Below are 72,089 nucleotides of genomic sequence, written 5' to 3'. Positions count from 1 at the left end.
TAAATGAATAAGTGAAATTGTTGTAATTGAGGTGCGAAGGCTTGAACCTAATTGAAAACACAGGAAGAAACCTGGAGGCTCTGCGTGTAAATAAACAGGATTAGCATAAGCCGAACATTTAGGAAATGATGTGCTCTGTGAATCTCAATGCAAAATCTATCAAGAGAAAAAAAAATATGACTTTTTTAATGTTCTGTTTTTAACAATCACACTTAAGACACCATCTAAATATAGGGTGGGAAGAAGATAGGTAAAAATAGTTACAACAAATTTCTTACTTCACAGGATAGAGATGAAAAAAACAAGCCACAAGCAGTTGTATACTCCGTCACTGATAGGCTGCTAGTCACGTATTTTTAGAAATATCACGTCCCACGCCGCAACTAAACCTAAGGTTTATGGGAGAGATTTAAAGGGGTTCATCAATTATATTGATGAGAATCGGCAGGGGTGCCAGGCGTCGGACCCCCGCCGATCTGACATTGATGACCTATCCTGAGGATAGGTCATCAATATAGAAGAACCCAGGGAACCCCTTTAACAAGACTGGTCTTGATATCCCCTGCGCTGCCAGAGGATGTGCCTAATATATAAAGAGGATCACTCCCCCTGTATGTTTCACTCCCTTTGCAGTGCTTTTATTTGTGCAGCCCTATGACAGATTCGGGGGTACCCCAAGACCAACTTAATATGAGAGGTTCTGCAATTCTGAAATGAGCAATTACACCTAAATTATTAGTGTCTATCCCGTGCAGACTCAGGATACGGGCAACTGGCCACTGTCCAATAGCCTAGAGCAGTGGTGACGAACCTATGGCACGGGTGCCAGAGGCGGCACTCAGAGCCCTCTCTGTGGGCACCCACACCCTGGAAAAAGTCTATGGTGTACCAATATGCCTTAGACTTTTCCTGCCATTTATCAGCGCAGGGCGCACTATGTACAGCACAGGCAGCGCACTGAATGCAGGCAGGCTATTATAGCTAAATGATAAAGTACATGGAATATATACTATATTGGACTGCAGTATTCAGGTTAAGTTGCCGTTTTGGCACTTTGCTATAAATAAGTGGGTTTTGGGTTACATTTTAGGCACTCGGTCTGTAAAAGGTTTGCCATCACTGGCCTAGAGCATTGCGTAAACTGTACCATAAAGCTTTAGAGTGTGTAATTTTGCTTCTAGGCGCTCTGAATTTCCTCCATCTCTACCAAGCTATTACGTTAAATCCTATCCACAGGGTAGGACATAAGCATTCTGATCAGTGGTGGTCCGATCACTGGGACCTCGAGTCTATCATTACTAGAGATGAGCAAAGTATGCAAAAATTTGATTTGACTGCTTCGCCGAATTTTACAAAAAAATTTGCTGGGGCGCCATGTTCATAGCTGATCGCGGCATCTGATAGAAATAACAAAGTGTAAAATAAAAAAATATATAAAAAAATCATACTTACCTCATCCATTTGCTTGTGACGGGCCGGCCGCCGCCATCTTGTTAGAAGATCTGTGCATGGTGATGTCATACGTCACAGCACATGAGATTTCGTGTGAGATCTTCAAGCAAGATGGCCCGTCGCGACTCGCGAGTAAATGGATAAGGTAAGTATGATTTTTAAATTTTTTTTTACACTATTTCAGGTAAAAACACAAGGAAATTGGGCTTTGCAGCGAATTGAATTTATCCTGAAATCGGGATTCACTCAACACTAATCATTATATTCTGCAGCATTAATAATTTTGTGTTGCGGATTTTCTGTGCGAAAATCACTCCGTTCAATTCAATAGGAAAATGATTAGACAGTGGAAAACGCTGCCGAAAAATCTGCGTGGAAAAATTCACTGTAAATCTGCACCATAATTTACACCCAAAAAATCCACAACTTTGTAAAAATCTGCACCTGCAGATTTTCTGGCGGAAAATTGCGCTACGTGGGAGTGCACACTTATTCCTCTACTTTCTTGTCTCCTTTGCAACTGTTTTAATGCTATGCGCTCACCTTCTGGTACAGCTGTTTCATTTATTAACAACCATTGTCTTTTTCATGAAGATGGATGAGATGTTGGCACAGCCCCGTCTCTGATGCCAGAATTGCTGAATATTCATTTGATCGTGTGATAGAGCCCTGACATCAGCAATATAGGAATAATTACTAAGAAAGTCCAGTGCAGTGTCTAAGGGTATCTTTGATGTGAAATTTTTGCAGCTGAAAATTGGTTCCATACATTGCAATGGGGCTTGCAGAAATCCATGTACTTACTGCAGAAACAACCCCATTCAGTTGAATGAAATGCATCTTTCAGTCATAGAAAATTTTGCAGCAGATATGCTGTGTGTGAATACACCCTGACTGTTGCTTAGATTTCTTATACTGCTTAATCAGAAACTTAGGATGCCTTTCACGCTAGCCGGATTTTCTAGCAGAATTTTCCACAACTTCAAATCAGTTCAGTTCCTTTGAATGGGGAGTCAAGGATATGGACATGATAGGAGAATTTGAAGTGGCATCAAGAAGGAAATAACATGTCTAGAGTAATGTTGTGAGTTGTTACCTTAAGGGTTTATTCAGATGGCCGTATGCTGTCCGCAAAAATGAATATCAGTTTTTTTGCGGACAGTTCAGCATGTCCGCAAAAAAACGCATGACAAGTATAGGACATGTTTCATTTGTTTTGCGGAGCCGTGGAAGAGAAGAAAAGGGCCCCATAGAAGTGAATGGGTCAGCATCTAATCCGCAAAAAAAAATCCACATTTTTGCGGACAGCACGCGGCCGTCTGAATGAGCCCTAAAGGGAATGTGCCATCAGAAAATGACCTATTGTTTAAATCATGTTTTATGTTAAGTAGATCTTTAAAGAATTTTTGGAGATTTTGTATTATCTATATTTTAAAAAAAAGAGCTAAAACCTGCAGTTTTCACACTGGCCACTAAAATAAGCAGCTAGATCGGCCATAGACACAATGGACAGGAGATGGCCCCATTGATTTCTATGGGAGATATTTCTGGGTAGGCATGTTCTGTGAGCTGTGCAGAGGCCAGGAGGGAGAACATAAGCAGTGATATCACCTATTGGGAATTTCATTGAAATCCTGCCTGTAGTAATAATGATAATAGCTACTAAAAGGTTCCCTGTACAGAACATGAAATCATGACCTACTAGACCTAGTATTATATACATAAAAAAATTAAAATAAATTATATATATATATATATATATATATATATATATATTGTGGGGACTCGCTCTGGTAGACAAGATTAGTGGACGCAGTATAGAGGCAACAACAAGTTCTTTGGATTAAACAGTTCAGTGTTTTATTCACACTTTAGGCAAGTGACAAAACAAGCAGTCATATTCAAACAAAAAGTCACCTTGCGGTGTTGTTGGTAATTCAAACCATGCGGCAATTCTGCCTCACAGAGTCCTTGCTTATAGCAGCATCAACCTGTTTTCACGCCAAACAGGTAGCAAGCCTTCATCCAGACACAAGGCTCCCAGATCCCAACACAGAGACATGGCTTCTGAGCCCAGCTGCTTATTTAAGGACAGCCAGGTTCTACCAAAACCCGGACCGGCATTTAAAATCCGCTCTGGTATTTGACCTCACCTGACTGTAAATCAGCTCGGCAGCACATGCTGGGAGGAAAATACCTGTTTTCCCAGACCAAACCTCTCACTGTGTCACAATATATACAGTATAAATAGTGGGGGAAAAACTCACCAAAAATTCTAAACAAAATATATTTAAAAGAATTATCCAAGATGAAAACAGACCTCCAGTAGTGATGATACTTACCTCGTCCCTGCCCCTGGATTCAGTCTGCGTGGCCACCACTTCTGCTCCCCTCTGGGCTGATAGCAACATCCATCCAAGGGGGGTGCGGTGTGGGGGACACACATGGCCGCTGCAGACAATCACAGGCCACAGCAGTTCACAAACATAAAATAATGGAAGGAATTTTCCAGGAGTACAATATTAGTGATCTGTCTTCAGGATTTGCCATCAATATCTGATTGATTGGGATCCCACGATCTGCACCCCTGCCGATCAGCTATATCAAGAGGGCATGGTGCCCCAGTGAGCGCTGCAACCTCTGTGCAGCATACCAAGCACGGTGTTGTACACTGTATAATGACTGTGCTTGGTATTGCAGCCCAAGTACATTCACCTGAATGAGACTGAGCTGCACATACTGTAGGTCTTGGGACTGATGAACATGAAGTCAGAAATCACCAAAGCGCTGCAGCCTCTTCAAACAGCTGATCATCAGGGGTGCCGAGAGTGAGACCACCACTGATCAGATATTGATCACCTATCTTGAAGATGGGTGTTATGCGGCAGTGAGTGTGGAATGACTGCATCAAGTTATTTGATCCTAATGGCATTATCTTGGCAGTCCTCTGGTATTCACACTTTGACCCCTATACAGGGATCTGGACTGCGCTGCAGAGGATCCACCAGGCCATTACCTCTTGGAGTAGTCTCTGTGTCGTTGAAAAATTGGGAGATGCTGATGCAAGGCACAAAGGAATTAGGCAAAACTGTAGTCAGGGACAGGCCGAGGTCAGGTCAAGCAGAGCGTTAGCAATCTGATACACAATCCAAGTTGGGGATGGGATGCAAAGTGGTCAATACGGAGGTCAGGCACAGTTCAGGGCAGGCAGTGGATGATCAATATCCAGAAAACAGGCAGAAGTCAGTTCATGGGCAGGCGGACAGATAAAGAACAGCTTTGCAGGGACTAGACAAGCTAAGTAACCTATTACTCAGACACCCTCCCCTGGTTTAAATGCCCTGATTTGGCCAGCTTTAGGCCAGGGTGAACTAGGGGCCCTTCAAGAGCCAGAGGGCGCACGCAAGCACCCTACAGGAAGAGGTTTTTATAGGCACAGTACATGGGACTCTGGCAGCCGGACTTGCTGCTAAGGAACAGAGGAAGGCCAGCGGGTCTGGGCCACCAGAGCAAAAGCAGCAGGGTAAGTGGAGCAGAGCCTGTGCCCACCCAGAGGAGTAGGGCGGTAGTGGGCACGGGCCGCCGACATAACAAAAGACCATAAATATTCTACTCCCAGAAATATCCTTTAACCATAATTCATATATCTTAAAAAAGGGATATATAGGAACTATGAGCAGAGGTTCTAGTAAATGGTATTATTTGCCCATAAATGTGACTCACCCTATGACCACCATTTTTACAGTGTGCCCCCTCTAACTACATAGGGAAAAATGCATTGTTGTGGTCATCAGTATATGATGTATTTACCAAATCTATAGCCGTGATTCACTCAACTGTTACGCCATTGACTGGAATTATAAAAGAAATGCAATTAAATGTCCAATTTCTGCCCAGAGCCGAAAAGAATCCAAAGATATAATACTTTGCTTTGGAAACAATTTACACTTAAGCCACATGCAGTGTACATGAGTCATGTCAAGCTGTTTAACCCTCAGCGTGAAGGCTGCGCACCCCTTCATCTGACCCCATGCATGGAACTCGGAAGTAACTTCATTTCCTGTCTGGGCAACCATGTTACTCAGCATTCACTGTTAGAGGGGGTGGGGGGTTGGAGGCTTTTTAAAGGGTCCTGCTTATCTTACATAAGAAATTCCTCCCTGATGTACTGAAGACATGCTAGGATTGGATCAGAGCTTCATCCATGTGGAGATAAGGTTGATCGCTAAAGCCTGGTCCACATCATCTACTTGTACAAATCGGAACATTGTTTAGGAATATTCAATATTTTACCACTTTCTATGAAGTATGACAGGTCAATAAATATATTCCTGGACCTGTAAGATCGTATAGCAGAGATCCCTCAGCAGCTACAGGCTATTTTCAGCGGCCCCATAGAAATGAATGGAAGGTGTCTGCTCATGCGCAGTGCGTCCTCCACAAGTTTGTGGGCCCCGTTGTTCTCGGGGTCACCTAACGGTATGCCCCCATTGTCTGGGATGGGAAAACCCCTTGAAGATGAAAGAGATCCTGTCTGCCCCGTAAAATCTCTATTCTTGTGAACACTTGCCCTGCCCGTAATTCTGGAGCATTGTTTATTTTGTGTTGTGCCGTTCCTCTGTTACACCTCCTGGAAATGTGTGACCGAATGGAAAACAGCGCCTGGATGTGGTTTTATTTGATAGATCATGGTAATATAAATTTTGCATTTATAGTTATTTGCCATCATATTAACTGTCAACTCATTAAAGGGGTTGGGCACCTTTGGCAAACCCCCCCTCCTGGGCTTACCTGCAAAGGGAAGCAAACTTACCTGCTTCCCAGCACTGGCTCCCATCATCTTCACTCCCTGGCCTCTCTCCATGGATGTAAGCAGCCTGTTTGACACTGGTTCAGCCATTCGTTGCCTGCAGCAGTGACCTCTTGTGTCATGACATAGGGTCACGTGACCCAAGGGGAGCAGCTCGCCTCTGTGGCCAGCAATGGACTGTGCCTGCATCTTGGTACTCACCATAGATCATCTTGGTACTCACCATAGACATAGCAGCAGCAGGAAGACAGAAGGGAGACGGCCCGTGCACCCTGGGTGTCGGACCCCTGCCGATCTGATATAGGTCATCCTGAGGATAGGTCATCAATATTAAAAGCTTGGAGAACCCCTTTAAGTAGGTAGCAATAATGCCAGGAGACAGTACCGGGAAGCAGGTAGTTATGCGTCCCTTCAGACGTCTTCCCAGAGTGGAGGGGGGTTGCCAAACCCCTTTAAGTTTATAGCAAGCAGTCACACCCTGTGGAGTTGATGAGTATTTTCTGGGGGAGTTCTGCACCAAGAATTCACACTGAAGATACCACAGTGCACGGATGTGGATTTTTGCAATCCCATTCACATGCTGCAGGGGGGAAGAAAGATCCATGCCTATTTTCTGTTAATATGAAAACTGGAGTTTTTAGCAATAACATACTATTTATTTGTTGCACTCTAGCATATGAATAGTGTTGATCGCGAATATTCTAATCGCTAATTTTTATCGGCGCTTCGAGAATTCGCGAAGATCTAGAATATAGTGCTATATCTTCGTAATTGCGAATATTCTATTTATTTTATTTTTTTCATCAGTACTACTGCTTCTTGCTTTTGGGCCAATGACAAGTCTGCAATATATTTGTCTGAGCTAAGCAGCATGCCTAGCAACCAATAGGAAAGCTGCCTACCCCTTACTATATAAGAACGTCCCCGGCAGCCCTTGTATGCAGTATTCTGCAGATCTGAGAGAGCGAGCAGTGTTATTACTGTGCTCTCTGCTTTGCTGTGTCATTACATTAGATAGTTAGTAAGCTCATATATATAATACATACAGATAGTTAGTGGGAGATAGTCAGTGTAGGTTAGATAGTGATATAGTGTAGCTGATAGGTTTCAGTGCAGGGTGTTAGGTAGTGTGATAGGAATTACAGTTTCTCTGCTGTCCATACATACATGCTACAGACATAGTGCTGTGATGTCACAACAATACTTAGTGCACCAATTAGTAATATCTACTCAGACTTGATAAAATGTAAAGTTGCCTGTATTGCGCAAAAAATATGCGCATCATTAGTCCCGGTTTACGCAATCGCGATTATTTTGGAACACTCTATCTAGATATAAAGCTATTGTTCTGCCATGCATGCAAAATGTAATACAAAACAGTGCTGTGATGTAAAATTACTTACAGTGATCAGGAGTTCTTCCTCACCGTCACGAAAGTTGCTGCCAACCATTTTCTCCAGTCTCAGGAAACTTCTTGCAGCTTGACAAATGTAGCAAAAGTAAGCCACGCCTGTATTGCACGCGTAATACGCGCATATTACATTGGTGATTTTCGCAATGAAGAAAATAATGACTGGAGATCACGAATTTTAGAATTTCTGAATTTGTGGCGAATATTAGGCCAAAAATTGTGAAAACGAATATTGCCTATGCTGCTCATCACTATATATGAACATACCCTGGCCACCATGGGTTCTCTGCTTTGGACAATCCCTACCTTTCTGAAGGGTCCCATGAAAATAAGCTCTCACATTGTCCCCCTGCTGGGACCTCAGCAGTCAGCTGTTAATTGTGGAGAAAACTGACAGTGATCATTTCTCCTGAAGCGCCACCACAGGAGAAACTGGGCATTACACAGAGCCCATTCAAATCAATGAATGCAGGGCAGGTTCTCCACAATAAAGGAAATTCTTTGCAATTGCCCTCTAATCTGACAGAGAGATGAGGATCCTGAACAGGAGACCCTCCTCTGCTAAAGAGGTTAGTCTAGGAAAGGAGTCAGACATCATATAGTAAATGACAGTCCCTTTCTAACAAAGCTAGAATCAACCCTGAACTTCACATGGATCCAGAGATCTCCCCATTTATTGCTCCAATTGCTCTGCTAGATTATCTTCAGCCTGGTAAACTCAGGGGGCGTGCCCTTTCTGCTGTAGGTCTCTCCCTATCAAAACTCAGGGGCCATATCCTATCTCAGGCGGCATGTCCTTTCTGCTGTAGGTCTCTCCCTATGAAAGCTCAGGGGCCATATCCTATCTCAGGTGGCATGTCCTTTCTGCTGTAGGTCTCTCCCTATCAAAGCTCAGGGGCCATATCCTATCTCAGGTGGCATGTCCTTTCTGCTGTAGGTCTCTCCCTATCAAAGCTCAGGGGCCATATCCTATCTCAGGGGGTGTCCTTTCTGCTGTAGGTCTCTCCCTATGAAAGCTCAGGGGCCATATCCTATCTCAGGGGGCGTCCTTTCTGCTGTAGGTCTCTCCCTATCAAAGCTCAGGGGCCATATCCTATCTCAGGGGGTGTCCTTTCTGCTGTAGATCTCTCCCTATGAAAGCTCAGGGGCCATATCCTATCTCAGGGGGCGTCCTTTCTGCTGTAGGTCTCTCCCTATCAAAGCTCAGGGGCCATATCCTATCTCAGGGGACGTGTCCTTTCTGCTGTAGGTCTCTCCCTTTCAAAGCTATCCTATTTTAGGGGTGTTGTCCTTTCTGCTGCAAACAAGGTGTACAAGCAGCACACTACCATGTACAAACACACATGAAAACACCTGGAACATGGATAAATCTAAATTGCATTACTGCTAGACTTACTATATGAATAGCTCTTTGCACACATTTGTGATAAAAATTGATCAGGCCCATCTACAAGTCACTAGGTGGCTTCCATCAAGCAGGACCTAGACTATCAGACTTGCTTCTCCTGGGCTTTTAGCTTTCAACATTCAGGACAATGTAAAATCCACCTATATTATACTCTGATTAGAAGCCCTGGGCAGATGGGCGGGTGTGCACGGTCCAAATTGAGGCAGTCTCTCCCCCAAATGTACAATGCAAAAAACAAAGTAAGAGCAGCACCTCGCTCCCTGTAACACTCACAGATTCTAACAGTCGATCTAGTTGGTGGCGGTTGAAGGATGGAACTGAGCATGTGCAACCACCTCAGCAAGGTGGACAGAGAAATAAGCAAAGAAACAGCAGGTGGCGCTGTACAGATACATTTTATCAGCTCAGTGGCTATACTTATAAATGTTTTATTACATACAATTACAAAAGTATTTTTTTTTAATGTAGAATATTTTTGATGGATCAACTTTGTTGCATAATAAGATACTTTTATAAACGTTTAATTGTTTATTTACAAATAATTCGCTTTTCTCTCATATATAATCTGATGGAGCAAGGCACTATGTCATTCTTCTATGGTCTCTGATAAGATGCACGGAGAGCATTTAACTTGATTTTTCGCATGCTTGACCATTGAGGCAAGGCCTCATTGACTTCCATGTTCACTCAAGGCTTAGTCAGCAATTAATCAGAAAGTTTAAATATTTGCTATAACTTTTCCTAATTGATTCCACTGATGCAGATCGATGCAGGTCGTTTTGTTCCATGGACGGAGCGATTCATGTTAACGATCGGAAAACCATTATGTCACTGGTCAGCTTTAGTCCCAGATTTTAAAATGAAGCAGACACTCAAGCCTAGCCTAGAAGCACTTGGAGAGGGACCCTGGTCCTTGCAGAGGGACCCTGATGTTGGCCGTATTTAATGAGAGCCTCCACAATGACAGATTCATTACTTGTGTTGTGTCCCTCAGTCACAACCGATTAGTTACACTTAATGCTGCAAAGATTTAATGATTTTATTGTTTCTCTTCAATTGCCAGCGCAATTATGTGTAATCCAGCTCCTGTAGGATCCAGACCAGGAGGTGACACATTGTGCATTATTGGATGGCAGATAAATCACACTTAAGAGGTTGGTATTAGTAAGAAATGAAGGAGCAGGCGCGGTCATTAACAGTGCAATGCATTATGGCACTTAACATTGGGATGTAGATTACTACAATCATATGCTTGAGATGATAAATTCAATTAGTTTTAGGTCAGCTGTAATGGATCGGGCATTGGGGACCATGTGCACATATGACGGCAATGCAAATTTCCATTAACCTCTTATAATATTGGTTAAAGAAAACTAGAGAAATACATGAGGTTTATATACATAAACGGACAAAGTCCTGACTCCATCATCATAGTTATTTTATGTGTATTTAGAAAGAGTTTTATTTTGTACTCAGTGTGAATATATGTGTCTATCTATCTATCTATCTATCTATCTATCTATCTATCTGTCTATCTCTTTATCTCTCTATTATCGATCTGTCTATCATCTATCTATTATATATATATATATATCTCTCTCTATTATCTATCTATTTGTCTGTATGTCTATCTCTCTATCTATCATTTATCAATCTATCAACTATCTATCTATGTATCTACCTCTCAATTATCTATCTATTATCTATAGATCTAGTTACCTCTAAATGATCTAATATCTATCGATCTACCTCTCAATTATCTATCTATATTATAAAGTTATATATTATCTATTTATCTATTATACATAAGTGTGTGTATGCATATATGTTACCTATTAAACTATATGTATTATCTTTTTTATCTTTTTTGTCTATTTTGATTTGTCTATCTGCCTACCTATATTCCTATTTATATCTACTTTCTATTTATACTGTATATGTCTCTCTAATCAATCTCATATATCTGTAAATTATCTATGATCTATTTGTGTATTATCGCTCTTTCTTTCTTTCTTTCTTTTTCTTCCTTTCTATTTCTGTATTTCTTTCTTTCTTTCTTTTCTATCCCTGTGTATATGCGCATGTATCACAGTCTTTAAATCTTTGAATGCTTGATATTTTTACTATTCATGTTTTTTTAAAGGCATCATGTCTTTCTAAGAACATCTCTGCATGTTCAGGTACAGGAATATGACCAAGTTCTATTATCTTCATACCTAGTTATAGCTTCATACATAGGTAGATATATTTGTGCTTTTTGTGGGGTTTTCTGGTCAGTGAATAACGGGTTAACTACTATGATTTGGAATGTCTCAATTAAACTGTATGACGGAGCCGTCTTGTGGTATATCCGGCTATTGCTGTGAGAGACTTCTTCTGGTGTTTTGATGGATTTTTGTAGGTTTTGGCAATTGAGGCAATTTTAAATCACTTAAACATCTATTATCTTTCTATGTATTTATCTCTCTTTACGAACTATCAATCTATCTATCTTCTTTATGTATTATTTCTAATTATATCATTCTCCTATCTAATATAAATCTATTAACTATTGTCTGTATACCAGATCTATCTCATATTTGTCTGTATAATGTATGTATCTATCTATGACAACAATATTTATAATATCTATATGTCTATCTTTATTTTTTCTCTCTCTCTCTCTCTCTCTCTCTCTCTCTCTATCTCTCTCTCTCTATATATATATATAGATTTGATTAAATTTTATCTATGTATTATCTTTCTATCATAATATCTCTCGGGTTTCTATGTACCTTACTATGTGCCAACTATCTACATACAGTACCTGTTTCTTCTTTATACATGTATATTTGATTGGCGTGGCACTGGATTTTGTTTGGAAAAATAAGACCACATTATAAACAAGATAAATTTATTGTATTCACCGTGAGAAAAATCATACATAAAGGGAACATAAATAGGACAGTAAGAATACTATCTGAATCTTAAAACCTGTAGAAAAGAATAGTTTGGTTGCTAAACCTCTTTTTTGTTTGTTTGCAGTTTTTATACTTTACTATTTTATTAAAACATTTTCTAATCTAAAAAGTAGAAACACACAACCCGTTCCTCTCACCAAACACATAATTGTGATTAACCTGAAATATCTTCATACACACTTCTTTAGCAACGCCGATACCGGTTTTCTTAGCAAAGAATAGATTAACAACTAACTTGTGAATGTCTCCCAAACTTATGGTCTACAGTATATACGACTTTTTCATCCGAACTTTAGCAGTCATGAAAAGTTCACAGCTTGCGAGAGTAGGGATCAGGATATGATACTTTCTTATCACAGTTTTTAGGTTGTTGCAACTAAAGTGTACGGAGCGGTAGATGGCAGTGTTTTCGGCGATTGCTGGGAGAGACTTTTTCTGTTCTTTTTTTAATTGATTTTTGTAGTTCTCAAGAACTGAGTTATGCAAGTGCAAAGATTTCTATTGGACTAAACGAGACACCTATTTCATAGTAAATAAGGGACTGAGATTTGACGTGAAATAGAAAAAAGTAGAAATACGTATCCTGTTATAGTTCTAATGGTGATGATGACCATGATGATCATCATTACCATGGGATTCTTGCTGAGTAGCATTTTTCTATACAGTCAGCCCCTTACGTGCCAAGCCCTATATGCCAACTGATAGGAGATATGAGCTCAGTAGGACAGACTGTACCATGCAGAAAAGAATAGGGCAGATTTATAGAGATTCTCTCACACTCCCTTCTCTCTGTGTTACTGTACATATGCATATAGCAGAGTATACCCCACCCAGAGAACAGCACACAGGAGCCTCCAGGTCTGCTCTGCCCATACTGTCTGGACCAGCAAGGTAAGAGCTCCTCTCTCTCTTCTCTGTTATATGGCAAGGGGGTGTGCTCTGCTCCTCCAGCACCCCAATCCCTCACGCCCTTATGTCCATAGGGACCATACTCTTTGTGCATTGACGTACGGGGACCTTTAGGCTGTTGCCGCCAGGTCCTGCTAGTTTCAAAGAATTGACTGTGGCCATAAAGTCTCAGGGCTGTATTCATTCCTCCCTGAGAGCCCATTATTAGAGCGTTTAGTAGAATTCTGCTAATTTATTACATGCAGCTCAATAAGCCTGTAATGAAATTAATCTTTAGCTCTGGAAAGAGGAGGATTCACCTTTTATTATTTGCAGAGATCAAGAAAAACCAACTTCCATGCTCTTAGAAGAAATAGATATATCTAGAGCTTTGTGTTATTCCATAGAAGAGGTGAATGAAAGGAGGTTTAACCCTGGTGCTGCCTCAGTGGGATCCCTGGGAGGATGCAGGGAGCACTGGATACAAAAGCATTTAGATCGCTTTGGAGCAGTTAATCCTGGGCAGGCTGGGCACCTTTTGTTTCCAAGTCCTCTGTGGGTTTTTTTTTCGGCTTGTCCTCTGCGCCTGATTGACTGCCCAATGGGTTCTAATTATCCAAATGTCGCTGCTCTCCTTTGACTGACTTGCCATGTATTGTGGGACAACTGTCATGCATTCTGTCATTGCAGATCATATTACAATATCATCATATGAAAATGGTCCCTCTTAGAAAAGGGGCTTGTGTGATCCAGCAGATGCTGGGAGGAGAGCAGGCTTTCCTATACATATAGGAAGGGATTGACACTCAGAGGTGTAGATTTCTGCATTTACATGAGAATAATGTAGAATATGCCTGTATAATTCATAAAGCCGCTGGCAGAAGGATGTGCAGTCGTCCTATAATGCAGGTCTATTCACAGCTATTAAACACATACCTGCCTAATTATTGCCAGCACAATACAAACAAACCAGATTTGGAAGGAGAAGGGGGAGACAGTACACCTGAGCATTTATCTATATGGGTCTCTGCTTGGTCTTTTCAAGGCTGTGTGGTGTAAATGATAATAACACGTATCAACGTCCTCTGTGCCTGGTCTATCTATCTATCTATCTATCTATCTAGTATCTATCTATCTATCTATCTATCTATCTAGTATCTATCTATCTATCTGTCTATCTATCTATCTATCTGTCTATCTATCTATCTGTCTATCTATATTATTAATGTTTAGTCATGTATCTCTATATGTTTAGATCTGTTCAACAGGATGTTCCCTAGCTAAATACCAAGGGAGGTAATCTCTGTGTAGCTTGGGGTGACCTTTGTCTCATTGTGCCTGACCCAGCACTTAATTAATCTGGAATAGTTGTCTATCTATCGATCTATCTATCTATCTATCTATCGATCTATCTATCTATCTATCTCCTATGTGTCTATTTATTATCTATCTATCTATCTATCTATATATCTATCTATCTATCTATTATCTATCTATCTTGCATGCTAAATAGTCAGGAAATAGAATGGGTGACTGAATAGATATAGTGATATTCTAAGATAGGTAAAAAGATAGACATATGCCAGATAGACACATACAATGTACAGAGATAAAATTAGATAGAAAGTTATACATGTGCATAGATATATAGAACATGGAAACAGAAAATTGCTAGTAGACAGGTAGATATAGTTAGATTGATAGATAGAATTTTACCTATGTGCATAGATAACGAGAATAGGTAGATATATTTAGATAGATAGATCTGTATTAAATATTTTAGATCGATAAATACAGATAGATGATTGATAGATAATTAGGCACATTGATAGGTGGCATATGACAGAATATAGGAATAATGCATGGTTAACATTAAACAGAGATAGATAAATAAATAGATAGATATGTAGATAGATATGTAGATAGATATGTAGATAGATAGATAGATAGATAGATATGTAGATAGATAGATATGTAGATAGATATGTAGATAGATAGATAGATAGATAGATATGTAGATAGATAGATATGTAGATAGATATGTAGATAGATATGTAGATAGATATGTAGATAGATAGATAGATAGATAGATAGATATGAGATAGATAGATAGATAGATAGATATGAGATAGATAGATAGATAGATATGTAGATAGATAGATAGATAGATAGATATGAGATAGATAGATAGATAGATATGAGATAGATAGATATGTAGATAGGTAGATATGTATGTAGATAGATATGTAGATAGATAGATATGTAGATAGATAGATAGATAGATATGTAGATAGATAGATAGATATGTAGATAGATAGATAGATATTAGATAGATAGATATGTAGATAGATATGAGATAGATAGATAGATAGATAGATATGTAGATAGATATGTAGATAGATATGTAGATAGATAGATAGATAGATATGTAGATAGATAGATATGTAGATAGATATGTAGATAGATAGATAGATAGATAGATATGTAGATAGATAGATATGTAGATAGATATGTAGATAGATATGTAGATAGATATGTAGATAGATAGATAGATAGATAGATATGAGATAGATAGATAGATATGTAGATAGGTAGATAGATAGATAGATAGATAGATATGAGATAGATAGATAGATAGATAGATAGATAGATAGATATGAGATAGATAGATAGATAGATAGATATGTAGATAGATAGATAGATAGATAGATATGAGATAGATAGATAGATAGATATGAGATAGATAGATATGTAGATAGGTAGATATGTATGTAGATAGATATGTAGATAGATAGATATGTAGATAGATAGATATGTAGATAGATAGATAGATAGATAGATAGATATGTAGATAGATAGATAGATATGTAGATAGATAGATAGATATTAGATAGATAGATATGTAGATAGATATGAGATAGATAGATAGATAGATAGATATGTAGATAGATAGATATGTAGATAGATATGTAGATAGATATGTAGATAGATATGTAGATAGATATGTAGATAGATATGTAGATAGATAGATATGTAGATAGATAGATATGTAGATAGATATGAGATAGATAGATAGATAGATAGATATGTAGATAGATAGATATGTAGATAGATATGTAGATAGATATGTAGATAGATATGTAGATAGATAGATATGTAGATATGTAGATAGATAGATATGTAGATAGATAGATATGTAGATAGATAGATATGTAGATAGATAGGTATCCGGCTCACAGTTGCAGTAATATGATGACTGAGTGATGGGGCGGCATCCATGTCTTTATCCGGCCCATCGCTCCTCTTCCAGCACTGATGACACTACACAGCACATGCACACTGTTATCAGACGGATGGGATGGGAGCCATTAAACAGCTATCCCCATTGTCAGTGTGATTTGCAAGCCCTTATCCTTCTATAAAGGTCTCTCTGCTGCTGTGTGCAGGATATTTTGTGGGACACCTAAGATGGAGGGGGAGGATAGGAATGAAATGTGTTAAGTGGGGCTTTAGCAATTAACCCCCCATTTCCCTGGCTACTTGTAGCTCTTGCTTTGGTTGCACAGTAATTGGATACTGTTGTAATAAAGAATGCGGATGTTTTAAGGTTTTCAGCAACACTTCTCTTACAAGAAAATCAACTGTAGACAGATTTCCAGCAGCAGGACCCCCTCCCCCCTAAATACAGCTATAAAACCCAAACTGCTCTCCATCAATTGTGGCAGAGCCTTATGTCAGGGAATGTGCTGTCATACTGTGATGGGGACAGACAGATAGATGGAGAGACAGACAAGATGCTTCAATTCCATCATTTCTTTAAGTATACTAATTCAGTGCTTTCCTGTTATTATTAGACATTATGATTAGTTTTCTCAGTATTTAGCTGATCCATAGACTACAGTGACGTAGATAGTTTGGGCAGCCCCCTTCTGCTGCTTATAGCCCACCCATCTCAGCACATGCTTCTTGATTGGGAAATTCAGATATTGAGCTGAGTTTTTCATTTACCTTCTTTGCATTTTGATCACTCAGGTTAATGCAGAAAGTTTAAAACATAACATGATATCATAGGAAGTGACCCCGAATCTGTTACATGTCTTTATTTACCAGCTAGTTACTATGGGCATTGTTATTTGTCTGGTCCTGCAAATCAAATAATTATATAGATAACAAATGTGTTTTAATATATTTTTTAATATGATGTAATCTTAAGTAATATATCTATCTATCTATCTATCTATCTATCTATCTATCTATCTATCTATCTATCTATCTTTCTATCTGTCTAGTATCTATCTATCTATTATGTCTTTATGCATCTATCCATCATAATCAATTATTGAACACATATTGTTGACACTGTTAGAAAAGTGATTTATTCACTCTGAAAATAACTCATCCATGTAAAGTAATATATCACTATAAGTTCTATTAAGCAGAAAACGTGGATCAATTTAAGTGTATGGACCCAACTCTGTTACATCTGTATGTTATCTCCCCTATCTATCTATCTATCTATCTATCTATCTATCTATCTATCTATCTATCTATCATGTATATATCTATCTATCTATCTATTGAATATCTAACGCTCTACATTCTATCTATCTATCTATCTATCTATCTATCTATCTATCTATCTATCCATCTTTCTGTCTACCTACCTTTCTACTTATCTTCTCAACCAGACATTATCTCCTCCCATTTCCAAGTTCTATCCCTACTCATTTAACACTTTCCAGTACACACAGTCACCTGTTAGTCTCCCACTACTGGTAGACTGGCGATCAATCCACCGAAGACCAGTCCAGTATACTTAATATCACGGTGCTGCATTATCTGTGCCTATTTACGGCCCTCTCAATCTTTGGGTTGGAATATGAACGAGAGGATCCTTTCTATAAATGACGTGTACAGGTATCCTCAAGGGACGACAAGAACCGCAGATCTGATCTTGCTGTCAAAAAAAGCAAAGTGCCTCATGCGTTAGCCGCACATCAGTGCCTAGAAAGTGAAGAAGACATCCACAGAGCATAAACAATGCAGTTATCATCAGCACAAAGCATGAGGTCCTTACCCCACATCCCATCAGCTCTATATACATCATTGTCTCCCTCCTGGATGGAGAGAGGAAGAGTGATCTGCTGCTTGTTACACCAGTGCAGGCAATGAATGGATTAGGTCCCATTTCCATGTGAGTAAAATGATTAATTACCCGGTGTCACTGACTGATCTATGAAGACATAACACCGCAGCAGACAATGTGCAGGCTGCCTCCAGCTACAACCATGTATTAATTCCTGCTTTATTGTATGCTCTGCTATATATTAAGTCTTAATGACCGTATGAGACTTGGGAAACATATGACAGATCAATCACATCCTCCTCCTCACTTCGTCCCACTCTCTTTTAACCCCTCACTTACCGCGGCCATCCCAGGTCCAGCCAACCCTAGCAGAGAGGCTCCTATTAACATGACAGATACAGGGTTGAGCTGGTGATATGGCTTGTACCACCAGGTCCCCAGCCTTGTGCCTTGTGCAGGGTCCCTTTGTTGGGCTTTAGTCACACTAGCTGGGAGCTGGTATAGGCTCTGGGCTCCTTGTAGCTGGCAGATGGTATGCTATAGATGATTACTGCATGCAGGCATTGGCTGGGGAGTCTCAGCATTTCTGGTTTCTTCACCTGTCATCTTATTGCAGAATACGAGGTTGTGGGACCATCGCTGGACCCAGAGATGCTGCTCTTCAGCAATCTTAAGGCTCATGCACATGAATCTATTTTCTTTCTGTGTCTGTTTGTTTTTGCGGACTGTATGCGAAACCATTCATTTCAACAATTACTCCGTGTGCATTCCGTTTCCGTATGTCCGTATTTCTGTTCCGCAGAAAAATAGAACATGTCCTATTATTGTCCGCATTACGGACCAGGATAGGACTGTTCTACTAGGGGCCAGCTGTTCCATTCCGCAAAATATGGAATGCACGCGGACGTCATCCGTATTTTTTTGAGGGCTTCCATACATGCAGCAACCAATCAATCTAAGGCCTCATGCACACGAACGTATTTTGTTTCCGTGTCCGTTCCGTTTTCTTTTTTGGGGATAGCATGCAGACCCATTCATTTCAATGCTGTCCACATCCTTATGTCCGTTCCATGGCCCTGCAAAAAAGATAGAAAATGTCCTATTCTTGTCCGTTTTGTGGACAAGGATAGGCATTGTTACAATGGATCTGCAAAAAAAGTATTCATGTTTTGTTTTAGTTCCTGCCTCAAATCTGTAGGTATTGACCCTGTAGGTGTATTTTATTTCTACATATACTTTAATATCATTAGAATATATTAGTATATTGTTTAGCTTTCTTTTGGAGTTGGTTGTAGTGAGCTGACAAATAGCGGAGGAGGATGCTGATGGTCACAAAATTGTCGCTTACCCCTATCATTCCACCTGGGCAAAAAGAGGTTAAACACTTATTTCCTTCTGAGCAAAATCATAAAGACGCCAGAACAAATAGTCTTTGCTGCTCTGGTACAGGAGACTCCTCTGCATTGGGTTGGTCTGAGCAGATCCCACAGGCGCCAGATTAGGCAGCTACTTACAAATTCTGAAAGGTCCTTGTGTTTATAAGGAAATCTCCAAAGGATAATGCTCTAGCCACTATTCACACACATACACACACACATATATATATAAATATATAGATAGGAAGTGCTTGTGTGGCCGGTGGTGCAAGGGTTAACCATAGAATGAGTAGACCCATGCATAGGTGTGCCTATTAATGTACTTTGTAGGGAAGGAGTTAACAGAAGGGGTAAAATCTCCGAATACATCCAGCGAGGGGGTATTATATGTATATAATATGTATGCAATGTATGTATATAGACAGGTACATTTGTTTAAAATTACAATATTCTAATAGTTTAAATAATAGAAGATACATTTTAAGATAAGTACAATCTAACTATAGCATCTATTTACATTCTATAACCATAATCATCTTTTTATCTCCTATCTATCTATCTATCTATCTATCTATCTATCTATCTATCTCATATCTATCTATCTCGTATCTATCTATCTAACTCTTTCTCTATCAGTCTATCTCATATCTATCTATTTATCTATCTTATATTTCTTTCTTTTTTTCTTTCTATCTATCACTCTGATGCAGTGTGTCAGTGGATCGTTAACAGCTATGTTATATCATTGGATCTATTTCATCTCTAACTAAATATTTCATACACCGGAGGGATGGGGAGGATATATATATGTGTAGTATACACCCTGCTCTGTGACTCTGATGGGTTTGGAGACTGATTTGTTGAATTTGTTGCTCTAAATGTTTGGCTTTCTAGTCAACAACTCTCTTTCTAATTGATCTGGTTTAACCCCCCTGCTGCTGGAGAACTGCCTACAATTACAGATATTCTGCATTAGAGCCTCTGGTATTGAAGGAGTTAAGCTTTCCTCTCATTCCCCCTCCTCCTGTTCTTTTTCCCTTGGATTTTTAAATTCCGTCCACATTTCCAAAATGCTTTTGTATTAGAAGAGAGACCTCATGTATTCTCATTGATAGTGAATGGGAAAGAGACTGATACTTTATAAGACATGACACTTTATAGCGTATAACTGACTGTATTACTTGATTATAACTATATTATACCATTCTAACTCCTTTTTTTAATATAAATAACTTTTATAAAAGTTATCTAATCTATTGCACTAAACAAAATATTGTGTACTAATAGCAATAACCATACTAATACTAATAATGGTTGTAAAAATAATTATATTCTAAGAATATATTAAATATATATATATATATATATATATATATATATATTTATATATATTTTTGAATTCAATATTTTTGTATCCTGTTTAAATGCCCTTGCACTAATTGCTATTAGACAGAATGGATGACTTAAAAGAATGAGAAACATAAAGAGGATGAAATGCCCATGCCCCCTCTAATATCGTGGTACTGGGTAGCATATTATAAGGGAGAGCAGAACAGACCCTCTGCTGCATGCAAACTGCTGTTCCCCCCACCCCATACACACAGTGCTATCTATAATAAGCAGCCAGTGGCAGCCAGCAGCCAATGAGGAAGAGGCCTCTGATGACATCACAGGCCCTGTAGAAAAGGTGCAGAGCTCAGTGCACACAGGACTGCAGAACAGAAATAAAGAAGAGAGCTTCTCACTTTAAGGGATTACACCAAGTCCATGCAGAAGACCCTCCTCCCCCATTACTCATACTCAACCCTGCCTGCAGGAAGATCCACAGGACCCACACACCACTCTCAAGTTGATTTGGGGAATTTAGTTGTCATCAATAAATAAGAAATCTATTTCTCCGCTGCACAAACTTCTGCTCCTTTTTGGAGGACTGAGTCAAAGATGTTGCAGATGATGACTGGATCCTGTCCGTTTTGCACTGTGAAAGGCCTAGCGGTCTAATTGCATTTTTTTTCATCTGATCTTTGTAGTAAAGCTATAGGACAGTTGTGCTTGTGACCACACTGAGAAGTCCTGCATCTCCAGAGGCCACCTGAGGATCACCACCACCACCAGCAATGTCCTCAAGGTTAGCCTTCTAGTTACCGGGATCATCACATGACAGTCTTGAGGAAGGACACCTTCTTAGAAAATTGACTTTTAACATCTGTGGGTTTTTGGTTTCATCGGCAAGGAACCGTTCCAGGAACCAGTCTGCTCCTCAGGGGGGACAGTCAATGCATGGCTTAGGACTCCAGTTTATGGAAGTAGGTTGCAGCTACCGAAGCATCTGTAAAGATTCCCACCACACGTGTTCTTTCCACGCTCCAGAGATGCTTTTCCACAGTCTTTCAGGGGGGGAAATGCATGGGGTCATCGACGAGATGGACAGAAGATCCAAAACTGAAGCCTCAGCCATCAGCTCTGCCATAGACAGAGGGGAGACTGAGACGGTAGGCAGCAGCCGGGATTTAAGATTTGGGTGGGAGAGGCCAGGGCTGCATACTGCAATTATATTGAAGGATAAAAAAATAATAGTAATAACTGTTGTTACTACCATTAGTAATACTACTTGTAATGATAAAAGATACAGCAGTTATTCTATCATTCAAACCAATAATCTGTATAATTTACTTATATATCTAAATGATACCAGGATCAGAACAGAATGGTATCAGTGTCATACTATACTGAATCAAGAAATCTAATATGTGTAGTAAATGTATGTGATATAACTAACAACCTAAGTTACATATATAAATCCCATATCATTGAAACTGCATAAAACAAAAAGAACTAAGCAGCCCAAGTAACCTTGATATAAAACATGAATGAAGTGAGAATATTATTACAGATGAATTCTGAACAAATAACAGGGATTAGGGTTGCTCTCTTTCGAATTTTTTTTTTTTTAGATATTTCTATAGACTGTATAGGAATAGAAATAAAATAAAATAAAATTCTGTCTTATGCATTTATTTAATATAGCCATTATTGATGGCTTAATGTTCAATCATAAAATTTTAAAATAAAATGTATTCCAAAGCTACTTTACAGAAGAGAGAAAATTAATAAATACAAAGATATATATATATTCTAAAATAATTGACAAATAATTACTAATAAGTACAAATGATGTACATATTTATATTTATTTTGTTACATTATATAATTTAGTATTAACAAAACTAATAATATAAAAATATCCTCTTAAAAGCATTTCCTTTTTTAAAATTCTGTCTCTTTTAAATTCCTATTCTTTTATTCTATTTTTATTTTGCCTAATAAAGCCTGGCCTGTAGATGGTTTGTAATCGCAGTGCTGTGACTTTTCTGAAAATTATAAATAATAGAAAATTATTAATAGTGAGAAGACTTTAGTGATCTGTATTTCCTGCAAACAGCCATTGTCTCCAGGATAAAGTGAATGACTCTTTTCTATGTCATCCACATGTGTATAGTAGATGGATAGATGGATTTGGCTTAGTAAATGAAAATTCATAGCAAGACAAAAATAGCCTACATATTACAATATTTTTTATTTGTATGAAAATCTGATAATAATCCCCCCCCCCCCTCCAAAAAATAAAGATAAAATGTAATTTGACAAAAATGAACATTGTTAGGTAGATTATGCATATTGTTCAATCGGGGCACAATATTTTTGTTGTGTGTGTTTATATATACATAAAGATAGATAGATAGATAGTTGTGCCATAGACAGAGAGGAGACGGGATGGTAGGCAGTGGCCGAGATTCTAGTCTGCGGTGGGGAGGGGCCCAGCACTGGAGGCTGCAATTATATCAAATGAAAGATAAACAAATAATAATGATGACTGTGATTACTATTACAATTAATAGTAATAATGCTGATAGAAGATGCCAAACTAATTATAACAATGATAGTAATTGTGTAAAATAGAAAGAAGATTAGTAATTTGTGTCTAATTTCCTTATATATCTATATAATACCAGCAGAACGTAATCATTGGCATCATATACTGCACCCAAAAAGCTAATATATGTGTAAATATAGGTAATAAGACGACATATGATAGGCATTAAGATCCCATTTAATTGAATCTGCAGAAAGCTTTAAAAATGAAAAACACCAAAACAGCCAAAGGGATACTGATTATGGGATCAATTCTTAACTAGAAGCACAGATTAGAATTTTAATTTTAATTTTTAATATTATACTATTTTTTATTAAGTTTTTATAGGATATATAGCAAGGCAAGTTAAAGAAAACCAACTATCCAGTTATATAAGTCTGCATTTCTCTCCATTATTGGTGGCTAAATGTTCAGTCGTACAGCTAAGTAAACAACAAATTTCATTTAAAATTAAGTAAATTTAAAATCTAATCCAAAAAAATAAACACTAAAGCAAATATATAAAACTATAATCTATACATAGTCCATACAATCTAGATATATCTCTGTGCTGAAGTGATTCACTTTATGAATATAAATGGTGTGAAAGTAATTTTTTTTCTAAATAAAATCGAAACGTTAAAGCAATACAAAATCTTCTTGTCAGTGATATACTTAAAAAATAATATATATATTTTTATTTTATATTTGTCCATCAGTGCCTGGCATGCATAGATTTTGTATCCCCAGTGCTGTGACTTTCTAGGAAATTGCTTATAAAATGATTAAGAGTCCAATCCAGTGATCAGTGTGCCCTGCCTCTAGTGTAAAGCGAGTCATCTACTTGTGTATGAATTAATAAATGTAAATGAAAAGCAGGACAAAATAGTCCAAGTATTGCAATATTTAAATATTACTCTTTATATGTAATAAAACCACCCAAAGTAAAATGTAATTTGCCAAAAATGAACATCTAGGCAGAATCTGTATACTATAAGTCTAAGTCTAACATATAATATGCTATATGAAAAATATATAGACTTATGCCTCTCCATATGCTAAATGGCTGTAATCGAAGAAAAGCAAAAAAAGAAGAGAAAAACTTGTCTGTAGTGAAATTGCATTTAACCCTTTCAGCTTTTTGGCAGTGCTCTCTACTATTCATTGCTGTTTACTGGCATGGAAGGGATTTTGCTTTTCTTTTAATTACCATAGTACACCACATTACTCCTTATATATTGATGATTCTACATTACACATTTATTTATGGATTAATAGTGGGATACTGGGGCCAATGTATAGCATTTGGGTGCATGCTTTTACTAGTACGTTTCCATTTCATGATTGGCTTTAAATAGTGCCAGGCTCTTTAGAAATAATATCTCATGAGGCATTTTGCATTAGGTTTTCAGTGTAAGCTCTTGGAGGAAGTTGATAAAGCACCGTGTGTATGATGGAAAGGGTGTGTGCTGATACTAATGTCTTCATATTTACCACCCCCAGACGATGCCCTCCATTAGCAATGACAGGGCAGCTCTGTGTGCCGGCTGTGGAGGGAAGATCTCGGACAGGTATTACCTTCTGGCAGTGGACAAACAGTGGCACATGCGTTGCTTGAAGTGTTGTGAATGTAAATTAAACTTGGAGTCCGAGCTCACCTGCTTCAGTAAAGATGGCAGCATCTACTGCAAAGAGGACTACTACAGGTATGAGTGCCATGCTCACTGTTCTGCAAGAGGTTAATATGAATATATTTATATATATATATATATATATTTAACCTCAGCTCTGCTACATGAGTTTATGTATACAATTAATTGTAATAATATTTAAAAAATTGCAAAAATTATTACCATTCTCCACATCCCAGGTCCCAGTTATTTTTTTACACATTTTATTATTACCAGCCTTTACTCTCACAATATTAAAAAAAACAACAAAAACCTAAAACCACACCAGGTTGTTATTATATCACTTTCCCCTACAATAATACCACCACCACCACCATAAACCACTAAAACAATATTTCTACAATAAAACAGAATCCTCTGATTTCTTATAAATCAGTTTTATTCCATAAAGCAACATATTCCGAGAGTGAGTACCTCCCAGGGGGACACAACCTGCTCTCCATTTTAAGGATCTTGACAAACATCTCCTTATAGCTCAGCTTCTGGTAACCATTGTGAGAGGGGTACAGATGTACCTTAAAGTTGCGCCAATTACATGGATGTGGCATTAGGTATAGGGTCATTCAAATTTTGCATCAATTTTGTCCATTGCCAAAATTGCCAAGTCACAGGCAGTGCTAGTGTGCTCCTTAAAGGGACATACACCCTCATGTATATTGTTTACATTGGTAGGCATTCTGTAAGTAGACATTTGAGACTGACGAGAGGGAGGGATGATTGATAGATCATTAAAAAAAAACTAAAAAATCACTACTTCCTATGTCAAGCTCTGAGAACCTCCATAGACGTAGCTCTTTCTTTGTACATAGGGGTCCCTTTAATTACAGTGAAAGTTCTGCTGTCCTGATGTAATTGGCTATAACCGTGCCTTTGCTCTGTATTTGCAGGAGGTTTTCAGTCCAGAGATGTGCCAGATGTCACTTGGGGATCTCGGCCTCTGAGATGGTCATGAGAGCCAGGGACTTAGTCTATCACCTCAACTGCTTTACCTGCAACACTTGCAACAAAATGTTGACCACTGGGGACCATTTCGGGATGAAGGACAATCTGGTCTACTGCAGGCTCCACTTTGAGACTTTAATCCAGGGAGAGTATCAAGTCCATTTCAATCACTCGGATGTGACATCAGGGAAGGGTTCAGGACTGGGGTCTGGGGCTGCCTCTTTGGGGCTGCCTTATTACAATGGTGTTGGGACTGTGCAGAAGGGCAGGCCTAGGAAGAGGAAGAGTCCAGGGCCTGGTGCAGACCTGGCAGCGTATAACGCAGGTAAGTAATCAGCAGCAGCAGCGCCATCATTTATTCCTAATGTTGTGTTTTCCTCTTGATTACACAAAACAGCTTCCATTTATTAAATCTCAACTGATAATAATAGCCTGGCTGGGGATAATTATTTGCAACGAGTGCTGTCAAGCTGGTAATTGCAGGAGCCAGGATCTTAGCATTTCTTCACTTCAGGTAGAAAGGCAGTGAACGGCAATAAGGTAGAGGGGAGAGTCTTCTTCAAGGAGCTCATGTGATCAGGGAAGACGTGCTGACTTGCCTTTGAATTGCACAACCAGAGGGCATAGTAAGGGTAAAAAAAAGCTAAAAATGCAATAAAACATCCTAAGGATACTATATTACTATATATATATATTATATATTATTATATTATATTACTATATTACTATATATATAGCTATTAACCCTATCAACCCTGAAAGGGGCGTGCATTGGGCTTGCTAGGGGATTAAGCAGGTGTTGCAGGTGCCAGGCATTAGTGGAGTGCTGGGTAATCAGATGTGAGTGGCAGCGCAGCTCCTGCATCAGGTTCCAGTCTGCACAGAAGCGCCCAATAAATAACAGAAATAGGCTGTGATTGCGGCTTTCCTGACTGTATTTGTGTTAATAGTTACACCCAGTAACACAATTCTGGTCCCTGCTTTATACATCACCTCATAAAGAGCAGACCAATTTCCCCTCTAAAATCATACCCAGCAGCCTATGAGTCATGTATGATTATTAATTGTATGTTATTGCATATGCGAGCAGCTCATTATAAGATATACCTATATACATATGGTTATTGTGTGTAAAATGAAATGTCTCCTATGAAGTCAAATGCATAAAATGGGACTATTGTAGTATATAAAATGCCACGCAATAGGCTGATGTTGGCATTGGAAATATTAACCTCAGGTCTATTACAAGTGATTATCATAATGATTAGAATTGCTGCTATTGTTATAATAACGTGGCGTCTGGCTCTTTGTAATCACACGTGAAATAGAATAATTTTTTTTTTTGCCGGGTTGTTTTGGATGGAATGAATCAAATGAGTGGGAAATGGATGTGATAATAATGACCTGCTCTGATTAAGCAGGAAAACATGCCAAATGTATATGGTGACTTCTGATATACTGATTCTTACCGAACAGTGATACAGTTTTGTTCTTTAGAAGAGTTCTGTAAATGTGGCCACTTCTGGGCTGGTTAGATAACTTTTGTTGTAGGGGAAGTTGTGCCTATTGGATCTACTGCTTTCCAAATAATAATAGTATTCTTATTTTTGGGATATTGGTTAGAGATAAGACTTCTATTGATAGATAAGTAGATAGTATAGATAGAAAGATAAAGGATAGAGATAGATAGATAAATAGATAGATAATAGTAGATAGATAGATATTAGATAGATAGATAGATAGATATTAGATAGATAGATAGATAGATATTAGATAAATAGATAGATATTAGATAGATAGATAGATATTAGATAAATAGATAGGAGATAGATAGATAGATAGATATTAGATAAATAGATAGAAGATAGATAGATAATAGTAGATAGATAGATAGATAGATATTAGATAGATTGATAGATATTAGATAGATAGATATTAGATAGATAGATATTAGATAAATAGATAGGAGATAAATAGATAGATAGATATTAGATAAATAGATAGATATTAGATAAATAGATAGGAGATAGATAGATTGATAGATATTAGATAGATTGATAGATATTAGATAGATAGATACACAGATAAATAGATAGGAGATAGATAGATAGATAGATAGATATTAGATAAATAGATATTAGATAGATAGATAGATATTAGATAAATAGATAGGAGATAGATAGATAGATAGATAGATAGATAGATAGATAGATAGATAGACTATAGAGATAAGCCAAAATATAGAATGAGAATTTGAGAGAAATACACAAATGTCAAAATAATACTGATAAATAGATATACAGAATATAGCAATAAATATATAGGCTATAGAGATAATAAAGAGAGGAGATTGATGAGATGGATAGTATATAGAACAATATAAGGTAAATATTTACACTTCAAATATGAATATATTTACTGTATATAACATACATAATATGTAGATATATAGTTCATATGTACCGTAGATGCTTCTATATAATGAGTCTAACAGTTGAATAGTGTGTAGATATATAATTATGTAATGCATAAAGATAGGTAGATAACGCAGATATTATTATTTTTTTAACCCAGCATTGTCCCCCTCCCCCATACCCCATGGTACATAGCCCATGCTGATGTAATTACTTAGTCCATAATGTCACCTCTCAGGCGGAAATCTGCTTCTGTCAGAGACTTTTTAAATAAGTATTTCTGGTCCAGTTGGCACCAAAGGGGTTAACGTTTAACCATTTACAGAACACAGCACTATCTGTATTAATCCTGTTTAGTCCATGTGTTCTTTGTTAAGGGGGTAAAGAGCTGCCATTGTGCCCCAATAACTGTTCAGGGTCCAGGAGACTTAGCTGGGGCAATTTGGATGCAGATAGATCTTGACAAGCAGAAAATAGCTCAGAAGGGAACTAGGACTTCAAAAAGCCTCCATCCCTCTCCCTCTATGTGATCAGAATTCTCCCTTAGCTTCTAGAAAGGGAGGCTGATGGCTTTTTTTTAGGTCAGTAAATCAAGGCCTGAGATAGTTCTCATACAGGGGTATATACTACCTATGATGGGTGCCAATGTGCCCCATAGACTGGAATTTTATTTTTATTCCTCTTGGTCATCATGATCTTTCTATAAAGTGTTCCTCTACATTGCTGGTTGTGTGGGTCCTGGCAAGAATGTGACCACAAATTCTAAATGCCAAGCCTCATTTGTAGTCATCAAACTTGAGATAGGTAAGTTAAAGGGGGCGGTGATCCTCTCTGATCACTACAAGACCTAATATTATAGTAGGGGTAGTAGTAGTAATATTGGGGATGGCAATAGCAGAAGTAAATGCAATGAATGTATAAATTATTAAATACTAGTTATGAGTAAGAAAAGTAGTAGAAACAATAGTCGTCATAATAATAAAAGTGGTGGTGGTGGTAATAAATTTTGTATGGGTGAGAATCATCACCATCATCATATAAATAACTGTATTAGAAAATATAATAGCAATAGAAGCAGCAAACAAAAAAAATAAAAAAAATCAGTAATTTTAGTAGCAAACATAATTTTAATAGTAATAATAGTTGCAATAAATTTATTATAGTGGTGGTAGTAGTAATATAAGTAGTAGTTGTGGTAATAGTAGAAGTAGTAGCAGTTGTGGAAATGGTAGTAGTAATAATAACAACAACAGCAGAAGCAGTAGTAGTAATTACAGTAGGAACAGCTGTATTAGTAGTAATAGCTGTAATAACATTAGGATACTAGTACTAATGTCCTGCTCCCAGCCCTAGCATTGTGCTGTGTACTGCAGCATGCAGGTACTGTAGTAGTGACCGGTCCGGTGCACTGTCCTCCCTTGTGTGCTGTTTGTTTAGTAGACTATTGACTAGCTGTTTACATAGCCATGGTACATTGAGAGCAGGGAGATTTCTACCATTCCACCCCCTGGAGAGACGTCTTTGGGGTGAATGCTGAGGCTGAATCCCTACATGGACTTAATTCCCAGGGAAGAAAGAAAGTATATGGATTGTAGGGTGAAAGTTTATTGTGATGGCGCTCCGCATTGTCCTGGGTTTAGCTTTCCCTGACTATTGTGAGTTTACTCTTTTCTTCAAGACAATGGGGGGTTTAATGTAAAAGGAAATGAACTCCTGAGTGCTGACTACATGATGGGGCTGCACCTCTAGAGGTCGGAGGAAGCCTGGACTTTATCCCCAGAGCTTCCATGTGCAATGTGTTCTACCAACTGGTCAAAATACATCCCTTTATTAGGGTGAAGGGTGTGAGTCTATCTATCTATATCCTATCTGGCCAACTATATCAAAATATCTATCTCATATCTATCTCTCTATCTATTATCAATATATCTATCTATCCCCTATCTATTATCGACATATCTATTATCGACATATCTATTATCTATCTATCTATCTTATCCATGAATCTCAACACCATACCTTTATGAATAATTCATAATAATATAATACATTTCTATTCTAAGTATAGACTTGAGTTTGCAAACAGAAATATAAACATTGCTCTCTTTCATATTTTTATACCGATTCCCACAGAAAAACGCTAATTACACAACAATTACATCGTCAGAAATATGATACTCTGTAATTATTTTATCACATGGGGTTTATGACACTCAGGAAGGTAACGGAAACATAATCAACCTACTGAAATATATAAGCAGTGATTGAAATCCTAAGAAATAAAATAAAACAACCAAACAAAGGGGGGTTGCGTTAATTATGAGGAATGGTTACTATAGAATTGAATAGCTGTCCTCATAATATTAAATCAGTATTGGAAAAAATAAGCAGACATACATGTACATGTATAGTAAAATTTACACAACTCTATATGCCTGGAAATGTTCAGTATATTGCAGAGCACATCTTTACTGGCTGCTTAAATCCAACGAACCTCAAAATTGAATATAGCCTAAAAATATAGCGTATTCAGCGAAATTTTTTTTTATTTATTTATCGTAAATCAATAAATAGGATTGAAAGGAGCAATTGAGCTTCTGTTATTTAAAAGCAGCCTGAAGTGACAATGCTTTCATGTTCTCCGGGTGACGCTGCCTGCCCGAGAATTGCAGCTCTCCAGCTCCCCCTAGAGGCCGTTTAGGGTATATGCAGTGCAAACAGTTTCAGAGTCCATGGGGGTCGATGAAAAAGATTTAAATTCTAGGGCAAATTGTAAACAATTAACCCTTATACTCTTAAAATGATTCATATTTTAACATGCACATATATTATTGAAAATACTATAAATCGAGCAAGTCATAATAAGCAATCATTGACAGATTATTTCAATATTGTTTAATAATATTAGCAACTTGTATCAATGATATACCACTGATACAGGAACCATAATGTACTGCACATAAACAGAGACTAATGTAAATAATAGCAATCATTGGAAAGCGCTGTTGAAAATGTTTAAAGGAATAAATAAATGAATAGGAAAAAAATAAAATAAATATATATATATATCCCAAAAAGCTCTTTTTGGTAAAGTTAAAACAAATATATAAAAAATTGGTGTAACAGTAACTGCAACTCAAAACTTAAGTTTTCTTTGTTTTTTGTTTTTTTGCTGTACATTTTTTATGATTATTTTATTATTATAAAAAAGGTTCTTCATTATGTATTTTTTTATTACATTTTTGCTTTGTGATTCAAACTGAATGAACAACTGATACATGGAATTATATCACTTTACATCAGATTTTCAGTTTTTGGGCTGAATTACTTTGTCATTTTCTTTTTGCCCCTTCAAAAAATGTATCCTGACTAAACTCACACAAACTTATCTTTTGTATGTGTTTGGCTCTGCCCTAACTAAAGGCATTTTTTTGTGCTTGAAAAAATAGAGACGGCTGAACTGATGAAAATGTGCATTAGTCAAAAAATAAAAGAAATGGAAAAATTCTTTGGACCAAGTCAAATGACTGTTTTCTACCAAAAATTTAAAAAATGGGGAGTTTTTTACTAGTTATACGAGCCATAGAGGCTTGAAATGTATGATCAAGCTAAGTCACCTTGCTGCACTATATGCCCTTCCTTGTAGATGTTTTTCATAGATTAATGTTGCATATGTTTGAAGCTTATCAAATCACATGAAGTAGTTTTGTTATTAACAATAATTTTGAATGCAATATCTTAATAATATCCAACTTGTATGGCTTTTACTTACATTGCCCCTAGATATCTGTGTGGCCATTTGCTTTGGAGAGGAAGAGGTTAAGATAATCTATGGCGTGCACTATTAAATAGAATTAACATTTTCTCTGGGGGATCATGTTATTGCCATAGCTCTTATTTTAGCTTGTGATGTAAATGGAGATCAATGTTAATTTTTTTTTTATCAAGGTTGGTAAGGAAATGTTAAGCTATTACAGTATAGCCAGCATCAGTCCTCTCAGTTTTGGTGACATTTTATATATTTTTTTGCTAAAAGTCACAGTAAATATTGTGTGCATTTTTAGAAACAAACAAAATTATGCTATAGTATAAAAGCAGTTCATGGGGAATCCCAAGCACCTATTGCTTTATTTAGTTTTGTGTTTTATTTATATTTTTTTAATATATTTTTTATTTATTTTTTTAATTCATTATTTTACTCTCTTTGCATAGCATTGACCATGAGGTGATCTGCCATCACCATGTGAAGTGATCTGCCATCACCATGTGAGGTGATCTGCCATCACCATGGTGTTACCAGTGGTTAGTTTAGATAAAATTCCACTTGAACATGTTGCATGCTTTAACACAAGAGTCAAAAAAATAATAATGACACCTTACAATATGATAGATTCCAGCCTGAACATCTTTGTCTGTCCTCTAGTCCTTTAATGACTGTATATTTTATTATTTAAGTAGATGGCTGAAAGTATATTAACATTTTAAAGTAGTATGGAATTTAATGCAAAAACACACAAAACAGAAAAGTAAAAAATATAAAAAAGCTAATTTATAATAAGCCCATGTAACATAATATATAATTATTTATAAAATGGTTTTACTAACCTCTTAAAATAAAAAATGAAATATATTATGTATTGAGTTAATTACCTAATCTAATTAGGAAAAAAAACTGAATTATTGGATGTTGGATAAAAAGTTAAATCCACAAAACATTTTAGGAGATAAATCTTTGCTTCTAAATATAAACATGTGAAATGACATCTATCATGGTGGATCCATGTTCATTTCCATTCTTCACTGTATTTATATGTTTCAATCTTTTATTTTTTAAACCAAATACATTGGGCTGACATATAATATGATATAAGGCTGTGTTCACACTAGTTTTTGTCCACCTATAGTTTATATAAAAAAACAAAAACACATAAAAAGGGGTTCCACTGATGGATCCCATTCAGTTCTATAGAGTTTAAAATGATGAAAAAGTCAATTATAGAATCAACAAATCCAGTATGAACTGAGCCCAGATTGTGTTTCCAAAAAGTAGAATTAGATTCTAAAAATTGACATATTGATTTTACAAAAAATTAAAAAAATCAAACTGTGGTTTTAGTTGAAAAAAGTGGTTTAATCAGTTTTGGTTGATTCTGTTAGAAGAATTAAAGCCACACCATGGCTTTTTCCACATCAGTATTTTTTACAGAAGCAAATAAATAAAATTAAAGAAAAAAATAAAATTCATTATGGTACTTCAAGTAGTGTTAAAACAATGTATTTTTTTACTTAAAAAACTGTAACAAAGATGCCAGTGTGAACAAAACTCTGGTTGCATTTTTTTGAATCTTGATAAAAAAAACTAAAATTATAAGCAAACTGATGACAACTGCCCTCTTTTTTTCTTTGTCTTATTTTAATAAAATAAAAAAAATCATATCTAGCACATCACGCAAACAGTGTTGTAAAAATTAGATAAATGCCTTTAAAATTATTTCACAGATAAATTTTCACTTTATGCATTATTTTACGATTTTTTTGTTTACACCTCTTCATGTTCTGACTTCATCTTCAAAATAAAAAAAAATTACCCATTAAAAAAATCTAAAATCATATCCTAAGCATTGGGTAGAAGAAGTTAAAAGACAAAATAGTAAAATAACTAGTAATCTAACACAAGCAAAAAAAACCCTGTCAAAATGTTAATCCACATACATATAGAAAATGCAAATATCTCAAAATCATTACATTTATACTTATTTTTCTTTTAATCTAGAGATATAGTTACATAGTGCAGTTTAAAAAGACATAATTCCATCAAATTCAAATAAGGGATGGGTGGGGATGTGAATTTCAGGAAAGGGGAGTGAGAACCAGACTTAAATATAAATCTGATATTGGGGAGAATCATTTTTCCTAGCTTCTATTACAGTGTGCAAAACTAGTACAAAACTACTATTAGGTTTATTTTCAATGATTTCTGAATAATAAAAAAAACCCATAAAATAAATGATTGAAAAGTTAATAAATCAGAATCAATGATTAAAATAGGAATAAATCAATCCAAATTTTAAGTTGTTCCCACTGTTTTTGACTACCCCAACCGCACTTGATTTCCAAAAATATGACTAAATCGTAAATTCTACATCAGTGTTTCCTGGAAAAACCATTTCAAGGTCGTTGCATAGAATCTCACCCCCCTTTACATAATATTAATATTATACACAAATATGACAATACATTATGCATGACCTTATCGGAGGCCATTTAATGAGTTAATTATATCTGTTCCCACAGTGGCAGACATAATGCAGTATCATTGCTGCCAAGCTGTCATTCTTACACCATGACTTGTAATTAACTCCGCCACGTTTGATGGAGGTTTAATGGCTTGGCATGGCAGTTGAGTGACTCTGCAAGTTTCGAGTCTGTAAACTTACTTTTGTGATTTTCTTCTTAAATCTTTAACACGAGGATCATGTGTTGTTTTTTTTTCACCTTTTTACCTTTTGTTTACCTTTTCTTTTGACTTTTCTTATAGAACGTAGGCATTAATGCAACACAAGGTGTTATATACCAGTTACACCCTTTAAAAATTTCATTCGAAGCCTCTGTAATTGAAATCCATGGGTCCAGCTGTCATTGGGTCGAATTGTAGGCTACATGTGTCAATCTGTGTATATTTGAAGTATAAATAAAAAAGCACAAACAGGAAATATGGCAGTCAGAGCAAACCCCAAAGTAATAGTCCATAGTAATAACATTTATACCCAAACCATGGTCATGTCTGATTTATAGTCTTCATTTTAGGGGGTGTGGCTAAACACATTACCAAATGCATACCAAAGTAATTGCATGCATGCACTGAAATGCTTTGAATCGGTCAGCCATGTCAAGTTAGGGCAAACTTTTTCATAACTATGTTGCAGAGGCCATTGCTGTTTTTTTTTTTGTAAGATGATTCCTGGGAATCATGGCTAAAAAATGAAGTAAAAGTAATAAAAGTAGTAGAAACAATGGTGGTCATAATAGAGATTATAAAATAGTGGCATTCATCACAATCTTCATCATGGTAATAATATCATAAGCAAAACTGATAGTATTTGCAATAAGGAGCCTATAGTAGTAGAGTTTAGTAGTTTTAATAGTAATATGAGCTGGTTTACTAGTAGAAGTGGTAGTAATAGTAGTAGTAATATTTATAATATTAATATAAGTAATGGTTTTACTAGCGGTAATAGTAGAAGTAGTAGCAAAGTTGTCGAAATAGTAGTAATGGTAGAAGTGGTCGAACTGGTGGTAGTAATGTTAGTTAGCATACTACTACTAATTATCTAATAATGCTTTTGTAAAAAATTATCTGTATTTCCTGATCCCAGCCCTAGCATTGTGCTGTGTACTGCAGCATGCAGGTACTGTAGTAGTGACCGGTCCGGTGCACTGTCCTCCCTTGTGTGCTGTTTGTTTAGTAGACTATTGACTAGCTGTTTACATAGCCATGGTACATTGAGAGCAGGGAGATTTCTACCATTCCACCCCCTGGAGAGACGTCTTTGGGGTGAATGCTGAGGCTAAATCCCTACATGGACTTAATTCCCAGGGAAGAAAGAAAGTATATGGATTGTAGGGTGAAAGTTTATTGTGATGGCGCTCCGCATTGTCCTGGGTTTAGCTTTCCCTGACTATTGTGAGTTTACTCTTTTCTTCAAGACAATGGGGGGTTTAATGTAAAAGGAAATGAACTCCTGAGTGCTGACTACATGATGGGACTGCACCTCTAGAGGTCGGAGGAAGCCTGGACTTTATCCCCAGAGCTTCCATGTGCAATGTGTTCTACCAACTGGTCAAAATACATCCCTTTATCAGGGTGTGAAGGGTGGACCTCCATAAAATGCATTTGTAGAAATAATTACTGCACATTCTTTTTTATTTTAATTACCTTTCTTTTTGTTTCTTTCTTTCGTTCTTTCTTCCTTCTTATATCTAGTATCTATATATCTATCTATCTACATAAGAAATGGCAGCACCAAACCAATCAAATAGGAAAATGCAATGAGGCACAAGCCTAATGGGCCTTCACCAATTCCCAAATAAGTAAAAAATGCAAAAAGGCAGCACACAAAAAATAAATAAAAGAAAAACATATCTTTATTCACCCAGGTGGACGCCTCAACCACCTAATTTATCTATCTATCTATCTATCTATCTATCTATCTATCTATCTATCTATCTATCTATCTATCTATCTAATTCTATCTCATGTCTATCTTTCTATTAAATTATCTATCTAAATATCATCTATCTACTATATAATTATCTATCTATCCATCTCATATCCATCTATCCACACACACAGACAGTTAAGTGCCAAGGAAACCATTTAATTTACTTATGTCATCGTCGTGTAGGAGGAAACCGGACAAACACACCCAAGCAACATGGAAACTGAATGCACATGTTGCTCTGAACTATGATATCACACTATGACATCACTTTGAGCTCTACTACATGACATATGTACTCATCTCTCACATAGAGCAACTCAACCCTGTCACCTCCTGTATATCAGCAGGCAGGGCCTATAGATATGATGGATTCTGCGGCAGTGAGATCCGTCCCATACATTCCATCTTACAATGATGAACTTTGGATTTGTATAAACCCTGGGAAGTCCATTCTTGACATGCACTGATGTCATTTCATGCACTCCTGTTTCACTTGTATTTAGGTTTGATTTGCTTTACGTGTGTTAAATATCTCCTCCTGTTGCACCATAAAACTAAACCACGCATCACGCTCTTATATAAGCCGAACATTGCTGGAAAAACAGAGACACGGCTGCCTAAACATCGCCGACACCAATGATGTATACGTTTCATATCTCTATCATTATATGATATTATATAATATGGATGTAGAAGGGTTGGGTTTGTCATATTGACTCTTTTTGTATACTGCTATAATACAAACTACTACTTGCAGTCCTATATAAGACTACAGATAACACCAACTCAGTACATCTGTACATGTTATATAACGTTTGCTATACAAGATTACATTTCCTTTATGCACTTGTCTACTGAGACTTCTTCATGCTGTGTGTTGTATTAAATATAGTGTTGTACCTGAAGGAAAAGATAAAACTAATCATTCACTTCATCACATAAAGTGAAGATGAAGTGATCCTGAATTTGCCAATACAGCAGAGCTCATTATGTTGAGGTATCAATGCTGTTTGCATTTGGCACAACTTATCATGATGTCTTGGTGTGTTATCAGTGATTTTCAATAGAGCTGGAGGTAAACAGATTGAAATGACAAATTCAACTCCACTACTTCTGCAACCGCCAATGGTTTGTCATAGAAATGTTAGCTTGCTTCCCAAAGAGATTTACCCTATTGCAGTCCTTCAAGAGATTCAACACACTCAGACAAGAGGGATAAACCCAGTCTGCTGCACAATGCGCTCCATTGTATTACAAGTGCTGGACTTATTCTTTCTGTAGAGTAATTCCCTACCAAATATCCAAATAGGGATGAAAGGAATCTTAACTCTTTGCTGTATAAGAGCGGTCTATATCCCTAGGCCCCATATACCTCACTGACCGAGTAGATGTAGTGTAAAATGCATTCCATTGCCTGGCTTTTTTTTTTTTGTAGTCAATGGTAACCAAACAGATGTAGCAGAGTTCCCTGTGTTTATCCTTGGGGCTGCATCTGTGCACTGAGGTAAATTAATACCTAATATAGTAGGTTTATCTTTAATCATATTAATGGCTCATTCACACGACCGTATAAATGAGTCGGCAAAATTGCGGAACAGGTACGGAGCCATTCATTTGAAAGGGGCAGCAAAAGATGCGGACAGCACACCGTGGGCTGTCCGCATCCGTAGTTTCCTTCCGGGGCCCCCCACAAAAAATATAGAGCATGTCCTATTCTTGTCCACAATTGCAAACAAGAATAGACATTTTCTATGATAGTGGCAGCCATGTGCGGCCGGTGTCTGTGTTTTGCGGACAGCAAAGCACTATGATCATAACATATTGCGATAGCCAGAGGTGACAAATTCTGCTACATATAACAATTCAGCTCTGCTAAGTATACTTTTATAAATATAACAATTCAGCTCTGCTAAGTATACTTTTATAAATATAACAATTCAGCTCTGCTAAGTATACTTTTATAAATATAACAATTCAGCTCTGCTAAGTATACTCTTCTACATATAACAATTCAGCTCTGCTAATTATACTTGTTGTCATTTGTCTTTTCTATCTCCAGTAATAAAGCATTGCTGTTGTAAAGAAGTAGCTAGAGGAGTTGCATCTAAGACATCTCAGCTAGCAAACTAGTACCCTGCTCTGTACTGATGAGGGGCAACAACCCCTAAACACTGCATGGGTATCTTTGGTGTGGATAGTATGAGTTAATTTGTATATTTTTGCCATGGGGCATTGTCTGAAAAATAAGACATTACTGTGCCTCTTCAATGAATAATATCACCCCTGAACCTGCATCTAAGGGCTAATTCAGACAAGCGTTTTTATCACCCATGTGCTGTCTGAGTGTAGAACGGACTGAACATGGATACACTATAGTAAATGGGCCAATTCAGGCGTGCACAGACCATCGATCAGTGCACAGAAAATCGCAACATGCAACATTTACACTTCAAGGGAATTGGTTTGCAATAAAAAATGGATGTCACATGGGCATCATCCATGTGCGGTCAATTAAAAAAAATGTTTGTTGAGTTTGAGAAGGTTCGTATGAAATATCCCCAAGGTATCCAATCCAGCCAAACAGTACCCTGCTTCATACTGAAGAAGGGCAAAAAAAAAACAGTACTATTTACAGGTGGGTGTCTCTGGTTTGAGTCAATTTGCATAGTAAACAAGTAAAAAGTGTTTCCCCTACAACATGGACCACGACTACCTCGAAGGGGCCTATTACACTGCCCGATGGTCTGGCAGTGCGAGCGCCGATGGATGAACACATCCATCGGAGCTCGCTTGCACTGGTCTGATTACACAGGTCGATGCAAACTTTGTGGGAGGAACGATTGCTACCTCAGTTATCTTTATCGGCAGCACATGCCTGATTTCACCGGAGGATGTGCTGCCCATAATCAGGCATCTTTAATCCCGATAAAAGATGCCCATCAGCCGTAGTTTTCTCATTCATAGGCTTATCGGATGCTCGATTATACAGACCAATTATCGGGAGTGAGCGTTCCTATGAATACTAGTTTCTGAAAATTGGTTCCGAAAATTGCACATTGGGATTAAGGGGCCTAAAGCTATGTGCTGTCAACCTTGATGGCTTAGGTGCCCGCGGCAAAAAACCTAAACAGGAGAACAGTGTACTTGGCATCCACTGGATTATTGTTATATATTTTGAGTATTTTTTATTGCATATCTGTACATCTCAGAATTGATTGGAACAACATTATGTATTCAGCATTTATTATTTTATGTATCTAGAATAGGCCACTGAATATACGCGTTGGGCACACTGTCAAGGTTTTGCCTGTGTCACCTGTCTTCAGGGCCATCCTAGGGCCTACAGGAGGTTCCTGAATACGGGATCGCCCCTATCGGGGCGGCCATTCCGTTCTTTAGGCAGAGAAATATAGAGCACAGGGTGAGCACCAGGGAAAGGTCCCTAATTGATTGCTATTACCCTACCTAAAGAACAGCCCCTTCCAGCATCTTGGAGGATTTAGGACTACCGTGTCCCTATCGTATCTATCATTATTAGTTTTTTGTGCTTGTTTATTTGTTTGTGGGGTTGTTTTAATGAATGTATTAAAGTCTACAATTTGGATTTGGATGGTACTCTTATATTACCTAAATATATACCACTCACTGCTACATTCCCTCTGACGGGCAATTGTCTTAGCTGTGAATTTATTTTATTACTGAAAATTGCACAGTCTAAGGGCTCATTCAGACCACCAATTTTGCGGAACGTGTGCGGACCCATTCGTTTCAATGGGGCCGAAAAAGATGCGGACAGCACACCGTGTGCTGTCCGCAACCGTAATTCCATTCCTCAGCTTCGCAAGAAAGATAGACAAGAATAGTCATTTCTATCATAGTGTCGCCTATGTGCGGTCCGCAAAATGCGGAATGCATACGCCCGTCTGAATGAGCCCTAATAGAGTCTAAACAGGGACTGTATGTGTATTAACCTGCTTATAAGGCCGAATGCACACGGCCGTGTTCCGCGGCCGAGAGCGGTCCGTGGTATGCCGGGCTGGATTCCTGTTCAGAGCAGGAGCGCACGGCGTCATTGGTTGCAATGACACCGTGCGCTTCATGCCGCCGCTGTAGTACAGTAATACACTCGTATAGTGTATTACTGTACTGCAGCGGCGGCATGAAGCGCACGGCGTCATAGCAACCAATGATGCCGTGCGCTCCTGCTCTGAACAGGAATCCAGCCCGACATACCACGGACCGCTCTCGGCCGCGGAACACGGCCGTGTGCATTCGGCATAATTCGTAATAATTCAGATTTAACAATGTCCTTTGTTAGATATTTATTGACCTTTCTTTCTTGCTCTATTTGACATAACAAAAATCATCCGCTAAAGCAGCAGATTTTTTGGAGTTTATTCCGCAGAATAGTTGGGGAGTGAACACCCTTCTCTCTGCATTGCGAAATGAAAATAATTTGGCGTAGGCCAGTGCCAGAGTACTTTGCAAGCAATCAACAGATTTCATGTGTCACTATTACAATAACAAGTTTTGCTGTCCTTTGGAGACAAGTCAGTTAGTTTTGGCTTCGGCTAAAGCTAGCTTTATTTTTGAAAGCAATTGATTTTTTTTTTTTTGAAGCCAGACCCAAAGAACTGATGAAAATTGAAACCAGTTTTTAAACCACATATTCTTTGGTTTCCACATTGTTTTCTTAGGCTCCGTGTTCTAAGCGTTCTTTAAAAACAATCATAAAATAATAATAAAAGGGAATATAGCTTGGGCCGGGGGGGAAGCGGGAAATGTTTTTTTGCCGATAATATTTTTGAAAGCGTTTGCCTTAGACCACAAAGAAAATTCCAAACGTGACATTAGTAATAGGAGCCTCCTCAAAGATCATCTGTGATGGAGAAGAGCTGCTACAAGCTTAGGTAGTGTATGTGGTTGTTTCTTTGTACTCTGTGGAGTGTGAAGTGATGAGATATTGTACGGCGGTTAATGAGTTAAGTACAGAGTTCCATGGACAATTGCCAGCTGCTAAACTGTCTGGCAGCCTATCAAATGGCATACCTTCAAGCAAATGGTGCTTTCTTCTTCATCTAGGAATACCCTACCAGCAGCATTTCCAATGATAATTACTAATAACATCGTCAGCATTTGTCTTCTTCACTTTCGTTCTCATTTTGTATTACTGCTTTCTTCTTAAAGGAGTTTTAATATTGATGACTAATCCTCAGGATAGGTCATCAATATCAGATTAACGGATCAGCTGTTTAAAGAGGCGTCGGTGCTCTGGTGCCATCCCTTGGATAGCGCCCTTAACGTAGTTTTTCAGGTCATCCCTATTCACTTGAATGGAACCTAACTGTGCCTACGCCATGTGACAGATGAACGTGAGGTCTCTGGCCTAGGAAGAGACCACTTCAAACAGCTGAATGGCAGGGTGTTGAAGGTATTTGGGACAAATAGACCTCACCCCAGGAGCAACCTCAAACTGTGCAATCCCTGCAATTTATGGGTGAAGTTTAAGTAAGCCCCACCTCTTTTGGCCCAGAAAAGCCAGAATTACAGGGACTGTCTCGGAAAGTTAGGGGTTCGTTAGTCCCTGCGAATCATGGACTGTTGACAACTATACAACTATGCTGATGACAGATGTCAGGAGAGATACGTATTGAGCAGTTCAATTTCAACTGCCCAATCCATTGTTGTAGTAGAGGTTTTTGCCAGAGGCTTTCTCCCCTCTCCACTTTCAGAACACAAGCATGTTCAGGTGAGCCAGGAGAGCATCTGTTTGTAGGGGTCAAGAAAGTTAGCTATTGGCTGAACAAGAGTTTGACTAACAACTACCTAATGTGTCATTTGGCCCTCCAGTGCCACTACAGGTGAAATGAAGCATTACACATTTTCCATTTGAAACAATGGACCAACTGTATAATGAAGACCAGGACTGGTGCTCCAGAGTGAAAGATAATATTCTGATCAATAGATGAGAATTCTGAACAGGGAACCAGCTCTATTTCCCTAATATAAAATATTAAACGGATTTTGAAAAATGGACAGACCCTGTAAAATAGAAAATAGTCCAGCATCTCAGATTCCATAAATTGGGGCTTTATTCCAGAAAATCCATACATAACAAGTGGTTGCAAAAAGATCCAAACAGTTCCTACACGTTCCGGACAGCTCTTGTATCCTTAATCATGGGATGAGTAGCCCAGTGCACCCACTTATTTTCTGGAATAAAGCCCCGATTTATGGATTCTGAGATGCTGGACTATTTTCTGTTTTAGTTTTCCACTTTTACAAGTGGAGTCCATGTAGCACAGGAATGGTGAGCTAGCCACAAATGTGTTTTTTATTTACAGCCCCCTGTAGTCCTGATAAAAGGCTTTTGTCTCCAAGAAACAGGGCAACCCTGGTCCAGGTCTGGTACTGCTGCTCCGACCCATCTGAGTGAAAGCTCAGTCCATGGAAAAGAGAGGAGCTGTAGATGGAAAAAAGCAGACCCTTTTTTAAATCACATAAACCCCTGTAAAAACATTGGGAACTCAATGGGGGACATTTATCAAACTGTCTAAAAGAAAATTAGTCAATCACAGCAAAGCTTTCAAGTCACATTGTGCTCTTGAACATTGAAAGCTGCACTGTGTTTGGTCACGATGGGCAACAAAGTTAATTTTTCTATTATACATTTTCATAAATCTACTGTAGCAATGCAATGTCTGTATTTTAAAAAGATCTAAAATTGGGGAGAGGAGAAATTGAGGAACTATACAATATCTACAAAAGTGTTGGGTTTGCCTCATCATTATGACTAGAGATGAGCGAATCGAATCCCACGAAGTGAAATTTGATTCGAATTTCAGGATATATTCAATTCACTTAGAAGCTGAATTTCCTCGTGCTTCGTGTCAGCGAATCGATTTAACCTGAAATAGTTAACCTCCTCCATCTTACTTGAAGATCTCGTCCGAAATCCCGTGCGGCGCGAGATTACATCATCACACTGGCCTGGCGTGATGACATCATACCTCACCACACCAGCGGGCGTGATGACGTAATCTTGTGCCGCAGAAGATTTTGAGAGATCTTCAAGCAAGATGGTGGCGGCCGGCCTGCCGCAAGCAAATGGAGACAGTAAGTTTGATTAAAAAAAAAAATGTATTGTTAATTTTACACTCAGATGCCTCGATCATGTATGAACGTGACATCTGAGGGGTGCAATGATGGGGGTAGCACTATCGCAGTTCCCTGTCATTGCACCCGCTACTTACAAAAAAATTCGTCACAAAGCAAATTTTTTTGTGAAGTTTGGCGAATCAGCCGAATCTAACTTTTAAGAATTTCGCTCATCTCTAATTATGACCTTGTCTTAGAACAGTGGGCGTAAAAATGTTCTACTTGGCCGGTCTTGATTTTTAACTCATTCTCAGATTCCTTTAGTAAGGCCTTGCCTGTTTAGGGTCAGAAGAACCAGTATGAATAGTAGTCACTAGAGATGAGCGAATCGCTCCAAATTAGATTCAGAATTAGGCTGAAATGGTTGACTGATTTGATTCAAATCACAAATTGAAAGTGCTCCCATTGGCTGGAAAATTTGTGAAAAAAAATCATCTCTCACTTTTGAAACTTTTTTATATTTTTATTTCTCCCCTCTCCTTCTCTCTCGCTTTACCCAGAATGCGCCAAAATAAGATATTTGGATTCAGGTGAAATTTCTTACAAAATTGTGATTTGAACTTTCATTCTTCCACAGCAGCTTAAACGGGTGGTCCAGGATTAGAAAAATGTAGCTGCTTTATTCCGAAAACAGCACCAATCCTGTCCATGGGTCTGGTATTGCAGCTCCATTAAAGTACATGGGGCTGAGCTGTAAAACTGCACACAACTTGTGGACAGGTTGAAAGAGAAGCCATCTTTTTCTAGTTCTGGACAACCCCTTTAAGGAAAAAAAAAAAGCCAAGCTCTGATTGGCTGTTATGGGCAACAAGGCTAGTTTATCTGACACTTTTCTTAAGTACGCTCTACGTGGATGGCTGTGACCTCATGATCTATTCTATTTCAGCCTGACTGCATCAGTTTGATATGCAGAGCTTAGTTTGTAATTTGGGCTACTTTCACACTTGCGTTGTTGTTTTCCTCTGCCGGATATCAATAATATATTTTCGTTTAGTCCTTACGCATTCTGAATGGAAAGAGATCCTTCAGGATGCATCAGGATGTCTTCCATTCCCTCAGTATTCCATTTTCTGACCGGACACAAAACCGCTGCAAGCTGCGGTTTTGTGTCCGGTCATAAAAACAGAAAAAACTTATCCATCACTGCAAACAATGTAAGTCAATGGTGACGGATCCGTTTTTTTTAGGAGCCTAAAAAAACGGATCTGTCACCCACTGACTTTAAATGTATTTAATGACGGATCTGTTTTTTTCCATTTTGATTTCCCACAACCGCATTCTAACGGAACGGATGCATCCTGATGTGCAAAATCAAAACGGTTTAATTACAAGTATTGAGATCCTCTGCCGGATCTTAATACTGGGATTAACAACTCAAGTGTGAAAGTAGCCTTAGTCTGATTAACTGTGATATTATATAGTATTCCTAGATGTAATACCCACATCAAGTACAAATTGATCTCCACTACATCTACACTTCATGAATAGATGTCACCTTATTGCAAGCGATCATATTCCCAGCATTCCCCAGCACCGGTGAGGAAACGGTAGGATGTGCAGCAATAACGTGCATCCTGTAATCTTGCTAACAAGCCGCATCCATTTTGACTTTAATCTATGGATGCGTTTACACATGGTAAACGCCGCATCACTTGCCTGATTTGGCATATTGATCCTGACTAACAGAAAACGCTTTTGGCAGCGGCGTACAGAATTAGAGCATAATTCTGCATTATGCCGGAGAGCTATGCCACTGGCATTTACATATCACACTATAGGATCTTTTTACAATGTGAAACTGCTCCTTCTAAAGTATGCAGCGTTCCCAGTCTCTGCTGGTGTTACCTCTGCAGTAATGACGTGGCCCCATTTCTTTTGCATAATTCAAAAAACAATGAGATTCGTCGCTCCAAGAAATGATAATGATGTACGGATCTTACAAGTCCGGCGTCCTAGATACCGAGCTAGAAATCTGCAGTGATATTATTATGTATATGTATAATATTGTATGTCAGGGAACAGTCTATCTATCTGTCTATCTATCTATCTATCTATCTATCTATCTATCTATCTATCTATCTATCTATCTATCTATCATCTATCTTTCTTTGCTTATACATTCTTTTCTTTCTCATTTATTATACTGAAATACACCTAAATTAGGCGTATTAAAGGTGCAAATGGCAGCACAACAGTTAATTGCGCCGATATCTGCGATTTCTCCCCGCTCACGCCCGATCTAAAAAAGTTGGCGTGGAAGATGAAAATGGTCTAAGTGTAAGACAGCAAGGAAGAACATTTAGAACTGGCGCTGGACGCTTTGTTCTATCTATCCATCTGCTGTCTGTATCTTCCTCTATTGATTCTGTCTTTGTTCTATCTATCTGTCTATCTATCTATTTTTCAGTCTCTATCTTTCCCTATACATTTTATCTTTGTTATAGCTATCTATCTATTGGTAAACAGTTTCATATCGTAAAATATATGATAATATTTCCATCAATTAATTGATAGTAGTCTAATAACAGGTGCGGCTCTAAACACAGAACAGGTGCAGATCTTTCCCTTATACCTTATGTCTGTGGAGGCTCCAGTCCTGGTTTTGGCTCACAATGACTGATGGATATCACTGACCAAAACACTGACGTGTGAATGAGGCTTAAATCTGTGTAGCTCACAAATGACTCCTGTGTCCTGTGCTAGTCATTTCCGGTTTTCCGTTCCATCATAAAAACAGAAAACGGAAAACGATAAAGAGGAGGATTTGATGTATGACTGCCAACAATGGCGCCCAATGGACTCCATTGACTTATAATGGTATCTAGTGAATTTCCATCTATTTATTTTCACCATGTTATTATTATTATTTATTATTAAAGCGCCATTCATTCCATAGCGCTGTACATATGATAAGCGGTGCACATACATAATACAGACAATTGCACTAAGTATGAACAAGACGAGTTACCAACTGGTACAGAAGGAGAGAGGGCCCTGCCCGCGAGGGCTTACAATCTACATGGTATGGGAGAAGGGCACAGTAGGTGAGGGGGAAGCTGTCCATCATTTTATTGGAAAAAAAATACTACACACTGCACTACTTTCCTGGCTTATATGATGTGAGCCTGGCCTGGTAGAAGATAAATTATTGTTTATTTTAGTGGTCATAGTACTAAGGTCTACAGAGAAATTTTTGGAAACATAGTCAATAAAAGATCAGCAGCATGGGACAACATTAAGAAAGCACTGAACCTAAAGTAAATTCAAAATTGAATCCTCCCTTCAAATAGTGTACCTAAATTTACATATATGGGGGCAATAAGTGGAAAATTGATTCATGAATGATAACAAAAAAAATCCTATAAAAAAACGCACAAACAAAACAATGGACCAAGAATAAAAACATATTGTAAATGTTTATAGAAACAAGTTGCAGAATAGTGTATGGTGGTATTCAGATGATTGGCTTAAAGAGCATCTGTCAGCATGATCAACCCCAATAAATCAGCCAAAATGCTTAGTAGGGTTGATCATGCTGAGTAAAATAATATCATCCTTTTGTATATAGGATTAATAGCTGCAGCGATATATGACTTTAAACGTATGCTAATAACCTATTTGGAGCACCACAGAGCTGGCTGTAGCACTTGGAGCACTGCAAGAGCAGCGCTTCTTGTCTAGCCCTCTGTTCTCGCACATGCTCCGAGTTGGCCCAGTGACTCAGCACTTGCACAGATGCTGCTTTCCCAGTGCTGAGTCAGCTCAGTGACGCTGTGCCTGTGCAGTGGATCTGATGAGCGCTGCTTTCTGAGCTCACCAGATCCACTGCACAGGCGCCTAGTAACTGAGCTGACTTGCCACTTGCACAACGGATCTTCGGCTGCTTCCCAAGCTGAGGAAGCAGTATTTGATCCCATGCTCAAGCACTGAGTTACTGAGCCATCTCGGCGCAGACTCAAAAACACAGAGATGAGAGATCTAGGCTTTTCAATCAAACGGGAAGGGGAGTGAACGGAGCACAGGGGCATTGTGCGGTGCTCCAAGTGCTACATCTAGTCCCTTGGTGCTCCAAATAGGTAATTAGCATGAATATAAAAACTGATATATATCGCTGCAGTTATTAAGTCTAGATAAAAAAAAGAAGGGTATCATTTCACTCAGCATGATTTTGAATTTTGTGAGTAAAGACTTAGTAAAACGAGTTTTTTTCTGACTTCAGTTGTACACGGAGGAGGTGTTAATGATTGCTAGCGTTCTCTGTGTGTTTATACAGAGATCACTGTGAGTCACACAGGGGTGGTCTTAAGTATAGAAAAAGGAGAAATTATCTTTAAATTTATAAATTGCAACTTGCAAGATTTACTGAGTCTTTTCCCAGAAATAAATATCAATCTGCTCAGCTCCTCCTGCTCTATAACATGCTGTCTCTATATGGCACTTCATTTTGTGGTGACAGGTCCTTTTTAAAGTAGAGTGCAAAAAGTTGGGCTGCTACTTTCACACTAGCGTTTGGGGCTCCGCTTGTGAGCTCCGTTTGAAGGCTCTCACAAGCGGCCCCGAACGGATCCGTCCAGCCCTAATGCATTCTGAGTGGACGCGGATCCGCTCAGAATGCATCAGTCTGGCACCGTTTGTCCTCCGCTCCGCTCAGCAGGCGGACCCCTGAACGCAGCTTGCAGCGTTCAGGTGTCCGCCTGGCCGTGCGGAGGCAAACGGATCCGTCCAGACTTACAATGTAAGTCAATGGGGACGGATCCGTTTGAAGTTGACACAATATGGCTCAATTTTCAAACGGATCCGTCCCCCATTGACTTTCAATGTAAAGTCAAAACGGATCCGTTTGGATTATCATGAACAAAAAAAAAAAAAAAAAAATTTTTTTTTTTTTTTTTTGTTCATGCTAATGCAAACGGATCCGTTCTGAACGGATCTAAGCGTTTGCATTATAGGAGCGGATCCGTCTGTGCAGATACCAGACGGATCCGCACCTAACGCAGGTGTGAAAGTAGCCTATTAACACTGCTCAGGTCATGTTTTTTGTGTAGCTTACATTTCTGAAGGTCTTTTTAATTATAACCCATTTGGGCCTTTCACAAACTGGGCCCGTGCCTTGGCAAAGATAGTCTGATGGCTGTCTGGTGATAACTTTAATGAATGAAGTTAATCTTTCATTATCCACCAAAGGTGTTTTAAAGCAGGAGTCCAAGACGTTGTATTGTTCTCGATTTTCCTCTGTTATGGTTTTTAGTTCTCCCTGGATGTGTACTGGCGTAGCTACGATGATTACTATGGTCACATGATATTTATTCTTAATGTGCCACAGGTGGCTGAACTGAAGCGCATGCCGATAAGTAACCAACCAAAATTTTCAAAAAGTTTCCATATTTAGACATATCGTTGCACGGTTTATTTAGTCCAGTTCACATTAGTGGTAAAATCAATTGTAAAAGAACTACAGTATTGTGTTGTTACTGCAGTTAATAACATCCCCTCTCTTGTTTCTTGCTAGCTCTAAGCTGCAATGAAAATGATGGAGACCACATGGACAGAGACCAACAGTACACCCCTAACCAGAAAACCAAACGCATGAGGACCTCTTTCAAACACCATCAGCTGCGGACAATGAAATCTTACTTTGCTATTAACCACAATCCAGATGCCAAGGACTTAAAGCAACTAGCACAGAAGACAGGCTTAACCAAAAGAGTTTTACAGGTATATATAAAACATGTATAAAATACCAGTATATGAAACTCAGTGTATACAAATACAATACAATGGGCAGTTGAAAAAAAAAGTTAAATTTGAAGTTTGGACCATCTTTATTGGCCCATAATGAAGGTAGAAGCTACACAAGAGTCAAATGATTGCCGACTACAGGTAGATATTTTATTCATTGTCATATGAATCTTATGGGTACTGATACTGGTACTGTAGAGTGTAGTCTATTGGAAAACAATTCTTATTGGCTTTTCTTCTCCAGTCAGGAGACAGTTTTAAACTAGCAAATTCTTTGCCGAGGTCTAAATGTTCTTCTCCTTATTTCAGGTATGGTTTCAAAATGCACGAGCCAAATTCAGAAGGAACCTTCTGCGGCAAGAAAATAACGGTGTGGATAAAACATCAGATTCTACTCTTCAAGCCGGGACTCCATCAGGACCAGCCTCTGAAATTTCAAATGCCTCAATGAGTCCCTCCACTACCCCAACCACATTAACGGACTTAACTAACCCCACCATGCCAACTGTGACCTCCGTACTGACTTCGGTGCCTGGCAGCTTGGACGTACACGAATCTCGAAGCCCTCCACAGACAACACTCACAAATCTCTTCTGATGACTCTTTGAAAGTTTCTTTAAAGAAGAAAACATATTTTTAGTCAATTTCCAAGTGTATTTTAATAGAAACTTTGTTCAATGAATAATTTACATTTTTGGGTGGACGGTCTTGAAGAAGAGTTTGTTGTACTGGTGTTTTGATAAACTGAAGGATTGCTTGGAAGATGTATCTGCAACACAACATTTGTGTAACTATACAGTTTTATGGACTAAACAAGGGAAAGAACCATTAATTTAAGTTGGCTGAATCTTCTGTATTCTCAAAGACTGTTATGTGCCTTATATACTGTCTTATCAACATACATTTTCTCTCTGTATATTTATGACCAGAACAAAATTGTTCAAATTTTGTTACTTTTTAATTAGTCCTAAAAAAAAGTTACTTTGTTTTAGACATTTTTTGACAGAACTTTGCTCTGAGTGAGTAGTGTAAAATTTCAGCATCTATAGATAATATGGTGGTTTCTGTCAATGACTTGCAAAGTTTGCACTGGTACCAACATCCAGACGGGTTTTTAGGGGTGCAACATTGGTAGACAGTAAGCAGATATTTATGAAGCTCTTTGAATTTTAAGGTATGAAATGAATCCTATAACATTTTAGAAGGCTTTTCTATGAGGTCCTACTCAATGGTTTGCCCCCTGTCTGCTTCCAGACCAGTAACCAAGCTTATATAACATGCATAATTTTGACAGAATGTAATCTTCTAGTTGGAGAGATGTATTAAACATGATGAACACTGACAAAAGAGAACAAATGAGCAGATAGCATAATTGAAGGCCCAATGGGAGGAACCATTGTTGGAGGTTCACTTATTTTATTTTAAAGCTTAGCTACATTGTTCACTGTGATACCGTTTTCTAATTGAATTCAAGCAAGCTATTTTCTGCAGCCACCAGTGATCTCAACATGAGCTACCAGGCTATACAGTATTAGTGTTTACATACATTTCAAACTAGAGTTTAAAGATGTCTTTTCATTAGCTTGGAATGTGGGGACGTGACTGCAAAAAAACCCTAATCTTTAAACTATCATAAAACCACCAACACAAGGATCCACTGAAGTGTCCCTTAAAACTAATATCAATAATTCATTTACAATTAAGAGTTTTCCTAATTATCCCTCCACAAGGCTTTGGTTAAGAAACCAAATTTTGGTTCAAAGAACATCATACTGTCTATAATTATCACCGAGCAACATTATGGGCTACATTTGAATGCAATAGTTGTATTTTTCAGTAAACCTGTCGGACATGTTCTGCAAGCTATGTAATGCAGAAAATTGCACTTGGTCATTTTACAGCACTTTTAAGACGACGCGACCTGTAAATTCACTGCACCATGTTTCCAGCTTCTAGAAAAGCCAGTATAGCTGTCTACAAAATCTCCATGTAGCTTCCTTGAATGCAGATGAGGAAATTAAGAAAGGCACAATACCACTCCTCACCTTAAAACATATCCCATTCAGTGCCACACCTGCCCAAAACACTTTGGAATATGTTACAGGCCAACTCCGACTCTGAGAGTCTCCAGAAGTATTTAGAAATGATGCCCTTTATGATTAAACTCATAGTTAGTGTTCATTAATAATATTGAGAAAGCCAATCCAAACCAACCTTGTATAAATTGATGACCTGTGTGTAATTTTTTGTAGAGTTTTGTTTGGTCTCTAAAAAGGTATAAAGCAGGAAAAAAATATACTAATAAACAAAAGCTGCTTCATTTATTTTGTTTTGGGCCCATTCCATTTCTTAGCACAGAGGTACTCTGATTTGGCTTTCCTTCACATGTTGATCTATCATCTCCATTGAAATTGTTTACCACCTGATTGGCAAGTGGTTCAATAAAAAATGGTGGGGGCTTTAGGCCAGCAAAATGTGAGCCAAGATCACAGTACAGCTGCTTTAGAATATTGTGACAGTTTCCCCCTCTTTGTAATGTTGGATAAGGTCAGAACAATTCTGAGATGTTGTTGCATCTTTTGGATGGATAACTTTACCTCAGCAATGCGTAATTTTTAAGATAGAATTAACGTATGCCTTTTTGTTCTTGTTTAATACAGAAACGTTAGTGTTCTTGATATGAAGAATAAATTTTGTCTGTGACATAATTCATGGTTGCAAAGAAGTGGATTTACTATCTTTTTTCCCCATTTTTATTTTAATTTTTTATGACTTTATAAAATGTGTAAATTTTAAAAAAATTGCTGGAGAAAATTTTCAAACACTCAAAATTTGTCAGGTGAGCACTCTATTACATGGTTGGGGTTTTTTAGAAATATTGAATACGTTTGTTAAGTTTAAATATTATTTCGGAATCTTTTTTTATTGTGATTGATTTGGATGCATTTGGGGCTAAACATTTTAAAACTAGGGGGGTTATTCATCATGCTGAAATATGCCTCTATTAGGGTCCATTCACACGTACGTAGTGTATTGCGGATCCGCAATACACCCGGCCAGCACACCCATAGACCTGCCTATTCTTGTCCGCAATTACTGACAAGAATAGAACATGTTCTATTTTTTTCAGGAGCCGCGGACCGGAAGATCGGGGCCGCGTTCCGGAAATGCCGATGCGGACAGCACATTGTATGCTGTTCGCATCTCTTCTGGCCCCATAGAGAATGAATGTGTCCGGATTCTTTCTGCAACGTTGCGGAACGGATACGGACCCATTCTACGGACATGTTAATGGACCCTTTGGCTTATTTCAGGTGCAGATTGCGGCGTACGGTTAGTTGAACTGCAGTCTGCAACTTCTACCCATTCACTCCAGGTCTAAAAAAGCGGGAATGTCATGGGCCACTTTTAGGTCTAAATATAAGACAGCTTGGAAGCTGTCTTACATTTAGAACTGGAGGAGATTCTGCTGAAGTTATGAAGAGGCCGGCACCTCTTCAAAACTTCGGCGGAACCACCTCCAGCTTGAGAGAAATTATTAATACCAGCGTCTAAAATGCCCGTCTAAATAAATGTGCCCCTAGATGTTTTGAAACAAAATTTGCATGATTTGCCTTCTGCAGCTCCTATATTTCACAATATATAGCAGGCTGCAGAATACTGTTCACAGTGAAATCCTTCAGAAAACTTATCTTATGCCTCATTCTTCTGCCCTTATTTAATCTCATCTGAACAAATTTTTAAGCTGACACATGCCCAAATTAAAGTTGAACTTTGATCTGGACATAAATCAGCTTGGAAGTTCATTCAGGGGAGGTCCAGGAGGGGAAGGAGAATAAGCCATCAGTCGAGCTCGCTGAGAAATTATCACAGAACAACTTTCCACAGGGGCTATATTTTGTGAAACAGAGAAACTGCAGAAGTTAAATGCTTTAAAAAATTTTTTTTAAATCTGGTAGAAAAATATTTAGCCCACAATACAGCTAAATCAATAATAAAAATGCTAAAACTTACAAAATAAGAAAATAATAATAATGTTTGTAACAGCTTAAAAAAGCTAACAGTACCCAAAATCTCTTAAAGAGATTGTTTTTTGGAAGGGTCCTCTAAACATAAGCTGATCAAAGGGTGTTGAGCTACTTGGATCTCTAGCTATCTGCTATATTCTGTGAGGAATCAGAAAGTGTCCAGTTTGCTAGCATCACTAGAGTGGAAATGGGGTAATACTCATTTCTCCCTGAAATTAATTTGCTGTCTATATCAGGGCTCATGCACACCACCCTATTCGTTTTGCTGTCCAGGAATTGCAGATACTCAAAACACAGATCCCAGCTGTGTCCATGCCTCTAGAAGTGTTCTATCCTTGTCAGCAAAATGGGCAAGAATAGGATACTGTATGTTCTATGTTTTTTGCGGGGCCATAGAATGGACACGTGCTGTCTGCATCTTTTGCGGCCCCATTAAAATGAATGAGTCTGCATCCAATGTGCAAAAAATGCAGATTGGATGTGGACCAAAACCACGGTCGTGTGTTTGAGGCCTAATGCACAAATGTCCTTCATCCTTCAGTAGACACACACCTTTGTAGTAGCCCCAGTCCACTCTGGCTAAGGGCTTTTTACATGCAAACAGAATTTTGTGGATTTTTCATCTAGATTTGCAATTTTGTGTGTAGAAAACTACCTGCTGTGCATGCAGGACTTTTGTCTCCGCTCCAAACTCATCTTCTGAGCGGAAACCTAACGGACCCCATTATAGTCTATGGGGTCTGTAGGCTCCGTTCGGCTCAGTTATGTGCCGAATCCGTCCTTTCCGTTCTCCTGCTCCTATAACGGAGCAGGAGAACGGAAAGGCTGAACGCTGATGTGAACAAGGCCTTACCCTGCTTTTCCAGAGCCATAACTTTTTTTTATTTTTTCCATACACATAGCTATATACAGATTTTTTTTGGGACCAGCTATACTTTCTAATGGGAACATTTTATGTTGCATACAAGCTACTGAAAAGCTGGAAAAAAAATTCCAAATAAGGTTGAATTTGCAAAAAATGCAATTCCACCACAGTTTTATGAGTTTTGTTTTTACAGTGTTCCACATGTTATAAAACTGACCTGTTAGCTTCATTCTCTGAGTCTGTATATTTACAACAATACCACATTTATATAGGTTTTTTGTGTTTTAATACTGAAAATATTTTTTGAAAAATATAATTTTTTTCTTTTCATCGTCATGATAATATGACCCCATGTCTTTTTTTATAGTCACGTCTACAGAGCTGTTTGAGGGCTTATTTTTTGCAGAAAATTCTTTAGTTTATATTGATACTTTTTTGTAGTGTGCATGACTTTTTGATCACTTTTTTTTTTTTTATTGGAAGGTGAGGCAGTGAAAAAATTGGGGAATTGGCCATTTTTATTTTGTTTTCCATTCCTTTGTTTACCGTATGGGATAAATACATTTATATTTTAATAGTTTGGGTATTTTGGGATGCAGCAATGCCTATGATGTTTATCTTTTTATTGTCTATTTTTATTTTAATTATGGGGAAAAGGGAATGATTTGAATTTGTTAATTTTTTTATATATTTTTTTTTTTACTTTTTTAAAAATATTTTTTAGCCCTCTTAATGCACAATTTTTAGATTTCTTTTCTTACACACTCTAATGTGATTTAATACATTAGTATATGGAAAGTTTTGTATATTCCAATGCAGTATTGCCACTTGTAGACCAACATTGGAATATACAGTACCTGTGATAGGTTTGGTAGCCTTGTACAGGCTCCAGCCTCTCACCACCATGGAACAGCTTCCCCTGATCTCACAATTGACCACAGCATCTTTGGGACCACAGTATCTTTGGGGTCATTTATGATTAGATATACGCCACTACGATTTCTTCCCCTTCTACGCCACATACGCCAGTTTTAAAAAAGGAGGTGTGGCGTGGGCAGGGAAGAGGATGGGCCGGGAGACATAGATTTAAAGGGAATCTGTCACCTGGTTTGACCATATTAAGCTCTCACCATTGGCATGTGTAATAAATTACCTTATCTCCTGCAGTGGTTTTCTTTCTTATATTCATGCTTTCATTTAGCTAAAAAAGCGATCTTTGTATTATGCAAATGAACCCGGAAGGTGCCCAGAGGGGCGTTATTCTTCACCCTCTGAGCCCAGTAACGCCCCCTGCAGTGCCTAGCCCGCCTTAGTTTATAGCCCAAGCACGCCTCCTCGCTATGTAGTAGACTGTGGGACGTTACAACATAGCGAGGAGGCGTGCTTGGGCTATAAACTAAGGCGGGCTAGGCACTGCAGGGGGCGTTACTGGGCTCAGAGGGTGAAGAATAACGCCCCTCTGGGCACCTTCAGGGTTCATTTGCATAATACAAAGATCGCTTTTTTAGCTAAATGAAAGCATGAATATAAGAAAGAAAACCACTGCAGGAGAGAAGGTAATTTATTACACATGGCAATGGTGAGAGCTTAATATGGTCAAACCAGGTGACAGATTCGCTTTAAGGCCGTTAGGTGCCGGCAGTGGATGTGCCTAAGTTATGTAGAGGCCGGTGCCTCTATATAACTTATATGCATCAAGAACCAGCGCAGGGGTATTAAGACGCTGGTCTTAATAAATAACCCCATAAATGTTTGTAAGCAGCATTATGGCCGCTTGCCGACATTAGCCACAGGTGTTTGCTGTTTGAAACAGCACAAACCCAGCGGCTATGGCACCTGCGAGCAATCGCCAACTTTAAAAATCCTTTGTACTTTATACATATATGGCAGCGATTAGAAAGAGATAAAATTTGCAGTATGTAATTTTTTTTATGCAGAATTGTCTCGTATTTGTTGTGGACTTTCTCCATTGAATTGAAAATTTTGCTGTAAATTGTTGCAGAATTGCTGCAGAAATTTTACACAGCAATTCAATTAGGCATGACCGTACCTTAATAGACGATGGTCTTAAACTGAAGCCACATCACTGTTCACTGAGCACTCATTACCTGGATATTTAAAATTGGGCTATTAGAGATGAGCAAATTGATTCTAAAATTAATTTGACCCATTTTTCTAAAAGTTTTGATTCTACTGAAATCAGATTTTTTTGTCATTTAATTCGGGATAAGGGCTCATGCGGACCGTATGCGGAACAATTCACTTCAATGGGGATGTAGAAAATACTGAAGTTACTCCGTGTATTCCATTTCTGTTTGTCCGCATGGCCGTTCCGCAAAAAAGTAGTGCATGTCCTATTATTGTCTGCAAATCTTGGTCCGAGGCCCCATTCAAGTCGATGGGTCCGCAAAATATACGGAACGCACACGGAACACATCCGTATGTCATCTGTGTTTCATCCGTATTTTGCGGATCCATACTGTAGAAATGCTATGCCCAGCCCATATTGTTAATGTATTTGGTGATTAATAAGTTGCTGTTTCTGTATACGATCCGCAAAATACAGATCAAATACGGAAACCATACGGATATGTTTTGTGCAATAACGGAACGGAAGAGGACTTAAATCAGAGAGAAAAAACCTCAGATACATCACAACGGATCAGTGAAAAACGGACCGCAAAACAACAAGGGTCGTGTGCATGAACTCTCAGGGTGAGAGAGAGAGAGAGAGACAGACTTATCAAGACAATTACAGCACCTTTGAAATAAATTTTACCAGAATCTAATTGAATGGTCGATTGGGCCGAATCAACCGAATTTTACAAATTTACTCAACTCTACTTACTAAACTAGATAACCTCTTTAAATGGGTTGTCTGGGTTCAGAGCTGAACTCGGATATACCTATATTTTCACCCAGGCAGCCCCACCAAGATGAGCATCGGAGCATTTCATACTCCCATGCTCTCCTTTGTCCTGCGCAAAATCGACGTACCAGGCTCTCCTTAGGGCTGCTAGGCGGGGGCTTCTGCCCATCAGTGAGCCCGAAGAAATCCCCGGCACTGATGGGCGGGCTTTAGTAGTGCCCTAGCCTGTAAAACGGCTAGGGCAGCACTAAAGCCGCCCATCAGAGCCGGTGACGTCACCGAACACACTGCTAGGTGGAAGCCTCCTCCTAGCAGTGTGCCTAGGAAAACAAACAAGCCCTTGCCCTGTGCGATCCAGTGCAGGGCAAGGGAGAGCATTGGAGTATAAAATGCTCATCTTAGTGGGGCTTTCTGGGTGAAAATGTGGGTATGTCCAAGTTCATCTATGAACCTGGACAACCCATTTAAGTAATAATTAACTTGAATGCTAAATCTTCACCTGTGTTGTGTAGTAAAATAGTATACCTTAGGTTAGAACTGAGCAACAAGGAAATAGTGTCACCATGGGGATGCAAGGTTTTTCTGATGTTGCTGGAAATAGCAGGTACATGAGCATGAAATTATCCCATGGGGAATTAAACTGTATGATGGGTAATGATCTCTAGGTGACTTCTGGGCCAGTTTGGGGCACTGGAAAAAAAATCTGATTACTCATACAAGATAAACTGCATTATTTAGGAAGAGGCTATTAGTATTTCAAGATATATATTTTACTTATAAAGATACATTTCCCATCATCCTCGATCCTTAATTAATATACGTTATCTAGGGGGAAAAAAAAAGGTCTTTTTTTTAAAGAAATTGTGCCACCTTTTTTTGGGGCTGTGTCTGGTATTACAACATTGTCTACAGGTTATTTAATGTAGCCTGTCATTTTACTTCGATGCAATTAAGATGTAGTACCAGACAGTGTCTATAGACAAGAGTGGCCCTGTTTCTGGGAGAAAGTAGATCCTTTTTTCGCCAATTCCAAAAACTCCTTTAAAAGGGTTTTCCAAGATTTTTTTTACTGATGACCTATCCTCTGATCTGATCAGTGGTGGTCCGACATTTGGGACCCCCGCCGATCAGCTGTTTTGAGAAGGCACCTGTGCTCCTTTGAGCACTGCTGCCTTCTCATAGATTACCAAGCACAGCACCGTACATTGTATAACGTCTGTGCTTGGTGTTGCAGCTCAGCCCTATTCACTTCTATGGGGCTGAGTTGCTCCTAGGCCATGTGACCGATGAACCTGTGAAGTGTCGTCACTGGCCTAGGAAAAGTAAAGAGAACGACACGGTGCTCAAAAGAGCGCTGGTGCCGTTTCAAACAGCTGATCGTGGGGGTTCCGGGTTACGGATAGGTCATCAGTAAAAATAATTCAGAAAACAAACCCCTTTAAGTCCTTAAATTTTGATGTGGAAAACATATCTAATTAGGATTTTTACATTTACTAACAATTATTCTTATGGCATGGGTCTCCTTGCCACTCTTCCTTGCACGTGTCTTCTTTTTTTAGTTAGATCCGCATTGTGTGTGCTAATTGCTGCATGTATTTTTATAAATGATATCATTTTTATGGATTTGATGACTTTCCTTTTCAAAGCTTTTAGAAAACAAAGGACAATGATGCTTGAAAATTTGTGATCCCTTCAGATTTTTGTATAAATTAGACCTAAAACTACATCAGAGTTTCACATGATTCAAGTCCTAAAAGTATATAAACATAGCCAAATCAAAAAATCTGTTAAAATATAAGACTTGGTAATTTATTTATTGAGGGAAATGATCCAATATCAGATGTCTGTGAGTGGTAAAAGTATGTATAGGATTAGCAGATAACTTGATACTGAAATTAGAGTTAGGTGTTTTTAGTCAATGGGATGACAATGACATGTGAGTGGGCAACCTGTTTTATTTAAAGAACATTGCTCAAAGTCTGATCTTCACAATTTTATATTATCAGTTATTTGGAAAGCAAATGTGTAAGGTTTAAGATGGGCCAAAATGTGTCTTCCTGCTTGAATAATATTTTTCTTTATATTTGCAGATGGGCTAATGCCTTTCCACATCCTGACGGTCTTATATCATCCATCACTGCCCGGGCCTCATTCCCTGGCCATGCTCTCTCCACCAGACTGATGCATTGACATTAACTGCTGGACTGAGCAAATGAGCCCTTGGGCCGAGGATCATCCCCCTGGCCTGTCCTTGTCTACTCATCCCAGCAGAGGCAATTACCTCGCTGCTGGGGAGAGTGGGATGTGCTCCGTTCATTAGGGAAATGGGGCTAGGTGAGTATTACAGATTTTTATTTTATTTACACCACTGGGGGGGGGCCTTCATTTATAAAAGGGGAGCACTACTGTGTGCTGGCTCCCTGCTCCTTCTCCTCCTGTCCTGTGATGCTGCTCTGGACTCCCTTTATGAAAACGTTCAGTGTGACGCTGCCTGTAATCACTGGCCTTGGGGGTGACTGGATCCCCTTGTGTCATGTGACAATTTTTCATGATGTAAATGGAGCCGGTCACCACAACGGCCAGTGATTGTCTGCAGGCAGAGTCAAACTGGATGTTTTCAGTGAGGAAGTTCAGTGGAGCATTGCAGGCCAGGAGGAGAAGGAGAAGGGAGCCAGTACCGGGAAGCAGGTAAGCTTTTTTCCACAGGGCTGACCAAGTGGGAGGGAGCACTACTGTGAGAGTCGACTAAGGGAGCATAAATACTGTGTGGGGGGCATTAACTGGGTATTTGTGGGGGCACACTAAGGGGGCATATCTGCTGTGTGGAGGCAGTAAGAGAGCATGATTACTGTGTGGTGACACTACAGAGGCATAACTATTGCGTTGGGACAGTAAGGGGACATGACTACTGAGTGGGGGCACTAAGGGGCATAACTACTGTGTAGGGGCACTAATGGGGTATAACTACTGAGTGGTTGGGGGTTTTTATGGCAAGCGTGGGCGGTCTTGACTAGCTGTGATGAAGTTGCTTGTGGGGGGAAGGGCGCCCCTGTACAAAAATTTGCAATGGGGCTCAGCCTTTTCTAGTCATGCCATTAATTAGTTATTTAACATTTTTTTTTTACTTTTTTTTTGATATTTTTGATTACTTTATTTTGTACTATTAATATCATTTCCCTCAGTTTTGCTTCAATGTTTTCTGTGATTATGTTAAATTCTTGAATTTTTTAAACTAAACTGTTGACTTAAATGGGCAAGTCCTGTGTGAAAAACACAAGGCACGCCCTGCATTTGGTTGCAATTTTCAAGCATTCATATTTATAGGGTCCATCACATGTGACTGCAGAGGCCAGTGTCAGTGACATGCCGTTCTATCACATGTGACCACAGAGGCCAGTGTCAGTGACATGCTGGTTTATCATATGTGACCACAGAGGCTAGTGTCAGTGGCATGCCCTTCTAGCACATGTGACTGCAGAGACCAGTGTCAGTGATGTGCCGTTCTATCACATGTGACCACAGAGGCCAGTGTAAGTGACGTGCCCTTCTATCACATGTGACTGCAGAGACCATTGTCAGTGATGTATCATTCTAGCACATGTGACCACTGAGGCCAGTGATTGGCCACAGTGGTCATGGGACCAAATTCTTGACCAAACCTGACTCTTTTGTTGCTCTAAACTATTGTCAATGGTGACTGGGTATGTCCTAATGTTTAACCTTCTCCTAAAGGGATTGGCTCAGTTCAGACATTGATAGCAAATCGCTAGGATATGCTCTAATGTCAGATAGGTGCAACTTCCACCTCTAGGACCCACTCCTATCTCTTAAAGGGGGCACCCGAAATGAAGGAGAGCACATGCTCTCCAGTCATTGCTACGGAGTCCCGAAAATTGCTGATCTATTGGATTCAGCTGATTTTGGAAGTCCCATAGCGGTGAATGGAGACCACCACTCCATTCACTGCTATGGGACTTCTGGAACTCGCTGACCCAGCGCATGGCTATTTTAGGAACTCCCATAGTGATGAATGGAGGATGGCCGTGCATGCGCGGCCGCTTTCCATTCACTTTAGGGACTTTAGGGACAACAAGCGGAACACTTAACTTCTGAGGATGATGGATGAACAGAACTTCAACAAGAACCACACTCCAGCTCTTCCAAAACCAAATGAAGCTATCTAGAGCAAGGAGTGATGGGTAAAGTCAGACTAAATAGGGAGAGGTAAAGGTCACATGATCCACACCTTAACAGGAGGTGTGGACATACCAGCAACACACAGACAAAGTGAAACCAAAACAGGCTGTCAGATCACTCATGTGCAGTCAGTCTTTCAGACCTTCTAACAACTGTCACAGTAACCCCCCTTCTACGGGTGACCTCCGGGCACCCAGGACCGACCTTATCAGGATGAGCTCTGTGGAATGCTCTCACCAGACGACTAGCATTAACATCGGTCGCTGGAACCCACATCCTCTCCTCTGGTCCGTACCCTCTCCAATGAACGAGATACTGGAGTGATCTCTGGAGAACTCGGGAGTCCACAATCCTGCTGATCTGAAATTCTAAATTTCCGTCCACCATGACAGGAGCGGGAGGTAAGGAGGACGGCTCAACAGGTTCGATACACATTTCTTTAACAACGATTTATGAAATATGTTATGGATTTTTAAAGCCTGAGGAAGTTCAAGACGGAAGGCTACAGGGTTAGCAATGGCAGTGGTCTTATATGGACCAAAAAATCTTGGGCCCAACTTCCAAGTAGGTACCTTAAGTTTAATGTTTCTTGTAGACAACCACACAGAATCACCCACTCTCAGGTCCGGACCACTCATATGTCTCCTGTCAGCCGCACGCTTATACCTGTTGCCCATCTTTTTCAGGTTATTTTGGATTTTCCGCCAAATAGAAGACAAAGAAGAGGAATTTTGAGCACCAGAAAATGGACCAAACTGTGGATGTAACCCCTATGCCCCAAAAAACGGTGACTTATCATTGATTTCCTTTCTACGGTTATTTATAGCAAACTCAGCTAACGACAAAAATTAAGACCACTCTTCCTGATTCTCTGAAACAAAACATCTCAAGTATGTCTCCAGATTATGATTAGTGCGCTCCGTCTGTCCGTTCGACTGAAGAGAAGGACAATTGTACACCCAGACGAGTACAGAGCGCTTTCCAGAATCTGGAAACAAACTGAGTCCCTCTATCGGACACCACATCAGAGGGAATGCCATATAGTTTTACGATGTTGTCGACAAACACCTGTGTAAGAGTTTTAGCATTGGATAGACTACGTAATGCAATAAAGTGTGCCATTTTACTAAAACGATCAAAAACCACCAGAATCACGTTTTTTCCCAAAGAATTCTGTGATAAAATCCATGGACAAATGGGTCCAAGGTCTGGACGGCATAGGCAATGAAAGCAAAGGTCCGGAAGGCCGAGTATGTGTCACCTTAGCAAGTGCACAGGTACCACAGGCTGACACATAGTCCTCAACACACTTACACAACTCCGGCCACCAGAATCTGCGAGAGATGAGATCGACTGTCGATCTCCTCCCAGGGTGCCCAGCAAGCACCGTACAGTGATGTTCCTCGAACACCTTGTGACGTAATTCGGAGGCAACAAACAATTTCCCCGGAGGACAAGAGTCCGGAGCATCCTCCTGTGCCTCCAACACCTTGGCCTTGAGATCAGGATAAAGAGCGGAAATGACTACCCCTTTCAGATAAAATGGGACTAGGGTCATTAGAATCACCCCCCCCCCCCCAGGAAAGCTGCGCGACAAAGCATCCGTCTTGACGTTTTTAACCCCAGGGTGGTAAGTAATGATGAAGTTAAATCTGGTGAAAAACAATGACCATCTGGCCTGCCTTGGGTTCAGTCGTTTAGCCGACTCGAGGTAGGCCATATTCTTGTGATCCGTAATTATCGTAATAGGATAAATTGCTCCTTCCAAACATCGCCGCCATTCCTCGAACGCCAACTTAATGGCCAGCAATTCCCTATTCCCCACATCATAATTCCTTTCAGCAGTCGAGAGTTTTTTGGAGAAAAATGCACATGGGCGCCATTTACTGGGTGAAGGACCCTGCAACAAATTGCTCCTACCAGTACCTCAGATGCGTCAACCTCAACAATAAATGGCTGAGACACGTCCGGTTGCACCAGAATAGGGCCGAACCGAAACAATCTTTCACAGCAGAAAAGGCCTGTAATGCCACATCAGACCAGATAGAAATATCAGCACTAGTGATGATCGAGCACCCCGATGCTTGGGTGCTCTGCCCCGAGAAGTCAATGGGAGGACCCGAACATTAAACCAGGCACTCCCTGCTCTGAAGAGGGGAGGGTGCCTGGTTCATACGAAAAGGTCAGAAATTGATGAAAACACCACCGAAATGGGTCGGGGACAGCATGGGGAGGATGTCTGGATGCATCTTGGACTACAATGTCGCTGCTGGTAACGATGTTGCCCGAGTTGTACGCCACTTTTACAGACTGACCATAAAACTCACAAAACCGAAGATAAAAGCGATTTTAGATGAAAAATTGTTAGGAAACATTCTTTCCTGTATATTTACTTTTATATAAAGAGCAAGTTCAGACAAAAATTTTCGTGATTTTCGGAACTGGGGCCATAACTAAGAGGGACGGCCGGTGGTTTCGATTGTGTTGACCGGACTCTTGGACGATCAAACTGAACTCATTGGAAGAGGAACAGCCGGTGGCATTCGTATTGTACCTGTAGAGGTGAAATTCTTGTACTGGCGCAAGCTGAACCACAGCCGAAACCTTTGTTGCCAAGAACGTTTTCATTAATCAACAACTTAAGTTGGAGGTTCGAGGACGATCCCCCGCAGCGTTATTCCCATTTCCCGCCGAGCATTTTCTGGGAAACTAAAGTCTTTGGGTTCCAGGGGGAGTATGGTTGCAAAGCTGAAACTTAAACTAATTGATGGAAGGGCACCACCAGGAGTGGGGCCTGCGGCTTAATTTGACTACGCACGGGAAGCCTCACCCGGCCCGGACACAGAAAGGATTGACAGATTGATACCTATTTCGCGATTCTGTGGGTGGTGGTGCATGGCTGTTTTGAGTATGTGGATCGAGTCGATTTGTGTGGTTTATTCCGATAACCAAAGACACTCCTCCGTGGTAATTAGTTACGTGACCCCCGGTGATTATGATTGTGTTGACCAGACTATCATCTGATGATAATGAACTTGGAAGAGGAACGGACGTTGAGCTGACCGTGTGTCACGGGGTAGCGTCACGGGTATAAAGATAGATCGGAGGAGCACCCCCTGAGCTGCCACCCGGTCCCATGTCCCTGCCTACTTGCACCACCCGCCCTAGGTGACGGGGCGCAACTGGGCGACAGTCCCTGACCTGAGTAAGTGCAAGCAGAGAGATAGAGACAGCAGGGAAGCGGACAGCCAATGAGAGGTAGCACTCAAGTGGACAGAGAGGTGGAACAAGCAAGGTACCACCAAAAATGGAAGGGCGAGGCTGGTCAACTAGCCAAGGTCAGTCCAGGAGGTCACGTCAGTACAAGAGAAGAGGCAAAGACAAAATCCAAAAGCAAGCCGAGGTCAAAATCCGAGAGGTAGCGTCAATCCAAAGGTAAGCTAAATAACAATAATAATACACACCCTAAGGGACCAAAATCACAGGTAACCTGTAGCCAGCAGGTTGCCTGTATTTATAGTGGGGAGTGAGGGTCATGTGACGTGGCCAGCGTCACATGACCAACAGACAAACAAGTCAAGCACCGAGTGATCAGCTCGGCGCTCAAGGCAGACCTAGGTGCAGGGAGCCTCCCAGCTAGCAAAAGCCACCCTGGGAACGAGGCTGAACACAGATCCTCGCTCCTGAAGCTAAGCAGCAGGTCTGCGGCTGATGGGAGACCGTGTGCACCTTCGGCGCCTCGTTACACCGTGTAAAAAATTGTAGGTGAGGTCGCTTTGATAACTCTAGATAACTTCTAAGCTGATCGCACGTGCCCGTGATGTTGACGATCTATTCGGATGTCTGCTCTATCAACTTTTGATGTTCTTTTTTGCGCCTACCATGGTAACCACAGGTAATGGGGAATCAGGGTTCGCTTCCGGAGAGGGAGCCTGAGGGATGGCCACGGCTACCACTTCCAAGAAAGGCAGGCGGGGGCGTGCAAATTTCCCAGTACCAACTCAGGGAGGTAATGACGATAAATAACAATACAGGACTCTTAAGAGAGCCTGTCATTGGAACGAGTACAAAAAAATTACAGGGAATGTCATAGATATTTAGGATGAGGAAACGTTATACAGGAGAGGTAAAGTATGATTGATGGCCTGCTGGTGACCAACTAAAACATTAGGGGTGAGGGTCTTCAGCTGAGCTGACCATCTAAAACATTATGGGTGAGGGCTTGCTGGTGAGCTGACCATCTAAAACATTATGGGCGAGGGCCTGCTGGTGAGCTGACCATCTAAAACATTATGGACGAGGGCCTGCTGGTGAACTGACCATCTAAAACATTATGGGTGAGGGCCTGCTGGTGAGCTGACCATCTAAAACATTATAGGTGAGGGCCTGCTGGTGAGCTGACCCTTTAAAACATTATGGGTGAGGGCCTGCTGGTGAGCTGACTTTCCGAAAAATTATATGAGAAGGCATATATGTGATGGACGAGGAGGATGAGAAAAGGAAGATTCAACCATATACCCTTTTTTGTGGCGGAAGGGGTGCATGGGAATACAGAGTATTCAGTACATTCTAAACAAAACATTTAAAGGGCCTTTATGTTCAGTCGTGGCTTTCCTCTGGTGGAGTGGAGAAGTCAGGGGCAATCCAGGCCTTGTTAATTTTTATAAGAGTCAACCTGTCAGCATTTTCAGTTGACAGCCTGATACGCTTATCTGTTATAATGCCACCAGCAGCACTAAATACCCGCTCAGACAAAACGCTGGCGGCAGGGCAGGCCAGCACCTCCAAGGCGTAGAGCGCCAGTTCGTGCCACGTGTCCAGCTTGGACACCCAGTAGTTGTAAGGCACTGAGGGATCACTGAGAACACTGACACGGTCTGCTACGTACTCCTTTACCATCTTCCAAAACTTTTCCCTCCTTGTGACACCAGGACGTGCATCATGTTGAGGGTGCTGGCGGGGTTTCATAAAACTTTCCCAGGCCTTGGAGAGTGTTGCCCTGCCTTTGCTGGAAGTGCTGTGTGTTCCCCTTTTCTCCCCACCTCGGTTGCCCAAGGAAGTAATCTGTCAACAAGGAACTTCTGGTATAGCACCATTTTGCTCGTCCTCTCCACCGGAGGAATGAGAGATGAGAAGTTCTCTTTGTAGCGGGGTCCAGAAGGGTGAACACCCAGTAATCCCTGTTATCTAAAATGCGTATAACACGGGGGTCACGGGAAAGGCAGCCTAACATGAAGTCAGCCATGTGTGCCAGAGTACCAGTGGGCAAGACTTCGCTGTCATCATCAGGAGGATGACTGTCCATCTCCTCATCCTCTTCCTCCTCTTCTGTCCACCCACGCTGAACAGATGGAATTAAAGTTCCATGGCTACTACCCTGTGTAGCGGAGGCAACCGTCCCCTGCTCCTCCTCCCCCTCCAATACGCACTGAGAAGACAAACTGAGGGTGTTCTGGCTATCACCCAGGGTCATGTCTTCTTCCCCCATTTCCAACTCTTCCCCACTAAAAGCGTCGGCCTTAATTGTGAGCAGCGAGCGTTTGAGTAGACACAGAAGTGGGATGGTTACACTGACAATAGCGTTATATCGCCGCTCACCATCTGTGTGGATTCCTCAAAGTTTCTTAACACCTCACAGAGGTCAGACATCCATGCCCACTCCTCGCTTGTGAAGAGCGGAAGCTGACTAGAATGGCGACGACCGTGCTGCAGCTGGTATTCCATTACTGCCCTTTGCTGCTCACAAAGCCTGTCCAACATGTATAACGTGGAGTTCCAGCGCGTGCTCACATCGCACAACAGCCGGTGAGCTGGCAATTTCAAGCGCTGCTGCAGCGTCAACAGACCGGCTGAAGCTGTTGATGACTTGCGGAAATGTGCACACACGCGGCGCACCTTTGCCAGTAGCTCGGGCAAATTGGGGTAGGTTTTCAGAAACCGCTGAACCACTAAGTTAAAGACGTGGGCTAGGCATGGGATGTGTGTGAGCTTGCTGAGCTCCAAAGCCGCCACCAAGTTATGCCCATTATCACACACTACCATGCCTGGTTGCAGGTTGAGTGGCGAGAGCCACAGCTCAGTCTGGTCTCTTATCCCCTGCCACAGCTCTGCGGCGGTGTGCTGTTTATCCCCTTAGCATATCATCTTCAGCACGGCCTGTTGACGCATGCCCACAGCAGTGCTACACTGCTTCCAGCTACCAGCTGATGGCTGACTGGTGCTGCACGCAGAGAATTCGGAGGTGAAGGTGGAGGAGGAGGCGGAGGAGGAGGAGCCACTTACATAGGTGCTGGCGGTAACCCTGATGGAAGAAGGGCCCGCAATCCTGGGCGTCGGTAGCACCTGTGCCATCCCAGGGTACAAGTTGCTCCCAGTCTCCACTACGTTCACCCAGTGTGCCGTCAGGGAAATGTAGCGTCTCTGGCCACAAGCACTTGTCCATGTGTCAGTCGTTAGGATTGACCTTAGCAGTAACTGTGTTGGTCAGGGCACGGGTGATGTTAGCAGACACATGCTGGTGTAAAGCGGGGACGGCACACTGGGAAAAATAGTGGCGGCTGGGGACTGAGTAGCGAGGGACGACCGCCGACATCAGGCCGCGAAAGGCCTCGGTGTCCACAAGCCTAAATGGCAACATTTCAACCCCCAGTAGCTTAGAAAGTTGGGCGGTTAGTGCCATGGCCTGTGGGTGGGTGGCTGGGTATTTGCGCTTGCGTTCAAATGCCTGGGGTAAAGACATTTGGAGGCTGCGCTGGGACAGTGAAGTGGATGTGGTCGCTGATGGTGCTTGGGACGGTACAGGTGCAGCACGGGAGGCATCCTGGCCTGCGCGTTCGACAGGCAATTGGTCGTCACCCAACATAGGGGAAGAGGAGGCAGTGGTGTGATCCGCGGACACAGATTGTGGACCCAGGCGTTCCTCCCACTTATTGCGGTGCTTGGCTGCCATGTGGCGGATCATGCTGGTGGTGGTGAGGTTGCTACTGTTCACACCTCGGCTCATTTTGTTATGGCACAGGTTGCAAACTATTATTCTTTTGTCGTCTGCACTTTCCGCAAAAAAGCGCCATACCGCGGAACACCTACCCCTTGGCAAGGGAGATTTCCGCAAGGGGGTGCTCCGTGGAACACTTGCGGGCCTGTTTGGCGTGGCCCGCCTTCTCCCTGTTGCCAGCCCACTGCCTCTTCCAGCCTGTTGCGGTGCTGCAGATCACTCCCCCTCAGAACTGCTGTCCTCGCTCGCGTTTCCGCCTTCCCATGTTGGGTCAGTGACCTCATCGCCCACCAAGTCCTCTTCAACTTCCCCACTCCGATCATCCTCCTCATTTGCTGACCCCAACACAACTTCAGTGATTGACAACGGTATATCATCCTCTTCATCAACCTCTGCAGACAGTAATTGTGGTTGACTTGATGGCAACTGTGTCTCGTCATCATCCACCTCCTTAAACACATCATCTTGTGAGTGTGAAGGCTCTAGTGGTTGAGAATCAGGACACAAGATCTCATGTCCCTCTTCAAGAGTGCTTGGGGAGAGGGCCAAATTAAGTGATGGGGGTTAAAATAGCTCCTCGGAACATCCGAGTACCGGATCGCTTGTTTGGCCAGACTCTACATGGTGGGAGGAAGGATGATCAGGGTGAGGATTGTGTTGTTGACCAGACTGTTGGCTACTGAGACTGGACTTGGTGGAAGACAGGGTGGTGCTTAACCCAGTGGAAGCATTATCTGCTCCAATCCAACCGACCACCTGGTCGCACTGGTCTGACTTCAAGAGTGTTGTCTTGCGACGCCCTGCAAACTGGGACATGAAGCTAGGTATCGTGGATGACTGTTTTCCTTGTACTCTGGCAGCAGGCACAGTTGCAACGCGCCCTGAGCCACGGCCTCTGCGTGAACCATCAGAATCACGTCCACTTCCCCGTCCCTTAATACTCGCCTTCTTCATATTGACACTGGATGTCACTGATATTTGGATTAAATATAGGCCTCACACACTGTCTAGAAATAAGTGTATATTTGCTTCTCACTGGTCATAGCAAGCAGAGTTTGTATAATACAGAAACTGACTGTAACTGCAATTTGGATTAAATATAGGCGTCACACACGGCCTAGATATCAGTGCTGATTTGCTTCTCAATGGTCACAGCAAGCAGAGTTTGTATAATACAGAAACTGACTGTAACTGCAATTTGGATTAAATATAGGCGTCACACATGGCCTAGATATCAGTGCTGATTTGCTTCTCACTGGTCATAGCAAGCAGAGTTTGTATAATACAGAAACTGACTGTAACTGCAATTTGGATTAAATATAGGCGTCACACACGGCCTAGATATCAGTGCTGATTTGCTTCTCACTGGTCACAGCAAGCAGAGTTTGTATAATACAGAAACTGACTGTAACTGCAATTTGGATTAAATATAGGCGTCACACACGGCCTAGATATCAGTGCTGATTTGCTTCTCACTGGTCACAGCAAGCAGAGTTTGTTTAATACAGAAACTGACTGTAACTGCAATTTGGATTAAATATAGGCGTCACACACGGCCTAGATATCAGTGCTGATTTGCTTCTCACTGGTCACAGCAAGAAGAGTTTGTATAATACAGAAACTGACTGTAACTGCAATTTGGATTAAATATAGGCGACACACACGGCCTAGATATCAGTGCTGATTTGCTTCTCACTGGTCACAGCAAGCAGCGTTTGTAGAATGCAGAAAATGAATGTCACTAACGGTCGCCCTGACACAAAAAAATAATTCCCCCAAAATAAATTTTGCTGCCACCTCTAACAATAGTCCTTAAAAGGACTTTTGGGTCTCTGAAAGGTTTGAGATCAAATTCGCTCTACACTCCCTCTGTCCCTTCCTAACAGCAGCTCTCCCTGACTCCCTGACGTTTTCCAGCCAGCCTATCACTTTAATGCCAGTAGAAAACATGTCTAATGGCATTACAGTGATGGCAATACTTACCAGCATGTTTATTGGCTGCTTAGAAGGCGCCAAACGTCCGGGTAGGAGACTCGAGCATGGCGCTCGAGCACATGTGGTACTAGGCCGAGCATGCTCGATCATCACTAATCAGCACCCTTCCTAGTCATATCTGTTAAAGGTTTAACCACCGTTGAATAGTTCAAGATAAATTTACAGTAGTAGTTGGTAAACCGCAAAAACCGCATAAGCGCCTTCAGATTTTTGGGTCGTTCTCAGTCCAACACTGCACAGAGCTTCTCGGGATCCATACAAAAACTTGAGGATGAGAGCAGGTAACCCAGAAATTGCGCTTCCTGTACAGCAAATACACACTTTTCCATCTTAGCATACAACTTATTCTCTCTTAGGATCTGTAATACCTGTCTCACATGATCCTGATGAGTCTCCATATTAGGCGAATAAATTAGTATGTCATCAATGTATACAACTACAAACCTCCCCACCAGATGATGAAAGATATCATTGACAAAATGTTGAAAAACCGCAGGAGCATTGGTTAACCCAAAGGGCATGACCAGGTTTTCAAAATGACCCTCAGGGGTATTAAATGCGGTCTTCCACTCATCCCCTCTTTGATCCTTACCAAATTATATGCCCCCTCAGATCCAATTTGGAGAACACCTTGGTTTCGACAATCTGACTAAACAAATCCAGAATCAAAGGAAGGGGGTAAGGATCACGGACGGTAATACGATGGAGCTCATGGAAGTCCAGACATGGCCTCAGGGTACCGTCCTTTTTCTTTACAAAGAAAAATCCAGAAGCCACTGGGGACCTGGATGGTCTAATATGTCCTTTTGGCAAACTCTCGGTGATATAATCTCGCATGGCCTTTCTTTCGGGTTCCGAAAGACTGCACAACCGAGAGTTGCCCAATTTAGCTCTGGGAATAAGATTGACGGGACAGTCATACTCCCGGTGTGGAGGCAACTCCTGATTACCACTCTCAGAGAACACATCAGAAAATTCTGAAATGAACGAGGGAACAGTTTTAGTGGTGACCACAGAGAATGACGCATTAAGACAGTTGTCTATGCAAAATTCACTCCAATCGAGAATCTGTCTCGCTTGCCAGTCGATGTTAGGGTTATGTTTGCTTAACCATGATAGACCCAACACCAACGGAGCAGGCAGACCCTCCAACACAAAAGGAGATAGATTCCTGATGAAAATCACCCACTCTTAAATGAATGTCATTCACTACCTGCAACACAAATTTTTGGGTGAGAGGTGCTGAGTCAATTGCAAAGACAGGTTTTCTTGCTCCCCACCCACACCAATAGTAATTTGGTGATTAAACGTCTTTTTCTTTTTGCTTACACCTTGATGCTGCAAGTACGGACAAATATTCACAAAATGTCCCTTCTTGCCACAACAAAAGCAGACTCCTTTCACATGACCCAAGCTTTTGCCAGTAGTTCAAGGAGTAGCTCCTCCTAACTGCATAGGCTCATCACAAGGTGTAACTACCAGTGTCTCTCCACCATAAGTGTCAAAGGAAGCAGTACCCTTGTTGGACAGTACGTCCTGAAGGTGAGGACCCCTAGATCTCTCCCTCAGGCATCTATCAAGACGTATAGCAAGGGACATAGCTGATTCCAATGACTCAGGGTTTTCATGAAAAGCCAACGTGTCCTGCAGTCTCTCATATAGACCCTGACA

General features: G+C 40.0%; 1 protein-coding gene across 1 annotated transcript; it reads left to right on the top strand.

Moving 5' to 3' along the window:
* The first annotated feature begins 21,541 nt into the window (after positions 1 to 21,541).
* On the top strand, positions 21,542 to 50,067 carry LHX2 (LIM homeobox 2). Its single transcript, XM_040406250.1, has 5 exons — positions 21,542 to 21,883; positions 24,808 to 25,010; positions 25,883 to 26,262; positions 49,241 to 49,446; positions 49,780 to 50,067. The coding sequence occupies exons 1-5, from the start codon at positions 21,668 to 21,670 to the stop codon at positions 50,065 to 50,067; spliced, it is 1,293 nt and encodes a 430-aa protein (XP_040262184.1). The 5' UTR covers positions 21,542 to 21,667.
* Positions 50,068 to 72,089: the final 22,022 nt, after the last annotated feature.

Source organism: Bufo bufo, chromosome 8 (genome assembly GCF_905171765.1).
Source record: "Bufo bufo chromosome 8, aBufBuf1.1, whole genome shotgun sequence".
Classification (NCBI taxonomy): domain Eukaryota; kingdom Metazoa; phylum Chordata; class Amphibia; order Anura; family Bufonidae; genus Bufo; species Bufo bufo.
This window is presented reverse-complemented; position numbering and strand designations above follow the sequence as displayed.

Coding starts and splice junctions, on each gene's coding strand:
- LHX2 (XM_040406250.1), top strand. CDS start 21,668: ATGCATGGCTTAGGACTCCAGTTTATGGAAGTAGGTTGCAGCTACCGA. Junction 21,884..24,807: donor ACAGAGGGGAGACTGAGACG/GTAGGCAGCAGC, acceptor TACCACCCCCAG/ACGATGCCCTCCATTAGCAA. Junction 49,447..49,779: donor TAACCAAAAGAGTTTTACAG/GTATATATAAAA, acceptor TCCTTATTTCAG/GTATGGTTTCAAAATGCACG.